Source organism: Pteropus medius, unplaced genomic scaffold (genome assembly GCF_902729225.1).
Source record: "Pteropus medius unplaced genomic scaffold, Ma_sr-lr_union100, whole genome shotgun sequence".
Classification (NCBI taxonomy): domain Eukaryota; kingdom Metazoa; phylum Chordata; class Mammalia; order Chiroptera; family Pteropodidae; genus Pteropus; species Pteropus medius.
In genome coordinates, this window is record NW_024356397.1 from 523,564 (window position 1) to 578,769 (window position 55,206).

General features: G+C 46.7%; 4 protein-coding genes across 11 annotated transcripts in view; 2 read left to right on the top strand and 2 right to left on the bottom strand.

Annotated features, from left to right (window-relative positions):
• ZNF385A (zinc finger protein 385A) overlaps positions 1-15,001 on the top strand; it is a 20,209-nt gene extending 5,208 nt beyond the window's left edge. For 2 of the 4 annotated variants that reach the window (XM_039862262.1, XM_039862261.1), the window contains exons 2-9: positions 1,232-1,368; positions 5,327-5,530; positions 8,624-8,734; positions 10,363-10,525; positions 12,405-12,647; positions 13,012-13,181; positions 13,404-13,499; positions 13,640-15,001. In XM_039862262.1, coding sequence (XP_039718196.1) covers positions 1,232-1,368; positions 5,327-5,530; positions 8,624-8,734; positions 10,363-10,525; positions 12,405-12,647; positions 13,012-13,181; positions 13,404-13,499; positions 13,640-13,870 — 1,355 coding nt within the window. In that variant the 3' untranslated portion in view covers positions 13,871-15,001. The remainder of the gene's footprint in view (positions 1-1,231; positions 1,369-5,326; positions 5,531-8,623; positions 8,735-10,362; positions 10,526-12,404; positions 12,648-13,011; positions 13,182-13,403; positions 13,500-13,639) is intronic. The other 2 variants (XM_039862265.1, XM_039862263.1) reach the window with 1 other exon arrangement.
• A 2,689-nt stretch (positions 15,002-17,690) lies between these two features.
• GPR84 (G protein-coupled receptor 84) lies at positions 17,691-20,318 on the top strand. Its single transcript, XM_039862266.1, is given in 3 exon segments — positions 17,691-18,027; positions 18,505-19,329; positions 19,332-20,318. Coding segments are annotated over 2 exon segments (1,191 nt in total). The 5' UTR covers positions 17,691-18,027; positions 18,505-18,512; the 3' UTR covers positions 19,706-20,318.
• Positions 20,319-23,252: 2,934 nt separating this feature from the next.
• On the bottom strand, positions 23,253-28,290 carry LOC120602236 (uncharacterized). Of its 4 annotated transcripts, XM_039862267.1 has the most exons (4): positions 27,426-28,290; positions 26,485-26,561; positions 25,335-25,403; positions 23,253-24,135 (listed from the first exon to the last, which is right to left on the bottom strand). In XM_039862267.1, the coding sequence occupies exons 1-4, from the start codon at positions 27,843-27,845 to the stop codon at positions 24,036-24,038; spliced, it is 666 nt and encodes a 221-aa protein (XP_039718201.1). In that variant the 5' UTR covers positions 27,846-28,290; the 3' UTR covers positions 23,253-24,035. The 4 variants fall into 4 exon arrangements, 1 of the variants encoding a protein (XP_039718201.1); XR_005652667.1 differs by lacking the exon at positions 25,335-25,403; XR_005652669.1 differs by lacking the exon at positions 23,253-24,135 and having other exon boundaries at positions 24,703-25,518.
• Positions 28,291-29,499: 1,209 nt separating this feature from the next.
• COPZ1 (coat protein complex I subunit zeta 1) lies at positions 29,500-47,900 on the bottom strand. Of its 2 annotated transcripts, none has more exons than XM_039862085.1 (9): positions 47,837-47,900; positions 38,104-38,172; positions 36,708-36,789; positions 36,005-36,096; positions 34,850-34,905; positions 33,454-33,531; positions 33,251-33,302; positions 32,002-32,040; positions 29,500-30,917 (listed from the first exon to the last, which is right to left on the bottom strand). In XM_039862085.1, the coding sequence occupies exons 1-9, from the start codon at positions 47,852-47,854 to the stop codon at positions 30,870-30,872; spliced, it is 534 nt and encodes a 177-aa protein (XP_039718019.1). In that variant the 5' UTR covers positions 47,855-47,900; the 3' UTR covers positions 29,500-30,869. The 2 variants fall into 2 exon arrangements, with proteins under 2 accessions (XP_039718019.1, XP_039718018.1); XM_039862084.1 differs by lacking the exon at positions 29,500-30,917 and adding an exon at positions 31,784-31,864.
• Between the last annotated feature and the right edge of the window lie 7,306 nt (positions 47,901-55,206).

A 55,206-nucleotide genomic window follows, 5' to 3' on the forward strand; every position in this document is an offset into this window, starting at 1 on the left:
TACTGACTGGACTTGGGGGGGGTGCTGGAAAGGGAGGGGGCAGGGGGCAGATCCAAGGGAAGGGGACGCTGTCAGGCCCAGGCCCCTGGGGGGCCAGGGCCAGGCCACTGCCTGGGGGCAGCAGGCACCAGAAACTGAAGGTATGGAAAGGGGAAGAAGTCTTGATGCAGGGAGCAGGAAAAGATCTGGGGGACCCTCTGTCCCAGTGAGGTCAAGGGAGGACGGGGCCAAGCTTGCAGCCTCCTGGGTTTGCCTTTGTTCTGGGAACCCCTGTTGCTGGCAGGGGCTTGCTGGAGCAGTGAAGGGCAGCCAAAGTTCCCCAACTTGTGCACAGGGAGGTCGCAGAAGGGAGCTAGGCCAGCAGAAGTCCAGAGGGGTCCTAAGGGCCTTTAGGCCACCACATTGGAGCCTGGCAGGGTTCCTCCCATGGCTCTGGGGGGAGAAAAAGTGGTTTGAGGGGGTAGTGGAGTGGTTGGCCTGGACTTTCATTTCCCCTTTGGGTCAGACCTAGGCATTCCCCCTCCCAGAGGCTGGGTTGTGGTTCCTCCTGCTGAGCTGAAGCTGAACACTCCCAGTTAGACAGAGGGGCACAGGGGAAGGCAGGAAGGTTGAGAGAAGGGGCCCTGAGAAGGGCTCCAAGCAGTCCACCTCCCAGAGTGATACCACTCACCTACTACCCACCCACAGAGATGTCCACAGTTAATTAAGAATTACGATTGAGACAAAATTTTAACTCTTTGGGGAGCCCGAAAGATTCAGTAGCCCTCCTCCAAATCTGGGCCTCAATATTCCCCTCTGGGTAGTGGGATGAATCACCCACCTGACTGTTCTCCTTGGGGTGAAACCTATCTTTTGGGATTCCCTGGGGAGAAACAAAACCAGAAGAAGGGAGTGGCTGGGGGCTCAGGGCCCCCAAGTCCTGCTGGTCCAGCTGCAGCCTGCAGAGGTCTGTGCTCTTCCTGGTCTATAAAATGCCTAAAGGTCTTGGAGGAGGGAGGTTACAGGAAGGGGAAGTGAAAACCACCCAGAAGGGAAGAAGGACTGGTCTGCACCTTCCCCCAGACCCATAGGGCACCGTGCTCCATTGCTCCGCAAGCAGGGGAAGTGTGTGCGCATGGGGGTCACACTTCTGAGTGTGGGGGCCCCAGCTGGGGAATGGGACTAATGAGCTTGGGTGGGGCTCCTGAGCCTCAATCTTCCTGACCCACATAATGTTTTCTCTGCCCTTCAGGCAGCCTGAGCCGGGCAGGGCCCCTCCCTCTGCTCCGGCAGCCCCCCATCATGCAACCCCCGCTGGACCTCAAGCAAATCCTGCCTTTCCCATTGGAGCCGGCCCCCACCCTGGGCCTCTTTAGCAACTACGGCACTGTGAGTAGCAGCCTGCTTGCCTTTCCCACCCTCCTGCAACCCCAGCTCTCCCTCGGACCCACCCTTGCCCTCTCCTCCTCTTCTCCTAGTATCTAATTCCTTATCTCTTTTTAGATCCCATCTCTCTTACTTCTAGTCAATTACAAGTATTGTTGGCTATCTGGTATACTATTAATAACAATAATAGCTAATATTTGCTGAGGTTTTGCTATGGGCTAGACATTGTGCTAGGTGTTTTATATAGATCATTTCATCTAGTCCACTATCTAGAGAAATATCGAGACTTAGATTGGTAATAGTGACTACAGGGAGGTGGGAGGGGTAATAGGATATCCAGAAAGGCAGTGATATCCAGAAAGAAGGAAGAGTCAGGGGCATAAGCATGCCAGTTTGTAAGTTCCAGCTCTCTGGAGTCCACGGTTGGGTGGGTAGGATCAGTGGAGTAGGCCTTGGAGGGCTGATAAAATTGTCTAGATTTAATACAATATGAAATAGAGAGAGCCATTATCCATGCTTGAGCAGGAGAGTGACTTGGTAAGAGCAGTGTTTGAGGAAGGTGAGTGGGACAGCTGGATGAAAGGGAATAGAGGCTGGAGGAGGGTGGCCAGTTAGGAGGCTGTCCCAGAAAGGTGGGCCTACAGGGAAGCCCGGGGTGCCAGACTGGGCCATGATGGTGACAGTGGCTGAGCTAGGTGTTTCCAAGGAACTACTGACAGATCATGGTGACCAACTGGTGTTTGGGGGTTGGGAAAAAGAAGAAGGATGAGTCAAGGATGACTCCAGAGTTCAGGCCTTTGTGACTGAGAGGAAGAAGTCACCTTGACAGGGGCAGAGGGTTGGAGGAAGAAGCTGATCTCAGGTGAGGCTGCTGAACTACCTTTAGGACATGGTGAGTTGGTGTACCAGTGGGACATTGAGCAAAAATGTCCAACAGACAGTTTGAATTTGAGGCCTGGAGACTGGGCTGGAGCCTAAAGGTTTGGGGGAAGTCAACCTTATTCAACTCAAATAACCCACCATCAAACCATATTCAGCTAACAAACATGTATTAAACATCAACAATGTACCAGGTGCTGCAGTAGATATTTCTACACATGATCTCATTTAATCTTCACCACAACCCAGCATGGTATACATTATTCCTGTCTGACATATGGAAAGACAGAAACTGAGGCTCAAAAGGGTTTAGTAATTTATCTAAGTTGGCACAGTACGTGCTGAAGTATGATTTGAACCCAGAGCTTCTGACTCCAAATAGAGTTCTCTTAATACCACAGCTGCTTCCTCCAAACTCCTCCCAAAGAATCCAAACCAACATTTGCATTTCACTTTGAAGTTGACAAAGTGTTTTTCATATCTCAGTCTTTATACTAACCCTATAGGGTAGCTGTGGTTTTATCCCCATTTTACATATGAGAAAATTGAGTATGGACTATAAGCAAGGCATCGTTCTAGATATGATGGAGACGTAAGTGTTAATATGATAGGGTCCAATCTTGAAGGAGCTTATATTCAGGGGAGAAATATAGACATGCATGCAGTTATCTGCAATGCAAAACAGGAAGAGTTAATAAATATTGTGACAGAGATACTAACAATGATTTAAGTGAACAAAAATATATATATTTTGAGCACTTACTATGTGCCAAGCACTGTGTCTGTTGTCGAGAACACAAGACTCAGTTCATACCCTTGGGGAGTTCACAGTTTAGTAGGAAAGATAACAAGTTAACAGTTACCCTACAGTGTGAGAAGAGCTGTGTCAGAGGCATTTAGCCTGTATGGGGCCCAAGAGAGTGTCAAGAAAGACTTGCTGGATGTGGCAGTGCCTAAAAGACCAGCCTGACCTAAGCAGGAGAAAGAGAGAAGTGGAAAAAAGGGTCGAAGATGCAGCAGGTGACAAATGATTTGGGCTTTGAAGAGTTAGTAGCAGGATTTTAAAAGGATCCTTAGAGAACATTCCAGACTGAAGCAAATAGCATGAACAAGGGCTAGAAAAGAGCACTTGAGAAAGTGCAATTGATTGAGTGTAACTGGAGCATAAGGTGCTGGGAATACTTCCCCCCCACCCCCCACATCTAAATACCTGACTTACACTTACCCTCAGGTCTCCCATCATTTCCTCCATTCTATAGATAAGGAAACAATGACCCAGAGAGGTTAACTGACTTGCAGGAGGTCCTCACGTGTATAATCCAGGGTTCCTGACTTCCCTACGGTTCAAAGCTCCACTGCCCCCGGTGGGGACGAGCTATTTAAAGCCATGAGCGTGGATAAACTTGGAAAGTACAGCAGGGTGTTGAGCAGCCCCAACTTTGGCATCTGACTGGCAAGATTTGAATGGATGGTCTAAAAGTACTGGCTGTGTGACCTTAGGCAAATTACTTAACCACTCTGAATCTGAATTTTACCAGCTGTAATATAATATAGTATTAGTACCAACTCACAAGGTGCTGGTGAGAATCATATTACATAATCGTAATGCCTAGCATAAAGTAAATATTCAATCAATGGTAGCTGTTATGATTATTATGTTGTTGCTATTGTTTTTATTTACAGGAAGATCAGAGAAAGAAAGATAGTATGGACAAGATCTCAGCCTTGGGGAATAAGCATAATTAGGTAGTGGGAACAGGAGGAGGCTGCAGCAAAGGAGGGGGTAGGGAAAGAACTGGGTTCCGGTTGAGGGGGAAGTTGGAGAAGCCAAGGGAGAGAGCGTGGCGGGCTGCATCAATAGTCTCAAATTCTGCAGGGGAACGAGGACTGCAGAAAAGCTGCAGACAGGCCTTTGGCAGTACTGTGCAGCAGTTAAGAACATGGCTTTGGAGTCAGGCTGCCCAGGTTTAAATTCAAATCCCAGTTCAGCCACTTCCTAGCTTATGACCTTGGGCAAATTATTTAACCTTAGTTCCCTCATTTATAAAATGAAGATAATGATAGTACTTTAGTAGTTGTGAAGATTAAATTAGGTAATCCATGCAAAAAGTTCAGTACAGAGGGTGGCACATTCCAAGGGCTCAATCAACATCAGGTGGTGGTGGTGCTGGTATTATTATTACTATTATTATTTATGGCAGAGTCTCCCTCTTCCCAGGCTAATTCCTCCAGATCGCTCTCCTAATTGGGCAGTTACTACCCCTTAGACCCCCTCCCTGTATTATGTGTTTCTCTGCCTTTGATGTCCCTCACTGTCTCCCAGAGACCACAGGATCTCTCTACATACAGTCCCCTGCTTCACTTATCTCTCTGCCCTAGGTGGAATGGGAGGGCATGAGACCCAGAGATGAGAGAGGGAATTCTAGGACCTGTCCAGAGAGGATGAAGAGGTGTCTGGGGAAGTGGGCTACCCTGACCTCCTGCCCCTCATCCCCCAGCGCTGCCCGCACTCGATCGCCAGAGGGCAGCAAGTGCACGAAGCATAAGTTCTTAGAGACTCTGGTTCTCCAGCAGGTGGCAGGCGAGGGGAAGGAAGGGGAGGAGGTAGAAAATGGTTAGGAACGATGTCCCCAGTCTGAGGTCTGTCCTGCCCCAGGTGCCCACAGCTCCAGTGATTCAGAGGAGTCACTAAGAGAACAATGCCTGACACCTGTGCTTGGTTTCCCATCCCTAGTAGAGGAAGTAGCATTTCAAAGGGCCCAGGGCCCGTGTGCAGAGGGAGCAGGGGAAGAATCGTCTTGGGACTCAGACGAGAGGCTATCAGCAGAGGAGAGACAGTCAGAGAGGAAAGGATGAAAGAAAGAAATGTCCGAGCTAGAGAAACAGGGTCGTCCATAGGATTGGTAGGGACACTAGACCCAGCACGGGTCCCCAGCAGAGTTAAGCCGAGGTCATCTGATGTTCTATCGCCAGGCCGAGCGGCCCCTCGCCCGCGCTAGGTCTGCCCTGGAACAAGTGTCACTCCTTTTAGCCCTAGCCCCTCTTCAACCCTCTTAACTCCCTATTCCCACCCCTTCCTCAGCCCGCCCTCGGCCCCGCCTCCGGGGCGGGTCCGGTCCTGGCTGGCACCGCCTCCCCTTCTCCAGACCGGTCCGGCAGCACAGCCCCGAGCCACCCCGGGCAACGAGAGCCGCGTCGCTGGCCTGCCCGGCCCGGCCAGGCTCGGGTCCCCTGCCCGGGTCCGCCACCCCGGGCCATGGAGCCGAGGCCTCCCGGGTCCCGCAGGGTAAGCCACCCGGCCCCTCCTCTCTCCCTGGCTCCCGCCGCTGCCGCAGCGCCCCCACCCCCACCTCATCCCCGCCCGCCCCTGCGGGGCTGGCTACTTCTCCCTTCGCCCTGTCCTCGGGTTATCCGCCCCATCCTCCCCAACCGGTGTGGCTCTAACCAATCTCTGGATCCCAGCCCGCGCCCCGACTGCCGCCACCATACTGGATACCCCGGCCTCTGCTTCTCAGATCCTCGGAGTCCTCCAAATCTTCAGACTTCTCGTCTGGTCCTACACCAACCCTCAGATTACCATGCCGCTCAGATCCCTCTTATCCAGTCCTGACCCCATCCCAGTCTCTCTCCTTCCCAGCGTTTCTCCCCACAAGCTTCCACCTGCTCTTTAGACACCCCTAGCGCCCTCTCTTTCCTATTTCTATCTGTCCTGGCTCTCAGGTCTTCCCATCCCTAAGATTCCACCCCCTTCCCTTTTCGCCTTTATTTTGGGGGGATGGGGAAGTGGGGTGGTCAAACAAGGGGCAGCAGGTACCATCAGATAAAGGGCAATGGAAGGAAATATAATCATAGCCCCCCCCTCCGTGTTCCTGATCTGGTTTCCCCCCTTCCCTCCCCCTTGCCCTTCCTGATTCATTTTACCCCAGCTTTGGGGAGCAGTTCCCCTTCATGTCTGCTGTTGGAGGGCAGGTGGGAGGCAACTGTTTTGTGGACATTTCCAGGCAGTGTCTAGGCCAAAATCCTAGGGAAGGGGCTCTGAAGTGGAATCGGCTCTGGGAGATGCTGGCCTCTTCCCCTCCCCCAGAGAGCCCTCATCTAGGTCACCAGGGCCTCTTGACCTTGGCCTGAAGCAGCATTTCAGTGGCTCACGTTCCACCTGCGCAGGGATTGGGCCCAGGAACCCTCATCTTCAGCCTGTTGTCTCCTCAGTTCCTGGAGGAGAGGGTGGGAAGGACCCACCTGACTGGGTTGCTCCCCTCTTCCCTGCCCACCCCTCCCCCTAGTTGGTATTTATGGACTTAAACATGAGAAGGGGGTTGTGCAAGAGAAAAGACTCTAACCCCCCGAGGAAGGACTCAAGTGGGGCAGTGACAATTGTCAGGGGATGGCTGTTGGGATGGTCAGCCCACAAGTTCTCCTTAGGGGGCTGGGTCCTCAGCCACTCAGGGGAGCAGGCTGAGATGATGGAGTGGGGCATAGATAGAACCAGGGGCCTCTGCTCTCCCCTCTCCATCCCACTTCTCTCTCCATACTGTTTAAATCTACTTAGGTTTCCTGGCCCAGATTGGGTTTCTGTTTGGGCTGAATTCCATTCCCCACCTCGCATGTGGGTAAGCCCAGGGACTGAGGAGAGCCCTGGGGCAGAGTTAAGGGTCTCTGGAGAAGAAGGACTGATCCCTGGGGACTGAGAGCTGAGAGCAGTCATCTGTCTCCTTTTTCTGATTAAAGCCTGTCTCCAACTTGGTCTGTCTTTCTTTCTGCCAAATACATCATACCTCCCCACAGATAAACATACAGCTGAAAATTATACAACTTGACCATTCATGTTGTCGGCAGAACCCACGACACAGAAATGTTGATACATAAATGATATACACACAGCACATGACACTCCTTCACACTCCACCCATGCACAGATTGATCACAGACTGCCTAGACACAGAGACACACCCATTCTTCCCCTATTTTGCTTTCTTTGAATTGGTCCTTCCTTGGCTTCCAGGAAGTGAAAATTAAACCCTGGAGAGGGGCCGGTTCCAGCCAAGGACAGGCCAAGAGATTGACACTTGTCAGTCAGACCAGTTATCTGAACCTGGTCATGGTTCCTGCCTCTATCTCTACCAAATGGGGCAGCCTATTTCATAGGGATGCTAAAGCCACTTCCTGACATTACCCCCAACCAGCCAGTGAGACTACTGGGGAGAGCAGAGGGGAGCCAGGATGTGTGGGCTTTCCAGACTTGAACCACCTTCCTCCCACTGCTTCATGTTCCTGTCTCTCACCAGTATCTCACTGGAAACCACTGGGCCAAAGGAGGAGCTCAGCTGAGAAGCTAAGAACCCCCCAACTCCCCCAACAACTGTTTTTTACTTGATCCTTCCACCTGGAAGATAAGGTTTCAACTCTAATTTGGTTCCATTTTTATGAGAGGTCCAGGAGGATCACACAGCCCTCCTCAGCCTCAGCTGCATTCCAGTCTGCCTTTCTCTGGCTGCCTAGGGGCCAGAAGGGAGGAGGACTGTGCTAGGAGGCAGTTTTTATGCCTCCAGGCCCCTGGCTTCATCCTCTGATAGCAGAAGGCCTCAGAGAAACTCCCATCCTCTCCCCTCCTCATGTGAACTCTTGGCAGGAGACTGCAAAGACATCTGCTGACCCAGGGTGGAAGTAGAGACTGTTCCCAATCCCGCCCAGCCCACAGCCCTGCCCTAGAAGCCCTGTGATCAGGGGGAGTTCAGAAGATCTCTGGCTAGCCCAGCTTCTTAGGTTCCCCTATTATTCGCTAGAGCCACCTACTCTTTCCTGAGTTCTTTTACTCCCTCTAGAAGCTGTTGTCTTAAAGAGGTCCAGGAAGTGAGTATGATAAGGTAACCTGGGGTTCAGAGATGGGAAACTGGGAACATCTGCCTTCTGGGACCAGAAGCTTGGCTTGGTAGATAGTATTGCCCCAGAGGGGAGGCCAAAAAAGGCCTTAACGGAAGGCCTTAGGATCTGGGGAGCTTTGAGACTCCCTGTCAGTGGGCTGCTGGTGGATCAGCCCTAGCTGTAAGAGATAGGTCAAGGTGACAGAGTTGGATCTTCATGGTATAACAGACCAAGACAAGAGTCCAGGTTCAAGTTCCAGCTTTGGTGAGACCTTAGGCAAACCACTTCTTTCTGTCAAATGGGAGCACTGAGCCAGTTGATCCCTCAGATCCCTTCTAGAGCTGTAAAGATTGGTCTGGGAGGGAATCAGGGACGACTGAGGCCCAGAGTCCTCAGGCATACTGAGAGGTAGGGAGGAGGCTCTGGGGACTTTGGTTTAACCTAGCTGCTGTCCCTGGGGGGTGATGGACATAAGATTGTGCTGGGGCTCCTGGCTCACCCCAGCCTGCCTCTACAGATGGACCCTGTGCAGAAGGCTGTGCTCTCCCACACTTTTGGAGGACCCTTGCTCAAGACCAAGAGGCCCATCATTTCCTGTAATGTCTGTCAGATCCGCTTCAATTCTCAGGTAAGAATCCCAGCCCCTCGCCTACCCAATGAGTGGGGCAGGAGCAGCCAGGGGGATCTTGGGGGAGAACAGAGTCTGGGAGCTCTGGATGACGGGCAAGGATTAAGGGTATATCAGGGGAAGGGCAGGGAATAGGATACTGCAGGAGGGGCAGGGGATGATAGAAAGCACTTGAGAGACAAGAGATGGCTGTATATTTCAATATGAAGTAGACCAGTCCACTAAAGCTGACCCCTCCCTCCCTCAGGAACTGAGGCATCCCTGGCTCAGAACTTCTTGGAACACAGGTGGTCATCAGATCTGGGTGGGAGAGTGGCCTCTGGTCTACTGGTCCTTGGGCACAGGGCTGAGTTAGGTCATCAGCTTCCCTGCAGATCCTCTGCCTTCCTTGGCCTCTGCTAAATGCCACCCCTGGCCCACCCACTTCCTTCTAACCTCCTGGCTCCCTCCTTCCTCCAAATCACACACAAGGTCTGGTCCCTATTCCCTCTCATGGGATTTTCCTATAGGGAGAAGCCACCCAAAACTCAGAACCTAGGTGTCTGGACTCCCAGATTTCCTCCCTCCAAGGCTCCCTTAGGATTTCTGTGTGGGTCTAGAGGTGCATGTTCCAAGAGCTTTTGGAGAAAAACAGCAGAGCCTCTCTTTCTGCTGAGTAGGGAAAAATAAAGCATGTTTTGTTTCTCTACCCAGTCCACACATATACACACCATGCTGCCAGGCTTTGCACACCACCATCTTACCCCTGGGCTGTCAGTCTTCTTTTTCCACCTATCCATGCCTTTTATTTCTATTCTATTCCTGTCTGGGTGACCTTGTGGCTCCAGGATTGTATGTTCTTAACAGGGGTGCACATGGTGGGGTGGGGTGGAGCCAGGACCAACCCAGCTTTATTTAGGCCTCTCCTTCACCTCAACCCCAGCCATCCCCTTTCCCACCCTGGTTTCATTCACTGGTGGAAAATGGAAGACGGGAGGGATGGGGGGCCAATAGCAGGCAACCCTCCCCTCTTTTTGTCCTTCCCTTCCCTCCCAAACTAAGTGGCTCTGTTTTGACAGCTGTCTCTGCTGCTGTCTCTGTCTCCAGAGCTGGGCTTGGGGCCAGGGTCCTCCAGGGTGTCTGCAGAGGCTTCAGGGAAAATGAGACAGGGAGGAGTAGTCAGTATAGAGATCAGGCCTCAGAGCTCCTGGGACTCCCAGACTGAGGATCCAGACTGAGGATGGAAGCAGCAAAGTCTGGGTCCTGGGACCAGGAGACACAGGCCTGAGGTCTAAGAGGATGCTAACTGGCTGGATTGCTAGGCCCCTTGCATTTAGGATTCTGTAGGTGTGGGGTCCTGCCTCACTTCAGGACCAGGTAGGAAGCCTGAATCAGCACCAGCCCCTGGGTATGGTAGTGTGGTGGAGCCTGAGCTAGGTAGAGATCCAGATTCCCGGTGACTCAAATTTGAGAAGCTAGTCTGAACCCCAAGAATAAGCAGGGCTCTTTGGTGTGGGGCTTTACATCTCACTGGTATAGAGATTCACTGCAGCCTGCTGAGACCACACCAGGACCTAAAGGAGCTCTGTGGGGAGAATGATCAGATGAAAGATGATCTCAATTTCCATTTTCTTCCTCCATCCCTAAAGAGCCAGGCTGAGGCACACTACAAGGGTAATCGCCACGCCCGAAGAGTCAAAGGCATTGAGGCTGCCAAGACCCGAGGCCGGGAGCCTGGCGTCCGGGAACCTGGAGACCCAGCTCCCCCAGGCAGCACCCCCCCAAATGGGGATGGTGTAGCCCCCCGTCCAGGTGTGTCTGACTCCTCCACATTCTTCAACTGATTTTATCTCTTCTGTTCTTTCCCCCACTTCCCAGAATTCTCCTCTGCTTTCATCTCTCTCTTCCTCAGCCCTCACCTTACCCCCACCCTCACCCAAGGTGAGTCCTGGAGCCAGGCACCATGATGCAAAATTTCCATACTATCACACCCACACCCACCCCAGCTTCTCTCAACAGAGTTCCCACTGTCTTTCCCACCACCCAGTGACTCAGAAAGGGGCTAGGGAGAGGCCACCTGGCACACTTCCTCAAGAAAAAGAGAACCATCAAATCCAGGGAGAGGCCCCTTCATCTTAGGAAGAGGGGTGAGGAGAGAACCAGGAGACTGAGAGCCCAGGAAACCCAGGCAACTCTCTGGATGATCTTGGGTAGATCTTTGGACCTTTCTGGGCCAGAGTTTTCTTTTCTGGGAAATAGGACAGTAAGACTTTAAGATCTTAGAGGTCTCTTCCATATTTACAAAGGCAACTCTGAAATTCTTTCTCCTTCATGGCTAGTGGCCATTTTCAACCATACTTCCAGCCAAGAAACTAGAAAGAAGGAGTAACAAGACAGGAAGATATAAGCCACCCCCATGATCAGAGGTCTGTCATGGCCAGCTCCAGAGAGAACTAACACCCCATGTCCTCCTTATCCTTGCCTGTTCTTCCTGCCCCACCCTGAGCAGAATGAGAACCAAGCATCTGTACCACCAGCTTGGGAAACAGGCCCCCACTCTCACCACACACAGACACACAGACACACACACACACACACACACTCTCACTCCATCCCTCAGGATGCACAGAGAGGGTGGGCAGGTGAGCTGAGTTCTAACTGCTCTGGCTGCTTCCTAGCTTGATCATCTTGGATTAATTTGATGACATCTCTGTAAAACGGGGATGATGATGGTAGTGGTGTTGGTAGGTAGGTAACATTTCTTGAATAGCACTATTCTAGGTGCTTTATACATATTACCTCATTTAGTTCCTACAATATCTCTCTAAGGAGATAAAAGTACCTGCCCTGCTTTTATAAGCCATGAAGTCCTGCCCAGACTGAGATATAAGTGTGCTGTCTGGATTGGGATGAAGGTAAAGGATGTCAGAAATGAGTACCAGAAAGAAAGGAAAAGATCACATTATGGACAAGCAAATGGACACTCGCAGGGGTCAGGAGGTCCCTTTCCACTAGCTCCCCACCCCCACCACCAGCCTCCTCATGACCCGGAAACTGGATCGGCTGCTGGAGCAAGAATGGGAGCACTAGAGTTTCCCCTGTACAGAGGCCAGAACCCAGCGTTGAGGCCTAGGGCCTGTGCATCTTTAATTGAGCCATGAATTATAGAGCAGCCCACATCCCTGTCTCTTCCCTCTCCGGTTCTGCTGTTTCTCTTTCCCTTTTGCTATGTCAGTGTCTGTCTCTCTCGACCTCTCCTCACTTACCTTGCCTCTGTCCCTTCCTAGAGCTCTTTGGCATGCTTCCCTGGGGACTGGGCAGAACTCTGGAAAGGGGCTGACCAGTCAGGAAACCCAGGCTGGCTGGCAGGCAGACCATTGAGGGGTAAATCCTTGTTCCATGTTTCTCCCCTGGCTAGGCTGGCCTCCAGCTTCACCCTGAACAGGAGGCCAGTGGGGCTGAACCCCTCAGCTATTCCCAGCTTATGGAAAATGAGCCAGGCATTGCAGTCTCACACCCAGCCTGCGGCAGCTGGACCACATTTGGCTCTGGCCCAGGGCATGAGTGTATGCATGTTGTCACAGGGTGGGGACTCCTGGGCTCTTGCCCTCCAGGAAAGAGTTTCCTCCATATAAAGAATCTTCTCTAAAAGCCATCTCGGGTGACCCCTATGTTTCTCCCCCAACAACAGTTTCCATGGAGAATGGACTGGGTCCAGCCCCAGGATCCCCAGAGAAACAGCCTGGCTCCCCATCCCTTCCCAGCATTCCAGAGACTGGTCAGGGTGCAACCAAGGGTGAAGGGGGGACTCCAGCCCCAGCTTCCCTGCCTGGGGGTAGCAAGGAAGAGGAGGAAAAGGCCAAGCGACTGCTTTACTGTGCTCTGTGCAAGGTGGCAGTGAACTCCCTGTCCCAGCTTGAGGCACATAACAAAGGTATGGACTTCCCTGCCCCTACCCCCACTCCCCTGACCTCAGCCCACTCCTGTTCCCTACAATCTAATTCCCCTGACTTCTAATATCTCTGTACCCTCTAAGACCTACCAGCCTATCTCCCTTCCTAATCATCTCCCCCATTCCTTGGCCCCGTACTTCCTCAGTTTCCCTCCCCATCTTATTTTACCTATGACTCTCTCTTGACTCACCCTGTGTTTGGGTGGGAGGGTCCCAAGGGGCTTGAAAAAACCCCACACTTGACCCCCCACCCCCATATTGTAATTGGAAATGTGGGTATGTGAGGCCTAGTAGCCCTGGAGAATTTTTCCTCCAGTCTTTACCTCCTGACCTCTGTGGGTTCCAGGTACTAAGCACAAGACAATTCTGGAGGCCCGAAGTGGGCTGGGCCCCATCAAAGCTTACCCTAGGCTGGGGCCTCCCACTCCAGGGGAACCAGAGGCCCCTGCCCAGGACCGAACCTTCCACTGTGAGATTTGCAATGTCAAGGTCAACTCGGAGGTCCAGCTGAAACAGGTGGGTCCAAGGCCTTTCCCAGGAATTCTGGGGAGTTCCACCCGCTGAGTGGAGAGAGAGAACAGGGAGTTTGGATGGGGGCTCTTGTTCAGGGTCATCCTTTGGTGCCACAGAAGGGGTGGGGCCAGGGGCTTGGGGTGTGATTACCCATCTTATAGCCCTGCCTCCTGGCTGTTACTCCTTTCCTAGTGACTCACAGTCCCTACCCATTCGCCCCTGCAGCACATTTCCAGCCGGCGGCACCGAGATGGCGTGGCCGGGAAGCCCAACCCTTTACTGAGCCGTCACAAGAAGCCTAGGGGCCCCGCGGAGCTGGCGGTGAGACCTGGGAGCTGGTGAATTCGACAATGGGGAAAACGGAGCAGGGAGGAAAAGGAGACTAGGGGCAGCCCGTGGAGAGGTAGGGGTTACAGGGCCGAAAACTGACCTCCCTCTTTCTGCCCCTCTCCCTCCTGCAGGGCACGCTGACTTTCTCCAAGGAGCTGCCCAAGTCCCTGGCAGGCGGCCTGCTCCCCAGCCCCCTGGCGGTGGCTGCGGTGATGGCAGCGGCAGCAGGCTCCCCGCTGTCCCTGCGCCCGGCTCCAGCCGCACCTCTCTTACAGGGACCGCCGATCACCCACCCTTTGCTCCACCCGGCCCCTGGGCCCATCCGAACAGCGCACGGACCCATCCTCTTCTCCCCCTACTGACCTCGCCTGAACCCCTGAACCCCTCTCCCATTCAACGCCCCTACCTCCAGCCGGGGACTCAGGCCTCTGCTGGCTGCTGCCCGCCCCTCCTCCTCCCGGCACTCCCTGAATGATCTCTCTCCTTTCCCCCCCCCACCTCGAGGCAGGGGCTGGGGTCTCCAGGAAAGGGGAGGGTGGGTGGGGGAGGGGACTAGGCTGGGGGAACACCCCAGATCTCAGGGAACCCCGCCCCTGCCCCTCCCTCTCCTCATAGAAAGGGGGCCGTCTCACCCCGAGCCCCCTTGGAGACACCCTCCCAAAAGCCATTCATCCAGCCCTCCCTTCCCCCAAAATCCCAGCAAGCACAAACGGGTGGGGTTCACAAGCCATGGTCGGGGTCCAGGGGGCAGAAATGGATTTTCTTGGCAATAAGCGGACTCTGGGACTCCGGCCCCCTACCCCCAAAACCGAAGCGCTTCCGTGAACACCCCCGTCCTCCACAGGGGGAAGGGAGCAGGCGGGATCCTGGGTCCCTCATAAGCACTTTGGTTTTACCGTCTGCAACCTCACTGTGCCCGCCCCGCACCATGACCCCGCCCCAGGTCTAGCCGGGCCCATCGCAGGGGGCAGCACTTGGGGGCATCTCTGGCACTTGGGTGGGACCAAGTAGATGCCCCATAGAACCTCCCCTCACCTTCTTCCTCCCCAGTCCAGATTCCATTCTTTTCACCAGCACCCATCGCCCAAGGGGTACTGAGGGGGGCAAGGGGTGTCCAGTCCAAGCCCACCCCCGCCTCGCCTTCCGCAAAACTGTGAGCAAAAAGCAATAGAAGCCTCGCCCCCGCCCTTCCCCTTTCCGCAGGATTCGCAGTCTGTAGCCTCCCCATCCCAGCTCCTAGACCTCATGGCTGTCCCCTCCCACCAGATACCACTGTACAACTCCAGCGGGGCGTGACCTCACCCCTCCCCGTGGTTTCCGTATCGTCAGCCCTTCCAGTCACCGACCCCGGAGGGGGCCGGGCCCCCATTGGCCTTCCCCTCCCCATCAACTCTTTCTGCTTGACGATGTAGCAACCCTGGCCACACACCCACGTCTTTCCCTTTTCCCTCTCCCTGACAATAAAGTCTGGATTCGTTGCCCTCCGTCCCCTAGACTCATACTCTAAATCTTTGCCTGCTATTTTGGGAGCAATTTCATCGGGATATGTATCTGTATGGTGAGGGGGATCGGCACACAGGAAAGGGGGCCAGAAAAAGGAGGGGATTAGAAAGAGGCAAGGTCCAAGGCTTGTGCGAAGCGAACGAAGCTCCCCATCCCACTCACCCCCACTCCGGTCCAGCTCAAGTGTAAACTTGGCGCTGGGGAATCATTTCGAGTCCCGGTCGCGGATTGCCGACTCGGCTGTTGAGAATTCTCTGCAACTCCACCAGGCGGCGCCAACGACATGGGAAAGGAGTCTCGTAGGGGAGCCAGATCTAGACCCAGCCTCAGACAAAGGAAAGAATCAAGGCTTTTGTGCCTCTTGAGGGAAACCCTCGCCACGCAAGACATGGGAAGAAATGGGGGCGGGGACTGGGAATCTGAGCTCTAGGCTCTGCTTGGCCTTTGGGTTAGTCCCTTGCACTCTCTGGACCTCAGTTTCCCCATCTGCAAAATGAGCAGGTCTGGGTCTCTTAAAAGTTTATTGAGACTTCGTGTATCCAATACCAAAAAACTGGGACCATGCTATTTATAGATATTCTAGCATACCTTCTCACCTGGTCCCCTAAATGGTATGTGGGACAGAGGAGCACACTCTTCTCTCATATAAGGGGGAGGGCAAGGGGCCAGAGGTCTTCTCTTTATCTCTAAAATTCAGTTCAACCACACACTCCCAAGAGTAGCTAGTGACTCTGATCCCTCTCTCTAACCCTGCTGGGCGGCAAGGTCAAACAAAAAAGACCAGGCCAGAACCCAGGATCTCTATGGGGTCCTCCCAAGTTGCACCCTTGCTCACTTCCCCCTTCTACCCACTTCCAAGTCTCCCAGAAGAAAGGAGGAGGGAATTGATGAAAGCTGTTAAAGAGGAAGGAGAGGAGAATAGGGGCCTCCCTGGTTTGTCAACTGTGAAGTTGGGGTGGTAGTTCGCTGTGGGATCAGCAATGGAACCCATCGAGGAGTTTTGGATTTGTTTGTGTTTTTAAGTCCATCTAGCTAAAAAAAAAAAAAAGAAGAAGAAGAAGAGGTCCAGAAGTCTAAGGGGTAAGAGTGGCCCTACAGAAGAATAGGTAGAGAAAAGCAGGGGCTGGGTCACATGTGGGAAGAAAGATAGGTGCTGGAAGAAATTGGGGTTAGAGGAGCTGAGATATTAGCATGCCCTACAAGTACCTCAAACCTAGTCTAAACCTGAATGCATGATTTAACCGTAAACATGCTGTGCTCCCCACATTCCCTGTCTTATCAAGAGTGTCATCATCCACTGGAAAACTGAGATTCATCTGAGACATCCTTCTTTCCAACCCTTCATCCAATGAGTCACTAAATGAGTACTATTTGGCCTCTTAAAGACCTACAGGTCCCGATCACTGTTCTCTGTTCCCATACTGCTGTAACCAGGACTGGCTACATCATTTGTGGGGAGCAGTGCAAAATGAAAAAGCAGGGCCCCTTCTTCAAAAAGGACCTCAAGACAGTGACCACAGAACATTAAACCAAAAACCGGACTTTTCAAGAGCAGCACCCTGTGCGATAATGTAGGTGGCATGCCTATGAAGCCAGCCCTAGCCCTAACTCAGGCCCTGCCGGTCTGTTGTCTGAACTGATGCCTCTTTACTGCTCTCTCTCATTTCTGGCCTGCATGCTTTCACTCCTTACTCACAGTTATCTTAGTGCCAATCTCTCCATCGCCTCCAGGATAAAACCCAGCCCCTCAGCATGATACACAAGGCCTTCCTTGATCTCAGCCTTGCGCACCTCTCCAGGATCTTCTCTGTTGCTCCCTACCTCACACTCTTTGTTCACCTCTACCTAAACCTTTGTGACTCTATGCATCCTGTTCCCTTTGTCCAGAATGTCCTACTTATCTTCCCAAAAAAACTGTTCATCACTCAAAATCCAGCACAGATATCTCTCTGTGGACCCTTTTTCCTGATCTCCTCCCTTAACAGCTAACTCCTCTTCTCTAAGCCCCTGATACACTTTAGAGCAGAAGTTGTCAAACTTTTTCTTAACAGGTAAGATAGTAAATATTTTAGGTTGTGCTGGCCAAGAGGTAAAATTGAGGATATTGTGTAGGAACCATTTAAAATGGAACCATTTTAAAATGAGGAAGAAAAAAAAATTGTTGGCTCATGGCCCACACAAAAATAGATAGCAGGCCAGGTTTGGTCCATAGGCCAAAGTCTGCCAACCCCTGCTTTAGAGAACCATTTAAGCATTTTTATATTTACATATTTGTCTCCTCTGCTAGACTATGCACAAGCCCATGTACCAAAACTTCTTGTATCCCTAACATGTAATACGTATTTGTTGAATGAATGGATGAACGATTGAAACTTGTGGGGAGTGAGGCCAGAATCCTGGCTGCTTCATTTCCCACCTTTCTTCATCTGACTCCTTTTTCAGATGTGCTAGGATATTACATGGGACCCTCTGACTTGAACCGTCTCCAAATCCTGGAGAGAGGGAAGGCAGTGCTCCCCGCCGCCCCCCGCCCCCCCGCTGCCCCCCTCAAAAAAGCCAAGGCTTCTGGAGTGCCTAGAGTTGATCCTCGGTCTTGTCCTTTGGCCCCTTGGGAAGTGGCTCAGATGTTCTAATGCTCTATCTCTATGTCTCAACAGTTCTTGGCAATGATCTTATAGGTGTTCTGCCATGCAAAGACAGGAAGGGAACAGAGCTTGGTTTTCAGGAAGGAGAAAGGGAGAGAGAATATGGCTCTGGAGTAAGTAACAGGGGAATTTCAACAGAGAAGCCCAGATTTCACTAGCCAATGCAGAACAAGTAGGACTGGAGGCAGGGAAGGAAGTGGCTGAGCTTGGGTAACTAGAGAATTTCTTATTCTTTCAGTTTAGCATAATAGGCAACATGAAAACAGGGTACCTCCTGTTTGGAGCTTGACTGCCCACCAGAAAGGACTGCCTTTTGAGTTAGTTGGATTTCTTCTTCCACTGGAGAGAGAATTGAAGGCTGGGAGACTCAGGTGAGTGATCTTGTGGTGGGTGTACTTTTACTTTCTCTGTCTCCTCATCTCCCAGGTAATAAAAACAGAAAAAAACTGAGGCGTGTGTATGTGTAGTGAATAGGGACTATAGCAATATCCTAAATACAGAGAGGAACTCCTGGGTGGTCTTAGGGGGCAGGGAAGAAATTCAAAAGGTTAGAGGGCACTGGGGTGTGGCATGTGGGTAGATATTGAATGAGACCTGGAGTTTGGAGTGGACAGAGACTAGGAGATAATTAGATAAGAATTTGGGGAAATTTTTGAGAATAGGAAAGAACTAAGAGAACCTATGGAGAGGACTGGAGATCTTGGGATGAAGAGGCCTGGAGATGGTTTGGGAGGCTGGTGAGCTCCTGGAGCAGTTCAGGTGTCCAAGAGCCCAGAGTTGTTCAAGAGATCTAAGTTCAAAGTCAAGTTCTGACTCCCTCTTCTCCTTCTACCCACCCCCTCCTTCAGCCTCTGTCATGTGGAACACCTCTGATGCCAACTTTTCCCGCTACCATGAGTCTGTGCTGGGCTATTGTTATGTTGCAGTTACCTGGGGGAGGGGGGTGGCTGTGACAGGCACCATGGGCAACGTGCTCACCCTGCTGGCCTTGGCCATCCAGCCCAAGCTCTGTACCCGCTTCAACCTTCTCATTGCCAACCTCAAAGTGGCTGATCTGCTCTACGGCACCATTTTTCAGCCCTTCTCCATGGACACCTACCTTCACCTGCACTGGAGAACTGGTGCCACCTTCTGCAGGGTTTTTGGGCTCCTCCTCTTTGCATCCAACTCTGTCTCCATCCTTACCCTCTGCCTCATCGTCCTGGGACACTACCTCCTCATTGCCTACCCTAAGCTCTTTCCCCAAGTGTTCAGTGTCAGGAGGATAGTGCTGGCACTGGTGGGCACCTGGGTGGTGGGTTTGGCTAGCTTTGCCCCGCTCTGGCCTATCTATAACTTGGTGCCTGTAGTCTGTACCTACAGCTTTGACCGAATCCAAGGCCGGCCCTACGCCACCATCCTCACGGGCATCTACTTTGTGCTTGGGCTCAGCAGTGTAGACATCTTCTGTTGCCTCATCCACCACCAGGTGAAGTGAGCAGCACAGGTGCTGGATCAGTACAAGCTGCACTAGGCAAGTGTCTGCTCCACACATGTGGCTAGGACAGATGAGGCCATGCCTGGTCACTTCCAGGAGCTGGACAGTGGGATAGCAACAGGAGGGGCCAGTGAGAGGATTTCATCTGAACCAGTCAGTGCTGCCACCACACAGACCCTGAAAAAAGACTCATCAGAAATGGGGACCAGAGCAACAGCAAGGTAGCTAAGCAGACGGCAGAGAAAAGCCCTCCAGAAGCACCTGCCAAGGCCAGGCCAAAAATAAGAGCCCAAAAAACTCAAGACTCTCCATCAGAGTTTGGGAAGGTGACTCTGATGTGTTTTGATGTGTTCCTCTGCTTTGTCCTGAGTTACATCTCTTTCTTAGATGCCAGGGTCCAGGCTCCCCGGGTTGTCCATATGCTTGCTGCCAACTTCACCTGGCTCAGTGGTTGCATCAACTCTGTGCTCTATGCAGTCATGAACTGCCAATTCCACCAAGCCTATGGCTCCCTCCTAAAACGAGGGCCTCAGAGTTTCCATAGACTCCAGAGTTTCCGTAGGTTCCATTAGAACTACGTTGCCACTCACCAGCATCTGGGACTGTTTTCTCCAGAATTATAGTGGCCAGCTGGTATAGGAGTAGATGAAAGTAAGACCTGTGGACATTTTCATAGACAACCTCTCCCCAAACCCCAAATTAGGCATATCCATCCCTTACTCAATGTTTTAGGCTGTCCAAGGTGCATTATTAATTATTAATAAATGAATTCCATCCTTTTAATGCTCAGGTGTGGTCTTTGGGGAAGAAGGAAATAGGCCAGGGTTAGTTTGCAGGTGGAACCTAATAGTGGAGAGTTTTGGGGGACCCAGGTCAGAGCATGGACGGAAAGCAGTTGGCCTGGGACATAGCCTTCGGATGAGGAGTTTCCAGGTATAAAACATATGAGTTTAAGAGGATTAGCCTGCTTTTTGTTTAACTTCTCAGAAATGACCCCTACCCCAAACTATTGCTGCCAGGATCCTCCCATCCCTGCAAACAGGTATTTTTCAGCTCAAAACATTTTTTTTTAATCCAGCTTTGATAGCCACTTCAGTGAGGCCAGCCCCTAGCCCTTGCCTTATCCAAAGAGAATGTTCACCGGAGAGGACTCGATCTGTGAGAATGGAATAGAGTTTAGCTGAGGCAATGTACGTACACAGGCATTCTAGCTGCCTTAGCAGGGTCATGCTGGTTGGAGCTAAATCACTTGACCCCTCAGTTTCCTCAGACTTGCTCTTGTCATCCTGGGTTATAAAAGCAGAACACAGACTCTAGTTAGGAGGGCTCAGGGGCCAGCTGAGGGGAGATCGTACCATTCCCTTCCCCCAGCCTGACTAACATCCTGTCACTGTTGCACATGCAGCACACACAAACTTAAAGCACCTGTGGCCACCAGGTGACGCTGGTCCTCTGTGTTTCCTTTCTGGTTTCCCCGTTGAAGACAGGTGTCTGAGGGACTGAGAGTCCAGAGACACCCCTCCTCTCCGTTCAAGCAAGGGTGGAGACCCAGGGATCTGCACCCTTCTCTTTTCCTCAAACTTAGAAAGAAAAATGAACAATTAGACATTTATTACTCATGAGATATTTATTGTCTACTTGGTTAGGGTGGTGGAGCAGGTTTGGTGCTGTGCTGACACTGGGGGTGGAATGTGAGTCATGTTGAGAGTGATGCTGCTCTGGCTACATGCCGTCCCCTCTTTGCCCCCAAGTCCGTGCTTTGAAAGAACAAAGTGAAATCTGGAGAGATTCATACAAGGACAAAAATATAGTGGGGATGGACAGATCTATACCCTCACATTCAACACTTCTGGGGCTCAGGAATCCTGCCTCCTAATTCAGAACATGTGCTTCTGAAGTGTCCTTCTTCTACAAAAATTACAACAGTCTAAACTGAATCAAGTATAGGCTACTGAGGCAGGGGCCCAGACAAGTGGGGTGAACAATAAAGGACCAATAAAGAAAATCATCCCAGGAGTGTAGAAACCAAGGTTTCTGTCAATGTACTCATAATTAGCTCTGAACCTGAGCAGGGCCCTGGACCACTCTGGGCCTCAGGTTTTATCTGTACAAAGATGAGGGTGGGGTGCATGCTTATGTGCCCCAGTGCTGTCCTAAATCCTGTAAATATATTACTTTGTGTAAACTCCACATAATTTACAATGAGGTATCTATTATAATCTCTTGCTTACAAATAAAAAAAAAATTGAAGCACAATTTGGCTTATGCAATTTGTCTAAAGTCGAAGGGCTAGTAAGTGGTATGACTGTGATTTGAGAACAGAGTCTGACCTCAGTACCAGCCCACATGTCTACCACTACAGGATATCAGCCTTTCTAAAACTAGAATTGAGTGACCAGATGATCCCTAGAAGTCTTTCCTGCTCAGAGCTTCTAAGATTCTGAAAGTTGATAATTCTCTAAAGGGTTGTAAAGGGGTTTACTTTTCATATTCCTTGAAGGCAATTCAAAAGCTTTAGCAAGGGGAAATGAGCAGCAATAGGGATTGAGGTTAGACTTCAGGAGGGACTTCCCAATTATCAATCGCTAGAAAAAAAATGAGTCTGGGGACACAACAGGAAACCCTGGAGTCTGAGACTAGAGAGGATAATACTTAGCAAGAAAGCAACCCCTCCTCTCTCACCCGCCACAGCCCACACATCCCCCCGCCGCCCCCCGCCCCTAATTTCGATTAAGACTGAATGAGAGGAAAGAGGCAGAAGATTCTCTCAGGCTTTCTCTCTCTCTTGCGGGTGTGCATGGCGTGCGTGTATCCATGCATGAAGTCCCTCATGATGCGGCGCCCACGCGTGTCTCGGGGAAGTATGTGCATTTGGGGGCCCTCCTGAATGTGAGTCACTGTCTGTCTCCTTGTCCCTTTATCTTGTTAGTCTCCCGCCCGAGCCCGAGCTCTATCAGTGACTTTCTGACGCTATCTCTCAAGGCTTCTCTTTGTCTCTCTCCATCTGTCTGTCTCTCCTGTAGGCTGTCTACATCTCTTGTACCTCTGTTATCGCCTTTTTTCTCCTAAACTCCTTCTCTCCCTCCTACCCCTGGCTCCCTCTCCTTGAAAAATGGCCCAGCCTCCTGCCCCCTGGTTCTCCTGCCTGCCTCCTGCCTCCCAGCCTGTCTGGTGCGCCTGCCTCAGCCTCCTCCTGCCTGCTCTTGTCGTTTCCTGCACTCTCTCTCCTTCTTTGCTGTCTCTGTGAGGGATTTGTGGTCAGCCCTAGGCCTTCATTTGCACAACATACAGATCTTGATTTAACGTCAGTTTCAGTTGGCTGAAGCTGGATGAAATGGATTGTTTAGTCACTACCACACAAACTTGCTGGGCCTGATTTGAGGCTCAGTGGTTTTGGGGAAGGGGGGAGCAGCTGGGAAGAGGTTTGCCTCCTCCTGGCCAAGTGCTGGGCTGTCTCCTCCTCTGCTTTTTCCTTTCTCCCCCTTCCTCAAAAGAACCGTGTCCCCATCAGAGTACTCTTCAGCCTCCTCTCCCTTCATCCAGTGTAGGGGAAAATGGGTGGGGGGTGGTGGTGGTGGTGGGGAGGAAAACAAAAGGTAGCCTGAGAAACCCAAGGAGGAATCTGAAACATAGGGGTAGAAAGTCCAAGCAGGGGATTTGACCAGGAGAGGAAGAGTACCAACTGAAAACAGCAAAGGGGGAAACTGAGGGTGATGAAAGGGTGATTGGTGGGAAAAAAAAAAAAAAGGAAAGCTGAGGAGAAAAGACTAAGAGAAAAGAGGGGATCTGAGGAGAAGAAAGGAGAGCCTGAAAAGAAAGGGCACATTTGAGGAGGCAAATGGGCTGAAGCGGGGAGATTCGGTAACTGAGAGAGATTTTTCAAACATCACTATTCAGAGGAAGATGGGAAATTTCCTCTTCAGACAATGGCTCTGAAAAGGGAGAGACTTAACCCTTTTCCTGCTTAGAAAAAAAAAGTGCAGCTCGCTGCGAGCATTAATTTAACATCACACGTAGGAGTGTTACATTTTCTAGGATTTGACGTTTTCAGCGATCGAGAATTACTATATTTTGTAAATGGAAATAGCCCTACTAAAAACAATGCTATAAATAGAATGATGTCATTTGTTTCCAAAGACTATCAATATACTAGAGCCATGCGAAAATAATAAAAGCAAAATTTAGGGGTAAGGTGAGGACTGTAATCTACGGGTTATTTCAGGGTAAATGGCTGCAGCGGCTTGCACCACCAGTGAGCATTCTTGGGGCAAACGGGAGATAAAGGAGCAAAGACATAGAGAAAGGCACAATAGAGAGGGGAAAGAGAGGAGCAGGAAAGGAGAACGGGAAGGTAATAGTGAAGAAAGAGGGAGGGAGGACAGAGAACTAATAGAGAAGATAGAACTAAGGTTGGTTTTTATTTGTCGGGGGCGGGAGGGGGGGCTGGGTAGTGAGAAAAGACTAACCCCCCAGAGGAACTATTGAGATAAACAACTCCTACTCCTCCTCTCAATGAAGATAGGTGTCTGCAAGAGGAAAAGTCAGGCACCTCCCACAGGAGATGTTCTACTTCCTCAAGGCCGTAGTAAGCTCCCCATTCCCTACACATCACTCCTCCCCCTTGCCCACCTCCCCAGTTAAATTTATGAGTTCAGGGCTGGCCTTCAGGAATTAGGAATATTTATGCTTCTTTGAGAATGAGGTTTGGAAGGTGATAAATAAGTGGCCATGGGGGGTGGTGTGCAGCTGGGGGCTCCTATTTTTAGCATGGCCACTTTCCCAAGGCCTCCCATCCACTAATTCCCTCTCATCCTGAGCCAGAGAAGGGAGCATTGAGGGAGGTGGGGAATGAGTTTCAGATATCAGGAAAGGGGTTTAGCTATCCTGAAGAGCCCCTCAGGACTACAGATCTTTGCAGCAGAAAGGGTTGAAGGCAGATGGGAGAAGAACTTTCCGAACATCCTGGCATTCATATGGCTCCTGGAGTGCAGTTACAGCATTTCTGCAGAAGATGGAGAGAAATGAGAAGCCAGTTTCCCCTCTGCCCCCCTAAACTCAGTTGCCAAGGAATAGGGCAGAGGAGCCAGGAAATTCAGAGACAGGTTTATCTGGCATGTCACCTCTCTCATAGGGCAAAAAGATTTAAAATCCCACCCCCACCCCCCCTCCACACACACAGAGCACAGCCTGGGCCTCTGGAAAAGGAGGCTAGGAATGTAGAGCTTAGGGCATCTCGGAATCTCAGTCCCCAACCTGTCCACCCCCACTGCTTGCTGAGAATTAAAAACAGCCAGTAGTTCTTAATACCCCTTGCCCTGGGCCTCCAGGAAATGAGGGAAGGAGGGGATCTGTCCAGAGATCCACATGGCTTCTCCAGCCCTTAGTTCCAGGAGCCATTGTCTGTGACTCCCAGCCCAGTCAGAGGGCTTGCTCTGGGTTTGAGTAGGTAATGAACAAAGATGGGTCCATGATGAAAAAGGAGTCTAAAGAGAACAGAGAGACCTGGGGAAGAGCTGCCCCTGCACACACTATGCTCTCCATCCACTACGGCCTTAGCAAGGATGGCCACAGCACACATGCTTGTGCACAGGCGCACACACCCCTCAGACTGTGCTGCCTGGAGTGGGAGAAGGGAGGGAGAGAGGGGTCTAGACTGGCCCTTTAAGAGCCACTTAGGGTCAGAAAGCCTGGGCTACAGAAAGGGGAAGGAGCTGATGTCAGAAGACAGATGGGCAGCAAGATGGGGATTGATGCTAATGGGGGAGTTAAAGCTAAGTACCCAGACACTCAGAGGGCAGAACTGCAGATCTGTCTTCCTTATGCTCACCCCCACCCCCAAACCAAGGCTGTAAATCTGCCTTCTCAACTGGGGGAAGGGGGAGTGAGGAAAAACGGAATGCTCTCTTCTCCCTTTTCCTATTTTTCCTTACCCTGTGCCGCCCCCTCTCCCCAATTCTTTTGTCCTTCTCCAATCTCTTCCCCCCAATCTATAACCCCTTCCCACTAAAATTTCCAGTTTTGGGCTTTGCACCAGGAAATGAAGGAATGGTTTCAGCTTGTAGAGTTTAAAAGGAAACCACAACAAGGTCTCCCTGACCATACCCAGATGGGAATGGGTTGGTGGGATTGCGGTAAGAGGCTGGTAGGCTGGAAGCTCCCTCCCAGGTGCCTCAGTTTCTTTTCCCTCCACCCTCTTCTTACTTGGAGGTAACTGTAGCAGCCTTCTCCCAGGACAGTGAAGGCAGGAAGCAGGATATTGGTTGCCAGTTGCTGAAAGGGGTGTGAAAACTTCAGAGCTGGGTTTGTGGAGGCCTCTGACACACTGAGATGTTGGCGGGGTTGGTGGGCCTCCAAGGACAGCTAAGGAAGCTGCAGGAGCTGTCCACTAAAAAAAGATGTATGGTCTGGTTTCTCGGAAACTCCTGGATCAAGCCATTCCCTCTCTGAGCACACACCCTGCCTGCTGAGTAGAGACAATTTCAGACCAATAGTCTATTTACTGTAAAGGCAGGATCCAAATGCTCCTCACACCTCTCAAGAGGCAGTTGGTGACCTCAGGGAAGGCCACCTCAGAGGGGCTAGAGCTAGTAACCCTTGGAGAATTCCATTTCTTCCCTTACTTCCAGGTGATACTGTACCTCCCAATTTTCAGGACTCATAATCACCTTTAGCTCCCTCTTTACTGGCAATCAGGGTCTTGAGAAGTTACTTTATATTAGAAGAAATCCCTCTCCATCTCATCTGTTGCAGTGCTAAACCTGAACTCCTTTTTAGTCCTAGAAACAATTGGTGCCTGATTGCTCCCTGGTTTCCAGATCCTCCTCAGTATCATAAGAGAATGCCCCTAAGACATCAATCTCATCTCTTCCCTCCTCCTAGATTTTCCTTCAAAGGCTTAAAATCAGCTCAAGGCCCTTCTCTCTCTGTTCCTAAGTTTTCAAGGACAAGGAAGAGAGTAAGGTTGGACTGGGAAAAGGAGAAGCCATTGGAACCCAGGCTTCCAGCCTCCCAGCATCTGGCCAAGAACTCCCTCCCTTTCCAGGGAGGTCAGCCATTGCCCTCGGCCCTGGGCCCTGGTACTTCTCTATCCTGGTGATAAATCCTGTCTTTGTCTCCCCCTCCAACCCAGGCCCCAGGCGGCTAGGGGTCAGAGGCTGGAGGAGGGGTCATGTGGAGGAGGGAGAGACGCAAGGAGAGTGGGAGGAGAAGATGGACAGGAGCAGCTGGTGAGCAGGCATAGGGGGTAGGCAGTGAGGGGATGGGGCCCCTTGATTCTACAGATCCTGACTGCACATTCCAGCAGGTCTGCATTCCAAGTGAGAGAGACAGGATTCCTGAGATGTAGAAATACCTTGGGAATGGCCCCTGGAGCATCAGGAATACTGAGAGATGAGGGGTTGGTGTGGGGTGACTCAAACAAGGAGGCTCCTGAAAGAAATTGGGGAATAAGAATATTGTGGGAATCATCCCTATCCCCACCACAGATTCCTACATATGTGCAGTGTGCGAATGCTCGTAGATGGACAGATAAACACACATGCACACACACAAGATTTATGGCCCATCAGCATGAGGGAGCCCAGGAGAGCCAGCCTGCCCCTTGCCTGGCCCCTCCCCAGCTGCCTTTTTTTGCTGTGACTTTCCTGTCTTCATCGTTCCATTCTTTTTCTTAGCTCTCAGCCTCGCTGCTCTTTGTGTGGGTTTCCCTCACTCTCCCAGTTTCTGCTGGCTTTCTGCTAACTCTTAGCCCTGCTTTTTTGTGTTACTTTCTGTCATTGGGCTTCTCTTTCCATCTTCCTGTCCTACTCCTCCGCCCTTGGACTCTCCATCTGTCCTGCCTCTGAACTCAGGCCAAGCCATTGCCCTGCTTCACTGCCACCCCAGAGACCTCTGTCTGGCCCAGTGGGGCAGTCAGGTTTCAAAGAGGGATAGGAAGGAGAAAAGAGGCTCTGAATGAGCCCCTGCTTTGGTGGAAAGTCTAGAATCATTGTGTTATGATATGGGGTAGAAATTGGTGGAGGATGCCAGGTGACCAGGAAAGCTCAACTACGGAAGGAGAGGTGAAATGGAAAGGAAGAAAGACTGATAGAGAAAAGATGCTAAAGAGAGAGGGGTAAGGACTAAGAGGTCCCTTTAAGTGTATGTTTTGGGTCAGTCTAAAGAGGAGGAGCTGAGGGGCATTTACTGAGTCCTATTGAGACACAGATCCAAAGACAAGATCTGGAAACCCAGCCGGAAAAACAAAGATTCGATTTCCACCAGGCAGCCACAATTCTGAGCTCTCTCGCCTACCTGGGAAGATCTCACAGACCTCTTCTCTGCAGTCTTGGAGTGCTGGTTCCCTCCCAACTCACCTCCTCCCTGACCATTTCCCCTCCCCACCAGCGAGAATGACATCAGCTCTGGCTGCCCTGCCACTATCCTCAACCCTGCTGATGTACTCTCCCATGGGTGAATCAGAGGCCAATCACTTCTGCCCCACCCATTCATTCTCCAGTCCAGGAGCTGGGGCTTACACAAGCCAGCTCCCCAGGGTGGGAGTACCAGGAAGGCCTCTGCAGGACATGGTGGAAATAAAGGGGGGGCATGGGTACCAGGGAGAGGGAGAGGAACTGGAAGGGGGGCACTTGAGGAAGAGGGCTGTAGCACTAAATCACCCTGTGGGGGGCTCTCTCTGTCTGAGCTCAGTGGGGTAGGGAAAAGGATAGACATTTAAGGAGGGGGGAGAGAAAAATGGAGAATGGCCACATCTGGCAGGCAGGTGTCTGGCACCATTCAGGCTGCAGTCACTTTCCCAGCCAAAGAAGAGGAAGGGGGAGTAGGAAGGAGGGGCTTCTTAGGTCCCCTAGGGAAGAGGGAAGGGCTTACAGAGACAGAGGCCCACAGTCAGACAGAGACCACGGGAGGGAGATAATCAGATCCTACTCCCTAGTCTCTACTTCAGTCAGTGCTGGGGATGGGTTTGCTCATAGTCCTGAAAGAAAACTGTTGGCCAGAGGACTGGGTAGGCCAGGGCACCAGAGTTGCAGCATTCCTAGTGAGAAACAGAGAGGGCAGGACAAGTTCAAACCAGGCCAGGCTGGGGAAATAAGCTCAGAGAATTCTAAATTTGAGAACTGGATAGAACTCTATTCTCTACACCATCAGTAATCAGCAGCACTCCCCGCTCCCCCCCCCACGCCTGCAATTCTCACATTGACATGCCTCTTGCCCAGGGTCAATGCTGAGTGATGAGTAGGAAAATTAGAATGGTAAGGCTTGGCACTGCTTTTCTCAACACAGACAAGCAAAGACAGGGAAACCCAGTCCTCATCCAGCCCCCTGTACCCTAATCTGCAATGCAGGATTGCAGGAGTGGTATATCCAACCATTTTTCTCTTTTTCCATCTGCTGAGGGGGATCCCAGGCACAGATGCCCCACAGTTGCTCAGCTTAATTGCCAGGTTCTCACAGAAGGCAGGCAAGACTGGGCAACTCTAGGTTTCATGTCTTGATGTTGGAGAGGCTCTTCCCACTCCAGTTACGTTCTTTCCTTCATCCTTTCCTATCTAAGGTCCTAAATGCAGTCTCTCCTGCTGAATCCTGGAATTGAAGGCCCATCTTATGAGCAGTAGGTGAGACTGAGAAGGAGACCCTTCAAATTGCAGTGCAGAAGAGGGCTCCCTACACTTCCCCCTCCTTAAAATCCTGCAGAAGAAGGGGGAAAGAAAACCAAAGCATTCTCTTGTCGCCGCAGCAACCATAAACCCCCCGCCCCCCAGCTAAATCCATCTTGTGAGCTCACTGCCCCATTAAGATGCAGGGCCAGGCTCTGTGCCAGCCCAGCCACATTCATTTGTGCGAATAAAGGTGGAAGAGGGGGAGGGGAGCAGGCTCTGGAGGGATGGAGAAATGGCGAGAAGAGGTTATTTACACCACCGTCCTGACCTTCTGGAGCAGTGCTGGCTCCGATAAATAACCCGCTCAGCGCCATTTCAGAACAGGAGTGGGAGGTGCAGGAAGGGAGTAGGGTCTGGAGGAGAGCCCCTACGCAGGTGCACATCTCCGGGTTACTAATGGCTGAGGCAGGAGCAGGCAGCTGGCTTTAGGGGTGGTGGGGGGAGAACTCAGTTCCCTGGGACTCCCACTGAGAAAATACCATCCCCACCCCACCCCTGGCGCCTATTTCCAGGCAAGGGGACTGAGAGATGCCAAGGAGGCAAATAATCCTGTAAATTAAGGATGGGGTGGTAGGGGAGAATGCTGGGGGAGTCTCTGAGGTAAGAGGGAAGAAATATTATAAGATGGGGAGTGAGGGGGATGTTAGAAGAATAGGAGCAGCTGCCAAAAAGAGAGGAAGAGGAACAAAAACATCACACAAAGGCAGTTTGGAAAAAAAAATGTTTTATTCCTCTTCACACAGGGCAGTATATGAAGGTGGCCATCTCCCAACTCCATACATCTCTTACATAAAATGCCCCCTCAAATATGCCCAGTTATGTGCCCTACTTCATCTTGGAGAATTGGTAGTTAGTGCGTGGGGCAGAGCCTAATTCTCAGGAAGGTCTTTTGAGATATTTTTGTGGGAAGTTTGGGGTCAAAGGGAAAGGTTAGACCCAAGAGTGGGTGTTCCATCTTCCATCTTCCTGGGGAAATTCAAATCCCGATGGTTTTCTGAAGAAAGGCACCTCTCTCAGTGACCTAGGGAAAGGAAGAGCCCTGACCTACTGCCTGGATATAAGGCCGAGGCAGAGAGAGGATAGGGTTAAGCAGCAGATATTACAGACCCAAGGCAGAGGAGTGAAAAGCATGTGGGGGAGCAAAGGGGACTAAGAGGCCCAAGTCATAAATTCCACCCCCTCCCTAGGTTTGAGCAGAAACTCTTCTACCCAAGACTAGAAAGCAGTTTTAGTTCAGGGACTGGCTTTCCTCCAGGGCACAGAGAGGACAAGCCAGGCAAAGATCCCAGGAGTAGTGAAGGTGGAGAGTTAAGGTAGCCGATCAAGAGATGGACATTCCCACAATGAACATTCACAGACCACAGCAGTTTTGAAGCTATAAGCCAGAATCAGAGTAAAGAATGCAGCTGTGACTGAAATACAGAATTTTATAAGCCCTATCTGATAAAATTTAAATTACTGCTTCTTCCACTCTGTCCCCCTGCCTATGAGCTTTTCCAATCTTTTTTCCAAGGCTAGAGGACAAGGCAGTAAGATGGAATGGGAGAAAACGCTGAGGCCAGTAAGTGGGGCTGTGCTTGAGACTAGACATACCTCTCCTCACCCCACTCATTCTATAGAAAAGAATTCTCCTTCTCTCTCCTTTCTGGACATAAGGGCTGCTGGGATGAAGGTCAGGTAAACATAACGGGAGAAAAACACTCAGCATATTCTTTCTCCTGCTTTGATCTGAAGTGTATCCGCTGCAAAGGGCACAGAAACTGAGAAGAAAATATGGGGGGAGGAACATGGGAGCATAATCTAGTCTAGAAAGGAAGAGGTGCTTCCCTGCCCTGCATTCAAATCTGTTGGGAGCTTTACTCCCAGAACTGCAAAAAAGTGAGAAGGAATGGGAAGTGCCTAGGACTTGGGATGGGTGGGGGAAGGGAGCGGCAGCAACCATAGACAGGATGGAGATTTAAGGATCCCTTGTGATCCCCAAGATGACCCTGAGAGCATCAGTTGGGGGACTGGATGAGAAGTCACAGCAGACATTGCAGATTTTTGAGGGGGTGAGGAGCCAGGAACAGTGGAGTCTTCACCGAAGGAGTGACCACTTGATCTGTTCTTTGGCTGACTGCAGCACCTGCAGGGACAAGGGTAGCATTGAGGGCCTTGCTGAGGGGAGGTCAGAGATGGGGGTTGGGGTTCTCCTTCCCCTCACTTGCCTTCCCTGTCCTTAGAAGAATGGCAAATAGAAAATCCCCAAGGGTAGAGGAATGGAAATAAGCTCTCTAAGGCCCTAGAGGATTGTCAGTTTGGGAAATTGCAAAAAAATTCAAATCCATTGGGAGGATGAAGAGAGAAGAGGTATACCTGGGAGGAAAGAAAAAGACTGAGGGTTACTGGGCATGTTACAAAAGGTGAGGGGTTACCACCTCCAGGTGGACTTCTTAGTAAAAATTCCAAATAGGTAGAAAACAGAATCCCTCTCCCCACATCAGGTAGACAGATCTATTTGCAAAGTAGCAGGATGGATCTGCAAAACCTGCATATGCTAGAATATGCATTTTCAGCTTAGCTCTCATTTGTATAATGAGAGAGAGAGAGAGAGAGAGAGAGAGAGAGCAGAGGAGGAAAAGAGAGAGAGAGAGAGGAGGAGAGAGAGGGAGAGAGAGGAAGGAGAGGAGGAGAGAGAGGGAGGAGAGGAGGAAAGAGAGTGGAGGAAAAGAAGAGGAGGAATATATATGAAGGAGAGAGGAGTGGTTATGGAGGAAAGAGGGAGGAGAAGAGGAGAAGAAGGGAGGAGAGAGAGAGAGGGAGAGGGAGGAGAGAGAGAGAGAGAGAGTGAGAGAGAGGAGAGGGAGGAGAGAGAGAGCTGCTGCATCACGCCATGCAGGCCTGGGAAGTACACAGACCATCTGCTTAAGGCAAGCCTCTGCTGGGGAATAAATCACTGAATGAGGCATCAGGCAAGAAGAGTTTGAAGGGGTTTGAAGGGTACACACCAAGGCTGGCAGACACTGCTCACAGGAGACTGAGATGGTAGCTGGGGTGGGGTAGGGGGCATCTGGCTGTATGAGACCCAGTTCTCTGCAATAAGAGGGAGCCAAGGAAGATGTGTCTTCAGTCTCTAATCTCATTCAGACTTGGTGGGTTGGGATGGAATGCTATTCTAGCCTCTTTAGGAACCCAGTCCATCTGGAGAGGAGGAAGGAAGAAAGTCATACCTGAGACACGGTCTGCTCCGTAAGGGGGACGTCTTCACCCTATGGCACAGAGAGACAAGCATTCAGTATGAGAGAAAGCTGGACTAAGACCTGATTGAAGTTGGGTAGTGGGGAAGGAAGAGGTGGTCCTTTAAACTGAAGCAATGGGCAGAAGCCTAAAACTTCTCAGTCCCTTCTAGGGACTAGTACAGCCACAATTTTACTTGGCCAGAGGCACTGTGAGCAAAAAATGGTCATTTCACCCATCTTCTATTTTAAAGCAAGAGGACTTCTTAAAAGATTTATTCCATTCCAAATAATTAGCAGGTTATCTGATCCATACCTTAGGGGTGGAGGACCTGATTCCCTAGTCAGATAAGACCTTCCCTGAATATCAATATCACTAGGGAAAGGATAAGGGGGAGCCAGGGGTAGTTTAATGGATCCCGCAAGGCCTGATGGGTAATGACAGCATGTTAATTTGAAGAAATAAACTGCTGCAACAGCAGCCTGAGAAGAGGAAGGAGGGAGTTGGTGGAGGGGGACCCTCTCTCTTGCCACATAGAGACATATGTTAGAGGAGAAGATTAAACTATGCAAATGGAGCCCACGGCAGTTAAGGGAGAAGATTTCCCATTACCCGACACTGTCAGCCTTCACTCTGTGGAGGTCAGAGCTGGGACATTCTGTGAATGGGGAGATTTGCTTTGATCAGACAGCTCTGCACCCCCACAATTTGCTGGTGGGCTCTCTCTGCAACCACTATTATCTCTCCTGAGGACTTGGAGCCTTCTAAGGTTAACTCAGAGACCTTTTTCTGATATCACTAGCACCAAAAAAGACTGAGGTTCCGGCAATTGAGTACTTCCTGATGGAGAGGTGCTGTCCTAAGTTTTACAAGACCTTAAAAGATAAGGAAGACACTTGTCTGCCTCAAATGACTGTGATCTACCCCTAAAGGAAGAATAAGTCAACTTCGAGTTCTTTATAGAGTCAGAACCATCAATATTAAAGTTTCTTTTATTTCATTATTGATTCGATAAGTATGCATTAAATGTCCACTCTATGCAAGGACTGGATGAGATGCTAGGTACCAGGTTAGGGGCAAAAATACTGTTCATCTGCTTCTTTTCTTTGGGACAATGACAATTTGAAAGGGAAGGAGAAGGTTGTATGTATTCTATAAGCCCAGACACTTAGATACATTCAGCTGGTGTGGCCCTGGAGAGTGAGTATATGGAGGGATGTAGGGGAATACCCTCCTGCTTACCCTTAATGCCACTCTGTGTACCACTTGCTGGGGATCACTCTCTAGGATCACCCTACAAAGACAAAGAAGAGATCATCATTACTCTGTCCTGAAGGACCAACTTAGTGTGGGGACACTTTAGCCACTCGGCCTCCTTGCCTTAGGATGGGGGCAGTTACTCCACCCCGCTCACCCTAGAGGTCAAGGCAAGTCAGAGAACTCACCCTCCATCTACGATTTCGTCCACAGCCAAGAAGAGCCCTTCCATGTTCTCCAGCAAAGCTCGCTTTTCTACATTTTTCCTGAGTCCCCAAGAAAAGAGAAAAACTAGTCCATGTATGAAAGGAATCCTAGGACACTGATTTAGGATCCTAAATTAGACCAATAAACGTCTCCATCAACCACACAAAGAAGTAAATAAGGTAAATGAGAACTTTTTAGCTAATCCACTCTAAACCCCTTCCTACTCTTGTTTGCTGAAAAAGGATCACGAATGTCAGAGATTCAAAAAATACAATTAATTTCTGACTATTCAAGGGCTGATTATCCAGAGCTATTGTTCTTTCCTATCTGCCATGATGCTGCTCGTGATATTGCTCATAAATGCTGACATCAGCGAGTGGAAAAAAAGGAAATAAACAGAGCTAAAACTCAATCTGGAGGTGGCAGGAGGTGGGGAGGGGTTGATTGCAAACCCTGTTTGCACTCAAGCTGACAAAACTTCTAAGCCTCTTTTGCTCCCTCTCCTTTACTTCCCTCACAAGCTCTGCTCAGACCTTGAAAAGAAGCCCAACTATGGGGCTGGGAACAGTTAGGGCCTGCATGCACCAGCCTCAGATCCGGTGGTTGGTACAAGTGGCCAGTCACATCCGTCAGTTTGACTCTTTCACTACATCATCTGAAATGAAGTTCTATTCATTCACCTGGCTAAGGAATAAATCATCCCCTTCCTGAGGAAATATGAGCCATTCACCCTGCTGATTTTGTGGGGCTGAGAATGCCTGTTGTTCTGCTCCGGTTGGCTGTCTATGCTGGGTTCACTTGGGAGCTGCTAGAGGAATGAAGTTCAGAGCCCTGTATGTTTTCGGGAAAAGTATCTTATATCTTTTTTCTTGCCCATCTACATGGGGAACAGAGGGCTGGTGGAAAGGTGGAAGGGGAGGGTAAATGGTACATTCTTCCTATTCTCCAGAAAGGAAAAAACTAAGCACTAGAACTGAAAAACTGGGAGCACTGCCTCCATTCCCAAGGTACTGATGTTTCATCTGGGACATTTCTCTAAGCATGCCCATTCCCTACTTCTAATGTAAAGAATGAAACCCAGGACAGCATTTTGAGGGTGCTCAGAACTCTGACAGAGCCATGGGAGAATAAATAGAGGTAAAGATTCTGCTCCCTCTCAATCCCATTCCATAGGAGAATTATTCCATAGAGGGAAATACTCTCCTCTCTATCCGGTCTTCCCCATAAGTGAGAATTAGTCTGAAATAATAAGCCCAACTTCTCAAGGTAAATCAGCTTCCTGGAGCCTTTGCTGATTCCCAAAAAAATCCCTGGGCCTTTCTGTCACAAGAATAGTGACTTTCTCTCACAAACAGATGTCAAGAATGGACTGCTCACCTTAGCATCTGGCTCAGTGAGTCGAAAAGGCAGTTCAGAACAGCCATGAGCATCAGCTATTGGGAGACAGAAGAAACAGAAGGATAAGGTTCAAGGATCTGAAAGCTGCTACCTGAAAACAAAACCCTCTAATTCATTAAGTATCAAAAGACATGGACTTTCACAGAGGACCAAAAGCCTAAAGAGGAAAGGAGGGCAAAACAGAAAGAGGATCTGTGGTTTCTCACAGAAATAAATTCTGCCACATGAGCCCACAATTTGATGTCTCTCTTTGATCAAATTGTTCCAACAGACCTTTCCTGTCAGAGTCCTCTACATGTCTTTACCAACTGTGTTACCCGATGTCTTACATAGAGAAATCATTAACCAAGTGATAGCTGAGGTTAGAGTTAGTGGAATGAGCATGGGCTTTGGAGTATGACAGATCTGGGTTTAAATCCTAGTTGAGCCATTTTCTAGATGTGTAACCCTGGGACAATTAGTTGGAACCAAATGCAACTGTCACTTTTGTAGTTCAACAGTGGTCAAATACTAGTAATTTTATATGGTTCTTCATGGTTTGGTTTCCTCATCTATAAAACAAGAACACCAATGCCTACAATTCACAGAAGTGCTGTATGGTTTAAATAACAATGTACTTTACGAAGTGCTTATAGCAATAAGAGCTTAGTAAGAGCTAGTTTTCTCGAACTTTCATTTTTGCCTCAAATTATATGGGGGCTTATTTTTTTCTTATCTATTCTTCTAGAACTTGTTACCTGAGGTAAATAGCTTTTCCTGTGATAGGAAGCAGGTTAAGAATAAATCCAGTCTTCTCAATTGTATAAGTCTCAAGGACTACACTCATTCAGAATTTATGGCTTCAACATGACCCAAAATGTTGGCTAATTGACAAAACTCAGTCAACTGTCGACCATAATAGCAGGAGCAAGCATCCCTCAACTTTGATCATACCACAGAAATCCATCTTAAAACACACTATACAGAGAAGACCATTGATATTATATGTTAGTATGTATTTAAACATATATGGTATCTCCTACACGGAGAAAAAAAAGAAATATAGGAAAACTTCTATTCTAGGTTGATTAATTTGATAGGTCTGTGGTTTAGAAAGTGAGATCAGAGATAGCAAAGAGGGGTGGGGAGCCTCACCTCGTTTTCATAGGAGCTGCCAATCACATAGAAATAGAGATCAATACTGCTTTTATATACTACTGTCAGGCCTTCCAAAAGGGCGATTTCACCTGGGGAGAAAAAAGGTGGAAACAGTGGGTAGCCTGAGAAAAGGAAATGGGACAGAAGAGTTACCAGGAACTCCTGGTATCCAGCTGTTTTGGGCTGAGATAATGTAGGTCATAATGACCCCCAAAGATCGAAGTTGACCTGTTTTTTCTTTTCAGGCAGTAGCAGAAGGGAAGTATAAACTTGGAGAAGTCTAAATGTATCTTCTCCTCTAACCACCCTCCCCCCACTACCCTTACTTCCCTCCTTGAATAAGAGACAGGATACTAGTCGATCCTTCGGAGGTGAAAATGCAGAGCGGTCACCTTTACAGACTTCCATTTACCTGCCCTAATGGATGCGGTACAATAAGCAGAGCTGCAGTTAAATTTGTCAAGTGAGGCTCATAAATCCAGGGACTAGACAGGTAGCTAACAGCCAACCTTCCAGCACGGTATTCCCGCGTGAGGTACACTCACCTCCCCATTACATTTCTGAAAAGTTTATTATATGAGGGGAGGAGGGAAAAAGAGAAAAAGGAGCAGTCATTTTATCCTTCTCTGCAGTCCCGTCACTACCCCCTTCCCACCACGGTTCCTCCAACACAGGGAGTAGTGAAAGGAAAATGACCTACTGTCAGTCCGATGAGTCTTGTTGAAAATGTTCTTCTCAAAGGCCTTTTGCTCCTTGACACTGGGGTAGGTGTCGTCATAGTACTGGTCAGAGGGAAAGGAGATGGGTTGGGTCATTAGCACTGGGAGCCCAGAATGATTAGTGACTGTGTTTTGCCCTGGATCTTGCATTTCTCTCCTTCAAGGCATGTGGTAAGGAAGAAATACGGACATGAAGAAGGAAGAACTACAGAAGCAGGGAATGGGCAGTAAGTAATTGAATATAAAAATAATTTTTTAGGGCCCTGCTCCAGGCAACCCTACCTTACATGTCTAAAACTATAAGGATAGAGGCCTTTAAGTCCTATGATGAGGTTCTGCCTCGTCTGTATTCTAGGAGAGCAATCCTAAGACCACTCTCATCGAGTGCCTCCTAAAAGCTACCCCATGTCAGGGAGCAGTATTAGAGAACACAAAAAGCACTAAAAGCATAGAATACTTCTTGTAGACCCTCACTCATTGTATAAAGCTGAGGAATGAAAAAAGGCTGCAAAAACCTTCTCTAAAGAAAAGCACACCCTACCCTTTGCTCTCTTAGCTTTCTTTTCTGCAAACTGAAAGAGGCAGGAGGCATCTAGCACATTGCTAAGCCCACTCCCAAGCTTTCCCTGGCAAGGGGTGGAAAAGTAGGCTGCTAAATCGCTCTGCTCTTTAGGGGCTAATCCGTCGCAGTCAGCTGAAGACCTATGACAGGTCTGGCATTTAGTAACTGGATAACTGTTTCAAAAGGTGTCCTGCATAGTTACATCCAATTACAGGGAGGAACAGCTGGTGAATTCTAAACTAATCTCTACCTGCTGATTGATTTATGCTATGCTCGCCAGGAGTTAACACACCAGGGACAGAAAAAATTTCTACGGGAGGGGGAGAATATAGAGGGAGAGGAAAGGGGTGTCCTTTCTCTTCTCTTTTAACATATCCAAAGTTAGAAACATCACACTAGGGAAGTCAGGAGGTAACAAGCTTGGTGGTAACTGAGGACCTAGGGCTGGAACCCTGGAACAAGAAAATTCCCTGGAAAACCCCAGGCAGATAACAGGTCGAAGGGAAAGGGACAGGAGTAATGGGCATGGGCAGCCTGCTTCTCACATGTAGACACTGCTTTGTTCTGAAACCAAGGTTCCAAAGTTCTCTGCTCTGATGCTGATAACAAAGGAAGTCAAAGTCTGAGGATGGCAATTAAAGAAGCAAGGCAACTAAGAGACAGAAACAGTTTAGGTTTTAACTGGAGTAGACATGGGAAAGATGAAAGAATTCTTAAAATTACAGTATCAAAGAATGAGTTAAAAGGGCTAGACCCAAGATTCAATTCTCAGAGTCTCTGTCTTACTCCTAAACTGACTTGAAAGGGAATCTCACCTTGGCAAAAAGTCGATCTCCATCATTGTCCAGAATCAGGATGGCTTTGACAGTATACAGGGAGGGTTCCTGAAGAGATAGGAACATACCTTCAGTCCTGAATTTAGGTTCCTGCCATCACTGGCAAACCAGCTACCTTCTCCTACTCTCAGTAAGACTGCAAGGGCATAGAGAGGTGCCTCTGTGAGTCCTCTAACCCAACCCGGTTAGATTTTTGACACTTCCCACTGAGAATGACCAAGTGATAAAAGAACTAAATTGAGGCAGGAGGCATTTTAACAAAGGACTCCAAATCAGCATCAGATAAAGTTTCTTTGAGCCAGACTCACAGAGTGCTTAATCAAGGTAGGTCATGCTGCTACTTCCAAATATTGTGCTACAGTTATTTTTCCAAATTGCCCTCCCTCCCTGGTCTCCCATGCACAGGTGGGTATGGAATATGACCCGATTAATTAATAGGCACTGCACAAGGCTATTTGAAAACAAGGCTGAATGCCCTAGTGTACTTGGAAGTTTCTGCAGTCCCAATGCAGTAGCAATGCAGAGGCATAAAGCAAGCCTTCTCTAAACCACCCACACAGTGAGCAGAACATGCGCGCGCACGTACACACACACACACACACACACCCCAGTTCTGATATGCAGCCCAGTGAGACATCCATCTCCCAAGACTTCCCCTATGATCCCAATTCCTCTACTACACACCGACCACCACCATTTAATTTGCCAGTACAAAAACCAATCTGAATTTTGGAGAAGTTAAGCAATGAGAAGAGGATCTGTCTAAGAAACAGTCTAGGACCTGGAGATAAAAAGCAGGAGAGTTCCTTCACTATCAAGAATCAAATTTTAACAACACTGGCTCTCATAAAGGAATCATAGCTGCAGCCTTAATAGTTACACTCAAACACAAACAACTGCAAAGCATATCACTTTGCAAAAAGCTCCTCTACTGCAACTTCTAGGGAACCAGCTAATCAGGAGAGGGAGAAGGGAGGGGAGGAAGTGGTATATATATATACAGGTATTTGAAGGCTCACATTCCTTGAGTTACTTAACAATGATGATATCCCTCCCCTGTGCTAAAAGACAAGGCTGTTGCTTTGCTATCTCTCTTTCCTGGCTTACGTAGAAAACCACAGTCCTCACAGCGGCCAAATATACTCTCTAAGCATGTGTTTAACAAAGACCCAGGAGTAAGAAGGAAGGAAAATCATTGCCAAGGATCTAGAAACTACAGCTTCTATAAAGGTAAACTGCCCCATGAGGTTCAATAGGTTTAAGGTTCCACGCAAAGAACCAACCCTAACTTGGGGAGTCAAGAATGAGAGTAAAGAGAACCTAGTCTTTTGACAGCAAGTAGATAAAAAATATAAGCTTTCTCCACTTGAATTCTTGAGGACAGTAATTTTTGTGTTTTGTTCACTGATTTATCCCAAGTGTCCAAAACAATGCTTGACATACATTAAACTCTCAATATTTGTTGAATGACTATGAGAATAAAGTAAAAATGTTTTGATGCAATAAACATCTAAGGGACCTTTTTACAATTAGACTTCCAGGTATAGGTAGATTATCTGATGTGACCATTTTGGGTGATACTACTACCAACTTATCTCTCAATACTCCTTAGAGATGCCCACCCTATATACATTACTCTCTGGAATAACAAGACATGAGGAACTCTTCTCTCAAGAGATGAAGAACTCTTGTAAATTCTGGAACCCTGTGTCTAGCAGAGGAAAGTAATTATAGAGTCTCGTCTAATAGATCACAAATAAAAGCAGCTTTCCTAACTCCTAAATCCCCACAGAAAGATCTTCGCATAAAGCAGGCTCAGTTCTATAGCAACCTGGATCTTCAATTCAACAAGAGACACCAATGGGAATGAGTTTCCTTAAAAGAGGAAAAGAAGTCCACAGAGAAGGAAATTTAGAAGAAATAATTTTTCTCACAATCTTTTCCCTGTAAATTCTTGGCTCTGTTCCTCTATCCACATTCACAGCAACCCTAGAGAGCTTCCTAGTGGTTTAAACAGAGCATCGAGCTGAAGCAGATAACTGGTTCTTGCAGCCATGGAGTCTAGCATTCCTAGAAAGAATGGGATCCCAAAGAAAAGAAAAACCCTCTGGCCACCAGCCAACTAGGAGAGTCAGACAATGTTCTTTGTGGCCAAGGAGGTGTGAGTACCTAAAACAGCTGGCAAAAAATAAAGAAACAGATCCCTGGGTTCTGCTCCTGGATAGTTTTACTAGTTTCTTAGAAGATGTTATCAAGGAAACTCTTGAAATAAAAATACTGAATCTTTCTCGGAAGGCTAAAAGACAGGCAAAGGAAAGCAAGGAGAAGACCAGATCTGACTTATTACAGCTCTGAAAGAGGTAGGAAGGCACGAGAGAAAAGGCTGGTCATTTCGACTTCCCAAGGAATAAATAAAACTGAAAATTTAGGCAAGAGCTTTAATGCAGCTTTAATTCTCCATTCTGCTACAGCTGGAGCCAGCAGCTTCTCCTTTACTTCTCCTGCCACCTCCTGACTACAGCTGGTTCCACTTCAGTCTGGGGCCTTTACCTCTCAGTAGTGGGGAAGGGCAGGAGCTCTTCTCAAACCATAAAACCAGACAATTTAAAGGGCCAGAAGCCATTACTGATAATGTAATTTCATTTTTTAAAGTTTCTACAAAGGGCAAGTTTATAAATAACTCCCAGCTATTGAGAAATGGGCTTTCTGGACAATGGACTAAGCTTGACCTTGTAACACATTAAATGCCGATTATTGAGAAAGACCTCACAAGCTTAGGACCATGTTCAAGGAATTTAAAAGGTCTCCCAAATGGGTAGCTGCTAGAAAGCTTTCGAGACAAAGTTCTGTGATGCACTGACTTTCAGAGAGCCACAGCCTGAGTGTATAACAGAACTTCACCTCAAATGCTAATGTTGCCTGGAAATGATGTTCAGGCAGATGGGTTTGTGGGAGGTTGGGTGGCTCAGACGGATTTTCACGTATGTTTTTACTATCAAGAAAACAAGACTGGACTCCTCAGGAGAGCTGAAACAACGATGAACAAGCAACTAGCCTGCTGCAAAGGAGTCTTTGATCTCAACCAGGGGCTTCTGAAGCCACGTGAAAAATATCAACATCTTCCAGTACCCCCACCACCAGCACACAGAGGACTGGAAGGGAAGCGCCATTCCTCGTGCTGCCCCCTGTGGGCCTTGGGATGACCTGCAGCTTCCTAAAAATTATAGTCATTAGCAAAAACATTTAAAAAGCAGACCTTTTAAATATTTGTATGTCTTGTAAGCCAAAATAGGAGAGATGGGCTATGAAAAAGCACTGAATTAAGTCTGTTCACAATGTATATAGTAAAAAAACACTGTGGGGTAAGATCATGATATGCTACCATAAGAGGATTGGGAGAGTATTTGGAGAAGGTAGACAGGATATTTAGGGGCTATGACTGAATACTTCATTTGATTCATTTGGGGAAGGGAGACCAAGAAGTCTTTGTGGAGTTAGAGGGTGCTATCTACAGAGCTGAAAGCACACAAGTAATAATCTAATTGAGGTTCCTAGAAAGTTCTTCAGTCTCTTATAGCCATGCCAAAAAAGTAGTACCCTGGCTTGGCAACAGATCTGGACCAACTAGAAACAAGATGCTCTTCCCTCAACCCTATTTATAAAGCAAAATCAAGACAGTAAAAACCAGAAGGAGAAATTCCCAGATACCACTCCCAGCTCCAGATGGCTAAGCAGGTATTTTGCTCCCTGACTCTGTGCCAAATTCTTTAAAATGAAGAGCTCCTCCGGGATTGAGGGCTCAAATCTGCCAGCCACAAGCCTAGGGATTTCAGGTGAAAAGAAACGAATTAGCTAAAGGCTTTGACAGGGAAGAGCAGTTTTCACATACTACCCAAGGGTTAGCTTAGATTCAAGAAACACAGCTCAAGAAAGGAGCCACAGGTACCAAAGAACTGGCTGACATGAGACCGAATATTGGTTATACAGAGGAAACTGAACATGTCTTGAGAAGGAAGAGAAGGACAGGAAGAGATACCTAGAATCTTCCTGACAGATACAAAATGTGAAAGCATAAACACTAAAAATTCTGACACTAAAGCAGAAAATGTCTCTAAACTCCTAAAATCCTTGCATTATTGTCTGAATCAGCCATTAAGTCAAGTTCTACCTTTCTTCCTCACTGGAGAAATGAGAGGCTAGATCAGTTAATGTTAATACCTTTTTCGAAGTACAGCAGACTCCTTTGATAGGCTTATGAAATTTATGAACCTTGTTACCAGAAAAATAAACATTCACAAATGTTTATGATTTCAAGGAGTTCACAGACCTAGGTTTAGAATTAAATGAGATTCTTTCTAATCATAATAAGATGGTGTGGGAAGGAAATGAAAAAAAGGAGAAATGAGTGATACTTTCATAAATCACCCCTCTCCTCTGCCTAGCACCAAGTAATGACTTCAGAAATATTTGTGTGGCCTTCATAAATTAATAAATATGATTGAGAAAACTAACATAGCCAGCAGGGGGAGCAAAGGTCAGCATCACAGCCTCCAGCTCTCAATGACTGAATTTGGTGGCTGTGAGACAGACAGGACAAGATTACCAAGCACCAAGCTCTTCAGGAATGGAAAGTCTCAGGTATCTTCTTAAATTCAGAAAGCCAGCGTGCTGGAGAATTTTACGCCCAGAGGTCACACAGTCCCTAATTCTTCAACTACTATGGTAATGAAAGAATTACAGAAATATGAGACAAAGCAAGCAGCACTGCTGGCAATAGAAATGAATTGAACAAGCAGAAATCAGAGTACTCTCCACCTGAGGCCTGAGAGCAACATTAGAACTTTCTGCCTTCCCTGCCTGGTAATTCAGGAGCCCTCATTTAAATATCACTCAGCAAAGGGAAAAACCAAACGGGGCTAGATCCATTTCTGATGAATTACTGGTTATGATTTATATTCTGATTTATTCCCAACTACCCCCTCATCTGCTTCTGAAAACAAAAAGCTAGCCTTTAAAAGACTGAGTTGACAGCCTCTGTGTTATCTTTCAATCTATTTGCTCCCCAAAATCAATCCCTGAGGCAGAATTGCTATCCTCTTCTCTAGTTTGTCTTCCACTAAAAACTATACAAATAGAAAAGGAGAACATTGGTAGATAGAGCTATACACGCCAATTGGCTGTGAATGGGAATACTTGTCTTGACAGTGGGAAAATTAAAAGCCAAATAAGGAGACCTAGGCTTCATCTTTAGCACGTAAGACTCAGGTTACATAACAAGAAAGATCTACTGAAGAGACAGGGTGGTCAAACACCAGAAGAGGTGACACAGGCTAGGGAATCTAAGTACAGGAGAATTCTAATAACCTAAGAGAAAGCTTATTCTGTACAGAATCAGGGGAAGCTGAATGTGTGAAGGCCCTTGCCAGTACAGGTATTTAAAATGTACTGCTCGTGGGCACTCTGCCTTCATCTTCCTAATTACTCTAGTATAAATGGGTAGGTAGGCACTGATTCTTTACTCTTTTTCTATCCTTTATTTGGTTCTCTAGTTCTCCTTTCCATAACTAGTTTGCTTGTCAATATCCTGTCTAATCAAGTCATGTCGATGGAGTAAAGTAAAAAACAGTGGCAAACATCTAGATGAAAAAGACCCTAAATCTGTCACTAGGCTCCCTCAAATATTTGGTTAATTGTATTCCTCCTCTGCCACCCAGGGAAGATCTGGCTTCTCAAGGGTCTGGCTTTCTTCATACAGAGGACCCCTCCTCCTCTTTTGACCAAGTGACAGATCTCGTAGACCTCAGATATAATTTATACCTTGCCGGGGACTAACTCTTTCCCCAACACTGTGAAGGAGAGGGAAAAATATATATATAAATATGTCGAAAATCTATAACGAGGTCTTCTTGGAGGGCAAGACATGGGGAGAGTTAGAAGCAGCGTCAATTGCTCTTTGGGGGTTTTAGTTCAAGCCGAGGTCTGCTTCCAGCAATCAACCATTAAAACAAGCCGGCCAGAGTAACAGCACAGTTTATTCTGATCATTTAATTTGAAGTGTCAATAAATTAAACTTCAATCAATTAAACTAGGTGTGCAATAACCCAGATGGACACCCCGACACCAACATAATCACAATAAAAATTTTTATGGCTGCCAGGGACCTCATCGGGGGCAGCGCTGGCACTGCTCGCGCCCTAGCTGAGAAATATATCTCCACAGTGCAGGAACGAGGAGATTGCTTCTCCTAACGAAATGGAGGGGCCAGGCACCACCAAGGACGCAGCTGGGAGAGGGGCACAGGGGACTGCCAGGAATGAGATGGGAGTGCTTCAGGGGCTTAATGTAATTGATACCTTTGCCCAGAGCAGGAGGAGGGGGCATTTAGGCCAAGTACCTCTACTGTTAGTGCCAAAAGAATTTAACAAAAGCCCCATTAAGATGATTCAGGAAGCAAAGGCCACAGAGCAATATCAACCTTTGAGTCATTGATGTATTCTGCATAGTTTCCTCCTCCATATATACACATACATTTGTGCATTTTAAATGCCCTGATTTTTAAATGAGGCTTAGAATTCAAGATTTGGTCATTGTTTTAGAATAAAAATGTTATTAAAGGAAGAGAAAGGATACAAATAAGTCTAGTCCTTAAAGCACTGGAAAAACACTCTGACAGAGAATCAAAAAAGGATTAGGAAAAATGAAATCTAAGAGGAAAGATTTAAGGATCTAGATTGCTAGAGTAATTCAGTTTTGAGAAAAAAGGTAAAGGGGGATTAGGGAGGAAGAGGATAAGTCATAATCTTAAAGATTCCATAGGTAATTAATGGAGAATGGTGACCTGCAGAGATCCCTCTCCATTCACAAGAAAGGAATAACCAGCAGAAAACAGTAGGAGAGGAAAAGCTGAGTCCAAAGATGCAGGTTGGGAGCATTATTATTAAACACTGGTAACAGAAGGAAATAAAAGGGTCTCCTTCCTTAGAGACTACAAGATCTTAGAAATATTAGACAAATGTGCTTGAAAGCTAGGGATGGATTACTTAATTCAAGAAAGAAATGTGACCCACTGTAAAGTACCTAAATGAAGGGAAGCTATTGGTATTTAGAAATACCCACAGTCAGATCAAATTCTGATTGATGGTTCTTCTTGACCCCCTGCTAGCTTACCCTTCCCTTCTTCTCAATATTCTATGGCTGTATGTCTTGTAGTGGTGAGGATCGAAGAATATGCTTTGATTAGCTTTTCCCAGAGGTCCAGCCAAACCAGGAAATAAATTTGAAATGAAGAAGCCTAAAGAAACTTTAGAAGGTGTTTCCCTTTCTAAGGAGTGGCTTGTTAAATACTATCCAGGTACAGTAAACTCTTTAGTTCAGTAGAGAGCTAAGAGAAGATCCAGGGATTCTGCATACTTTTCATAATGAAGATGGTGACTTAAGAATCAGGAGATACTGCTAAGTAGACAGAGGGGAAGAGATCAAAAGGAGCAATGAGGAAGGGTGATTCTGAATCGGATGGATATGCTCACTTCAGCAGCACATGTACTGAATCAGATGGAGCTAAATTTTGTGGCCCAGTATGTGAGGGTAGTGAGAAGAGAAAGAAAAACTTAGGAAATACCACCTATTCTCAACTAGGGTTCCTCATCTGAACCAATGAATTCAGAAAATCATGTAAGTGACTATTTTCTCACTCCTCCCAAGGATGGTACAAAAATAGTGCCATTGTGGATACAAAAGGAAAAAGATGATTCATTACACATAATGAATGCCTTAGGTCATTAGAGCTTAATTTTCTCCTGGAACTCCAGTTAAAAGGGATGGAATGGAGAGAAACGTATATAAATTCTTAATTGAGAGCCCCAAATATATTGAAATTGTAAAGAAAAAAATGTTGTAAAGAGCTGACACAGAGGAGAGAAAATACTACTTTAATATTCTTAGAACTCTGGAGACCAGCACACAAATTGATACCTATTGGTACTTTGCCCCCAACAAAAGCTTTATATTTTATATAACTGATAGTCGAAAATACAATTTTGTACATTGAAGAGGTGGAAGCAGATGATGAGATAAGAGAGAGAGAATTGGTCTGGGATTAGGAATCAAAACCTAATTTAGTTTTGACATTGTATTTAGGAATCAAAACCTAATTTAGTTTTGACATTGTATTTCCTTGAGCAAGTCCTTTTCCCTATACCTTGGTTTCCCCTAACCCCATTACATAGGTTCATCGTGACAAAGAATCAGCATGGTTTTTAAAGCAAAGTTCAGGGGTACCTGGCCAGGTTAGCAGGGATCTGTAAATGCAGCATCTTAGGTACAGATTAAAATGGGTATAAGAAAGAAGCACGTTGAAATACACTTTACTGAGGAAGCAGAGATGGAGAACTGAAGAAAAAATGTGAGAGACTTTCACATATAACACCTTCAACTGACCACTATACGCAGAACCCTTGATAAATGAGTTTCCCCAAGTAGCATCTCCCTCACTCCTTTACCTGTAAGCACATTCCTTTCTAAACAGATGTAGGAAGCAGTCTAAAAATTTCTAAAAACTTCCAAAGGAACCAATTACCTAGAACTTATCCCAGGCTGTTAACTAGTTAAGAATATTGTTTAACTGCTAGGTACAGAAAATATCTTTTTAAAAACTACTCAGTTTTAAGCTTTCTAGCTAGACTTGACCAACCCATATGAGAAGGAATTAACCCTATCTTTGCCATTTTTGAAAGAGGGGAACAGAAACTTGCCATCCTTTTTCACCCAACGAGGATCAGAATGTGTACATGTATTAGAGCTGAAGGAAAGAAAAACACAAGAAAGAGGCCTAGAGTTCAACTCAGTTAAGGAAGGAGCTGAGAACTAAATTCCTATACACACATCTATGTTAATATCTCCAAATTGCAAAAACGCATTGAGCACTTTTGAGAGAAATGCTCTGGTCCAGTTCTAAAGAAGAAGTAATAATGTTTTACTTGTTTGAACAAGCAAAAAAGGATCATATGGACAAGGGAGCTAAAACATCCCTTTAACCACCAAAATTCTCACATAACCAGAGAGAGTTAGCATCCCAGATTCGACAGTAAGAATTTCTAAAGTTTAAACGGGTAGGAAAAAGAACAGAATAAGGAGTCTGATAAAATATTCCACAATCCATGGTAACTCTATCAGATATTCCAGAACTTTGATAGAATACTGATTCTTTATCATGACAAATCTATATAAAAGAGATTAATAGAAAACCAAGTAAAAAGAAAAGTTTTTTGAAGAAATGTGACAGGGAATTATCAACGGAGTGTCAAAAGTGTGACAACTAACAGAGCCTGTGATGACAAACACCTGCACTCTAGTCTTAAAATTTGGGATGAGTTTGGAGGTTTGGGGAAACTCAAATCAGGTATCGCATATAATGCTCAGAATCGGGGTAACCTGAAGGAACCCAATCCTGTACGCTTATAATCCTATGCGTCCAAAGGAATCCATGTGCTCCTTTCAACTTTCCACCGACCCTTGTCCTCTCACAGGCAGAGCTCCCTACTCTGAAGTAAGGCTTTAGCTCTTGCACTAGGCCATACGTTATTCCAGGGGCTAACAGATCCTTCGATCCCCGAGGATTATCCAGAACTCCCCTTTCTATCGCCTCCCAGTCAAACTGAAGCCCGACTCCCGGCCCCTCTAGATACCGCAGCACCTCGGCTGCCCCAGCTCCTACCAAAATCAGCGCCTCCATCTTGCCCCGCAGCTGGTGCTGACGTGGAGCCACAAAAGCAACGCCGCCTCTGATTGGTCCTACGTCCTTATTAGACTCCGCCCAGGATGGGGATTATTGGACTATCGGATGCCAGCTATTGTTCTATTGGCCAACCAGTGTGCTAGCTTGTTTAGCGGAAGCAGGGTGTCCAGCCAGAAGGTGCAGATATTTGATTGTCAGCCCAAACATTCAATAAAACACCAAAACCTCACCACTAAACGGGGCGGGAGGGTCAGTGGGGCGGGACTGTTTCCATGGGGAACAGAGGAAGCGAACATTAATTTTTAATTGGCAGAGTGGCGAGCACGTGATATCACCGGCCTGATTTAGCATATTTATTTATTTATTTTTTTCACTCTTTCAGCACCTGGTCTTTCTAGGTGGTCTCCCATCCAAGTACTAAACAGGTCCGACCCTGCTTAGCTTCTGAGATCAGATGGGATGAGGCTTGTTCAGGGTAGCATGGCGGTTGACTGATTTAGCAACTTTAATTGGTACTTCCTTTAGAGGGCGCTATGTCTCCTTAGCCCTTCACACTGACAGCTCTTGACGAAGTCCGACCCTACTCCTCACTAAAAGAGTTCGCATTAGGTCCCTGATATCCATGGTTGCTTTGGCAAACACTGCTAGCTAGTTCTTCCCTCAGACTTGCTCAAATCACTTCAGCATCCTCACAGAAAGTTTGCACAAATAGAATAAAGCCAAGGGATGCCCAAGATGTTACCTAGATAAACCAAAGTTGCCAGAAAGTTGATTGCTACAGTAACAATCTCCCCAAGGTGGGGGTCCCCAGCTTTGTGCGACCCAAGGAAAGAGCCAGTGAGTTTCTAAAAGCAGATTTTCTTTGGCCGGACGTAAACTGGGATGTTAGTTTTGGAAATCAGAGAGGAGAGAGTAGGAAGGACAGAGGGGTAAAGGATCCAGGATAAGAAAGGGTATAGAGAGCAGGGTCTGCGGTTGTCCAGTAGGGACAAGCCGTTGCAAAACAAGAATAGAGAAGTTTACTGAATGCAGGGATTTCACAATAGGGAAGGGTTTTGATGAAGTTTAGCTTTCTCCTACCCATCTGTTCTTTGGTCTCTGATCTCCCCTGCTCCCACTCTCAGGTCAGGAACACCTTCTATTGCCTTATATTATTCCCAAAGGGATTTTATTTTTTCCATCTTTGACATTATGTCTCTAGGAGCTCTCCAAGAAGAGCATCTAAACCTACCCAGAGTTTTTCTAATAATTTCAGAGTAGAGTCAGAGGGTCTAAGAGAAAAGTGTAGAAGAATAGAAAACATTTCATAAAAAATACAGCTAACATTGGCTATGAAGGAAGGCATATGATTTGCTGGTAAAATCCCAGGCAACAAGCCTCATATCCGAAAGAAGCAAATGATTTACCTTTATTCAGAATGGGGAGCTATTCAAACATTTAGGGCTGTGCCTAGCATCACAAGGCTGTCCTTAGCTTGACAGCTTAATGATAATACTAACATTTATTGACTATTTACTATTGGCCAGGCACATGATAAATCTTTGAATACATTATTTGATATTTTTTAAAACCTTTATGAAGTAGATGGGAATGGTAGAGCTGGGAGCAATTAAATAATTACTTAAGGCCATATGAGTATTAATTGGCAGCCATACATTTGAGCATAAGAGGTCTGGTTCTGAAACCATATTCTTAATCCATGATCCACTCCTCTGACTTGTGGTACATCCTCTCTTTTATCCCAGTCCTACCTAAAGTATCGTACACCAGTGCCAGATGTTCTATAGGGACCATGAGGAGGAAAAATGTGTGATGTGGTTTGTTCAGGGGAAAGGGTTGGCTCCTCTTCCTTTGTGGAGTAACTGACAAATTTTAACAGTCAGACATTGTTCCAGAAGATGGAGAAGGTGGTTGATTCTTACCTTGTCAACCTGTGCAGTGTGGGGAAGAACTTTAACTGGATGAGAGACATTAGTTCTTGTCATGATTTTGCCTTAATAAGTGGGAGAATCCTGGCAAGTCTCAGACCAGAGCTTTCTAGAGCTCTATATGATCATCCATCCCTGTCCCTTTTGCTTCTGTCTCCCCTTCAACTGGAAAACCTTTAAAAACCAATCAAATGGAAAATGCATATGCTCCTCCAGCCATATATACATACACATAATTGACCCTTGAACAAAATGAAGTTGAACTATATGGATCCACTTATATGTGTTTTTTTCCAATACATACTGTAAATGTATTTTCTCTTCTTTATGATTCCTTAATAACATTTCTTTTCTTTAGCTTATTTATTGTAAGAATACAGTACTTAAAACATATAACAGGCTGTTAGTAATTAAGTTTTGGGGGAGTCAAAAGTTATATATGAGTTTTCAACTGCTTGGGGGTGTTGGCACCCCTCACCTCAGTGTTGTGCAAGGGTCGGCTGTGTATGTATATATGTATGTGTGGAGGAAAAGACTGGAAGGAAATACACCAAAATGTAACCAGTGGCTGTTTTAAAGTGCTAGGACTTTTTTCGATGTTTCCATATTTTCCAGGAGTTCTAAAATGTATGGGTACTATTTTATTGTATTTTATTTTTTACAGTAGAAAAGAAAAGTTTTATTAGAAGGGAAAATACACTTCCAGACGTGGAAGCAGGCCTGAGCAAGAGAAGCGTGGCTCAAAAGGTGGATACTATTTTTAAAAGAGAAAAATAAACTATTTTTTAAAGGAGAAAATCAACATCTCCTTACTTCCCTGATATCCCCAGGTGGAGTTGGACACTTCTTCCTTGCTGCCATCATCAACTCTGATTATAGCCATATTTTAACACTGCAATCTAACTCATCAGACTTGCCATCTGGGGCAGCCATTGTCCTACTCATTTTATTTTCTTAGTGCCTAATCCTCAAATGGTAAACACTCAAACAATATTTACTGAATAGAATGAATATTTTGGAAAAAGCAAGATATGAAGGCAAATGAGCAATGTCAAAGCACAGTTTAGGATTAAATGCCAAATAAGGGGCACAGATATTGAGAAGAAAGTGATCCCTATAGATTGGGGAGTCGAGGTCTAGGAGAAGAGAGGGCATTGAGTGAGGCCTTGATTCATTCATGCATTGAGGAAATGACTGGTAGAGTTTGGTATGAATAAAAGTATGGAGGCTGGGATGTGTAAGAAATCTTTTTCCTTTTTTTTTGAATTGTAAAATAAATAAACATGTTTTTATTTATTTTTATACATAACATAAAATTTACCTTGCATTCTGGTTGGGGAGCAGGAGCAGACAATAACCAAAGACATAAGTAAACCAAATAGGAGGTTAGGTGGTGATACGCATTATGTAGAAAATTAAAACTGAAAAGGAGACTGGAGACAATCTCACTATGTGTACAATTTGGAATGGTACTGTTCACATTGTAGAGAAGTGAGGGACAAGGAGATAGTTCAATAGGGTGGTCAAGACTTTAAATAAGAGAACATTTAATAAAAGACCTGAAAGGAGAAGGGGAATGAACCATGAGGCTATCTGCAGGAAGAGCATTCCAGGCAAAGAGAACATAAGGAAAGTGTGGAAGAAAAGTATTAATATACATTACCCTAGAGGGTGAGATGGAAAGAGTAGATTATTAAGTAGTTTTTCTTTATATATGTTGGTTATTATTTGACTTTGTTAACAACAAGCATATATTTATCATTTTAACCTAGTAAAGAAAAAAATAAATATCAAAATGGGTATAAAGTTGTAAAGATTAAATGAGATAATATGTGTAAAAATATATGTAAACTGCTACATGCTCTATTATTATTTATTATCTTACAAATAAATAATTGGACACCATTTCAAGCAGATACATGAAGTTATAGAAGTATTTTTTTAATTGAAGCAAAATTCATATAACCAAAAATTAACCATTTTAAAGTGTACAATTCAGTGGCATGAAGTACATTCACACCACCACCTCTATTCAACCACCACCTCTATCTAGATCCAAAACTTTGTCATCACCCGCAAAGAAAACCTGGTACCCATACAATAGTCACTCCTAATTTCACTCTTCCCGCAGTCCCTGGCTACTACCAATTTGCTTTCTATCTCTATGGATATTTCAAATAAATGGTATCATGCCATTTTGCATCTGGCTTATTCCACTTAGCATAATAATTTCAAGGTGCATCCATTTTCAGCATGTATCATTATTCCATGCCTTTTCATGGCCATATAATGTTCCATTGCCCAATATGCTCCATATTGTTTATCAGTTCAATTGATGGACATTTGGGTTGTTTCCACCTTCTGGCTACTGTGAATGGTGCTACTATAAACATTTGTGTAACAAATATTTGAATACTGATTTTCAAATTCTTTTGGTTGTATAACTTGGAGTAAACTTGCTAGGTCACATGTTAATTCTATGTTTAACTTTTTGAGAAACCATCAAACTATTTTCCACAGCAGCTATATCATTTTACATTCCAAGATATGAGAGTTCTAACTGTTCCACATCCTCACTAACACATTTTGCTTTTATTTTTTAAACGCCATCCTATTTGGTGTTAAGTGGTGTTTTATTGTGATTTTGATTTGAATTTCCCTAATGACTAATGATTTGAGGATCTTTTCATGTGCTCGTTGGCCATTTGCATATCTTCTTTGGAGAAATGTCCACCCAAGTCCAATGTCCATTTTTTTAGTTGTGTTGTTTTCTTTTTGTTGTTGTTGAGCTATAAGAATTTTTTGTATATTCTGGACACTAGACCCTTATCAGATAGTTGAGTTCCAAGTATTTTCTATTTTGTAAGTTGTATAGAAGAAAATTCAAGATGATTAATTTGACAACTGTTTGTTCAGAAATAATTGAAGGGGACATGAAAGGCAGAAAGACTCATTCAGAAGCCATTGCAACACAAAATGTAACAATAGGAAAATGCCCCCAAAAGATTGTGTACAAGTGAAATTAGGAAAAGTCAAAGTGTAATGAACGAGATCAGCCATAAGTAGAAAAAGCAAATGACCTGAAATAGTTTCAGGAAAGCATAATCCTATCAATATATCTAAAGCTCTACTAGCCTAATCACTTAAAGTAAAATGGTTGGAGCCATAACACAATCAAACTCTAACCTAATCAATTATAATAAAATGGCTGGAGTGAACATAAACAAAATAAATTGTATTAACTTGGCTTGAGCTGAAACCCAATCAGTTGAATTGTACCTTGTCTTCATAGAAGGGAAAGATAGTCTGCATAGAATTCCTCCTCTTTGACCAAAAAAATAAATAAATAAATAAGTCAATATTTCTCCAGTGACATTTAAGAAGGAGGATTCTCTGTTTGGCCAGCACAAGTGAACAATTTATATATTTATAAAAGGAGATGGATGCAGTTCTGTTAGATATTAAAACTATCTAACTAATACTATTTGTTCACTAAGCAACAATTATAATATTTGACTTCCAAAAGCATCAAATATTTGATCAGCCAATAGGATTGTATAGGCTACTGTAAGTTTTGTGTAGAACTACATAAGTCAACTATATAGCTTATATACCATGCTCTTTTAAGTTTGGTCAGCATAAGTGAGTTCTCCCAAGATGAATTGACCAAAACCAACTTCTGAGCATTTAAGCTCAAGTTTGGATCCTCTTAAGAAAAATTGCTGGATGTCAGAAACATGGCAGAGTGAGAGATGTCCTCAGATCTCTCGCCTTGAAACAACAATAAACTGAACATCTAAAACTCAACAAAAAATACCCATCTGGCACACAAGCACATCTGAGCGAGGGATCTGCGAATAAGAGCTACCACAGCCGCTCCCCTACCCTGCCCCCACTTTCTGTGACTTCTGACAACTCCAGGCTTACAGTTTCTTTGAATATATTAAATGATCAAGATTAAAAAGAAGAAGAAAAAAGAAAAATCCACAATGTTTCTATCTCTAGTCACTCTAACATCAACCCAAGTGTGAAACAAGCCTTATTTCATGTATACTCAGAGAGATAGTGAGAGGAGGTTTTCGTTTAGTTTTTCCTTTTTAGGGTGGAACCAGAGACTCAGAAATGTGATTCAAGTTGCCTTGAGCCACATACGGTTCACCTAGATTATGTGCTAAGCATCTATATCCCAGCCCTGGGCTTGCTCTGCCTTTTGCCAAGCAATCATAGATTGTTTCTACTCCAGCCACCGCTGAATGGGACACAGCACAAACAGAAGTAATCATAGCAGAGTGTCAGCAGCTACAGCTATTGGCCTGGAGATGTAGGTATATGTCCTCTCCACAAGACGACTAGTAAGGACACCTCAAGTCTTGGGTGCTCAGTGAGGTATTCGCTAATAATTAAGCAGGTCTTGGGGAGAAAATAGAAGAAGGTAGCATCTTTCTGACCCAGCAGCAGTCTGGCTATGTCTCTGAGGTGTAGGAAGTGTCTCACCAACAGACAACTATGATGAAACTTAAGACCACAAAGAGGAAGCTTCCTAGGGTTATATAGCCTCTGTTTTCATCCAAGGAAATGGATTGGAAGTTTTACCCAGATGAACTCTTAAGACTGCCACCTAGCAATTTAGCCCCACCTCTGAATTATCATTCTTCCTGAGAGCTGAATCCACATAGCCAACAGTATAGAGAACAGCCTTGCTGTGGTATGAAATTGAATGTTAGCTATGCACTCAGAGGAATCTAATTTTTCTTATCTCTTCACAGAGCTGAGAGGGGATGGCCTTACTTAGGAACAGTGATATTTCTTTCATCTTGGTAAGGTAGAAGGCCAAGCACATGGGAATAGGTGCAAATAAACAGGTGAATTTGGTATTGGAAAAATAAGGCAGTCTCATCTAATGGCATCTGTTTTATCAATGAGCAAGGTCATCTGCTGAGAGAGAAGTAGAAGGAGTGTTGAAAATCTTAGAAGAGAGATATGGGATAGTTATTGAGCAGAATAGAAAGAGAATTTACCAGGGAAAAGTAGAATTATTTGACAATGTTGAGTTTGGGGAGCATAAATTTAAAAGTGATACTAGTCAGCAAAATTCTGAGATTTTTCTCCATCAATATTTAGCTGCCTATATATAGATGCAGAGAAGCTGAATTGTTGAATTTAACTAGAATTGGTTTTTTTTTTCCAAGAAAATTTAATGGAGAGAGAGGGGGGCAAGGAAATTAGCAGTGTCTGCAATATGAAGGGGGCAGATGGATTATTTAAAAAGTAGAATTAAAATATAGTATGAATGGTGTAGAGGTCCTTAAGGAAGAAGCATGTTAGGATGAGAGGAAGGGTGAGAAATGTTAGGGTATGAGAAAGAAAGGCAGGGGAAGCGAGACGTCCCTAGTGAAGCATGTAGCTATATGGGGGTGGGGG

Excerpts from the sequence above, each read along its gene's own strand:
- COPZ1 (XM_039862084.1), bottom strand. Across the intron at positions 36,097-36,707 it reads CAAGACTCATCGGACTGACA|GTGAAATCGCCCTTTTGGAA; the intron begins GTAGGTCATTTT and ends TTTTCTCCCCAG. Across the intron at positions 31,865-32,001 it reads CGGAGCAGACCGTGTCTCAG|AGAACTGGGTCTCATACAGC; the intron begins GTATGACTTTCT and ends CTCTTATTGCAG.
- LOC120602236 (XM_039862267.1), bottom strand. The coding sequence starts at position 27,845 with ATGTCTATCCTTTTCCCTACCCCACTGAGCTCAGACAGAGAGAGCCCC. Across the intron at positions 25,404-26,484 it reads CTCCAGGGGCCATTCCCAAG|CAACTGGCAACCAATATCCT; the intron begins GTATTTCTACAT and ends CACCCCTTTCAG. Across the intron at positions 24,136-25,334 it reads GCTGCTACAGTTACCTCCAA|AAATGCTGTAACTGCACTCC; the intron begins GTAAGAAGAGGG and ends CATCTTCTGCAG.